This window comes from Taudactylus pleione, unplaced genomic scaffold (assembly GCF_031769625.1).
Source record: "Taudactylus pleione unplaced genomic scaffold, aTauple2 ptg000007l, whole genome shotgun sequence".
Taxonomy (NCBI): domain Eukaryota; kingdom Metazoa; phylum Chordata; class Amphibia; order Anura; family Myobatrachidae; genus Taudactylus; species Taudactylus pleione.
The window spans coordinates 19,899,820-19,971,908 of NW_028284410.1; the positions used below are offsets into that span (position 1 = coordinate 19,899,820).

Below are 72,089 nucleotides of genomic sequence, written 5' to 3' on the forward strand. Positions count from 1 at the left end.
TTGATCTTTGAGGATAAAATGAATTAAATCTGCATATAAGAATGAGGCATCTACAGAATAGCCCAGGTTATTTGTACATTAACAAGTGGAAAAAAAAAAAAATTTGCAAAAAAACACCCCGGTAGGATAATTTCCAGAATACAACTAGTTTAGGTTCAACCTAACTGGAATGGAGAATGCGATAAATCCCAGAATCCGAGCCTCAATTCATGACAATTATCTATAGTTCTGAAGAAAGCAATTTTTATAAAAGTAAATCTTCAAATTACTCAAGACCTCTGTGTGGGCTATTTGACAGGACAAATAGCACACACAGGTTAATTTCTACAAATTTGTTTTAAAACCCCTGGCCACAGTTTAGTAAAACCATTCAATTTTAAGAAAAAAAGATTTCAGAGTTTCTATAAATCACATTTATGCATTTAATGTGATCAGAATTTTACATTAACTACCTATTTTGGAACATGCAACTGTATGTTTAAAGAATATATAAGCTTAACTAGCATAGTATGAAGTAACATCAAATTAAAATAAACAATTTATGGGATTTTTATGCATTTTTAATTTAAAAACCCATTTCAGACTCAGGCAACTAATTTCTCTCCAGCTACCAACACAGGTCGCGCGCTTTCTGTAGGATGGGCATTTCAGTTAAAATAAGACCACTTTGTCAACAAACCTGGAGGATAATCTGTGTAGTAAGCAACACAATCCTTATTCTAGTGTACACAGTATGTAATTAGTAGACCACTGAAGAGAACACAAACAACTTCACTTATAACAGTTCTATACACATGCAAGTGCTGTTCATTAGTAGGCAGATAGAAAGGACAGCCATTTGAAGAGGCTTACTTGTTTAAAGCAAGAAATCACTCATCAATCAGAACTGCTCGTAAGAGAAATTCAACCCAATTTGTTTTATTTCAACTAATTTAAAATTACACTAGAGGCACAATATTATATAAAGTCTGTGTGACTTCTTTCACACACTTTGATGAAGGATTAAGATTTGTTTATGTACAGTCTGACAACCACATAGTATATTTTCATGCCAAAACAAAAATCTTTAAAGAATGCACTGTTTCCCAGTAGATATTTTACTACCAAGTCCATAAACAATCTCGTCTCTGTAGAAGACAAAATATTCCCAAAAAACAAAAATGTTATAATAATCCGGTTGGGATTGTGTGGTTAAGTATACAGCAATGAGGTTATAATCACTACTCACTAAATATGCCACAATAGCCTGTATGGTCCTTTGTCCTTTCCAGACCATTATTTCCCCCACTCTAACAAAGAAGAAAAAAAAAAATATATATATATATATATATATATATATATATATATATATATATATATATATATATATATATATATATATGTTCTTACAACTTTGTTGTAGCGCATCAAACAAAGGCAAAATTCTCAAAATTTAGAGTGGAAAAAAGAAAACTCCATGAATTAAATGGTCCTTGGTCAGTCTATTGCCATATAGGGCATGTGACAAGGTAAAGATTGTAAAAAAAGAAAAAATAATATAATGATCTGCCAGATTAGTCCGTTTTATTGGGTTGATGCAGTATAACAAATGTCCATATACAGAACAGAAAAAAAAATATATATATAAGAACGTGAAGGCAGCCAGCAATGACATTAAAATTCTCTAGATGACACAATGTGAAAAAAAAAAATAATGTGGCATCTCACAGGTGGCAAAAGATGTGGAGCAGCTGTAAAAGTCAAAACTGGTACCCAGATGGCAAAGAAAGTTTCAAGACACATCTGTGAAGACATAAAAGAATTAAAGTTCAATAACGCAAAACATAATACAAGAGGATCTTTGTGTCAAATAATTAATTGGAAAACAAATACCATGTTTGATGTAACAGAACACTGGTCAAATTATGCAAATACAGCAATAAAAACAAATCAGAAGTCAGATATAAGAGAACTTCAGCATGAAATGGCATATTTAAATTATGCACATAGCAATCACACAAATAACCCCCCACCAAACCATTTACATTGGCCAAGCATGCTTCGACTTATTCTTTTTTTTTTTTTAAACTTGATAAGCTTTAAGCTCCAGCATTTTTTTTTGCTTTCTCAAAACCCACATTGTATATTCTGCCAAACTCACAATTTTGCTTTAAAATTAGTCTCTAAACAAAAACGGCTTGCTCCCATTTGACAAATTACTTCCCTCTGCTTTATGCTTTTTTTCATGCCCACAGACTATTTATATAAAAAATTAAGCCATCCTTTTTAAAAAAAAGGTTTTTTTTTTTTATTATTATTTTTTTTTACACAGTACATCCGGAAAGTATTCACAACGCTTCACTTTATCCACATTTTGTTATGTTACAGCCTTATTCCAAAATGGAATCAATTAATTTTTGTCCTCAAAATTCTAAAACACAATACCCCATAATGACAACATGTAAAAAGTGAGATGTTTGCAAATTTAATAACAATTTAAAAAAAAAAAAACAGAAATCACATGTACATAAGTATTCACAGCCTTTGCCATGAAGCTCAAAATTTAGCCCAGATGCATCCTGTTTCCCGAGATGTTCCTACAGCTTAATTGGAGTCCACCTGTGGTAAATTCAGTTGATTGGACATGATTTTGAAAAGGCATACACCTGTCTATATAAGGTCCCACACTTGACAGTGCATGTCAGAGCATAAACAAAGCATGAAGTCCAAGGAATTGTCTGTAGACCTCAGACAGGATTGTCTCGAGGCACAAATCTGGGCCAGGGTACAGAAAAACATATGCTGCTTTGAAGCCGTAAATGGAAGAAGTTCGGAAACAGCAAGACTCTTCCTAGAGTTAGCTGGCCATCTAAACTGAGCAATTGGGGGAGAAGGGCCCTAGCCAGGGAGGTGACCAAGTACCCGATGGTCACTATCAGAGCTACAGTATTCCTCTGGAGAGAGGAGAACCTTCCAGAAGGACAACTATCTCTGCAGCCATCCACCAATCAGGCCTGTATGGTATAGTAGGCAGACGGAAGCCACCCCTTAGAAAAAGCACATGGCAGCCCATCTGGGAGTTTGCCAAAATGCACCTGAAGGACTCTGACCATGAGACACAAAAGATTGAACTCTTTTGCGTGAATGCCGGCCATTATGTTTGGAGGAAACCAGGCGCCACTCATCAGCAGCAGGAACTGGGAGACTAGTCAGGATAGAGAGAAATATGAATGCAGCAATGTACAGGGACATCCTGGATGAAAGCCTGCTCCAGAGTGCTCTTGACCTCAGACTGGGGCGACGGTTTCAGGAGGACAACGACCCTAAGCACACAGCCAAGATATCAAAGGAGTGGCTTCAGGACAACTCTGAACGCCCTTGAGCCAGAGCCCAGACTTGAATCATATTGAACATCTCTGGAGAGATCTGAAAATGGCTGTGCACAGACGCTTCCCATCCAACCTGACGGAGCTTGAAAGGTGCTGCAAATAGGAATGGGCGAAACTGCCCAAAGATAGGTGTGCCAAGCTTGTGGCATCATATTCAAAAAGACTTGAGGCTGTAATTGCTGCCAAAGGTGCATCAACAAAGTATTGAGCAAAGGTTGTGAATACTTATGTACATGTGATTTTTTTTCCATTTGCAAAAATTAAAAAAAAAAAAATTTTTTACACATTATCCGCATTTTGTTATGTTACAGCCTAATTCCAAAATGCAAAAAATTCATTTTTGTCAAAATTCTACACACCATACCCCATAATGACAATGTGTAAAAAATTTGTGAAGTGAAGCATTTTGAATACTTTCCAGATAGACTGTAAATATCTACTACATAAAAGTGAAAATTTGTCCTTCCATCTTTCTATACTGTACAAATCCACAGTTTACAAGTCACGATCGTAAAATTTTACATACGAGCGCATTGAAACAGGGCGGAGGCAACAAAAAAAAAAAAAAGTGAAATCTAAATTACTGTTCATTTTTAATTAATGAAAAACCACAATTTTTGCATAGCATTCGCCCTCTACAGGTCAGGTACAGAATTACAAAAGGATTTAGCTTATCTACCATTTCTTCTTTTCCATCTTCTCTATACTATATAAAAGCGAAAATGTGTCCTTCTGTACTTCTGTCTTTCTACACAAATCCACAGTTTACAAGCGAAGATCGTGACATTTTACATACAAGCGTATTAAAACACGGCGGAGGCAACTAAAAAAAAATTTTTTAATTACAAAACCACAATTTTTGCTGGAAGCGCATTGTGGGGCCTCACGGCATATGGGTAGGGCCTCGGAGCAAGCGTTTTGTGTTGTCATGATCTTAATGTTTATTATCGAAGAGAGCTTTAGCAGGCTTAGAGAGCTGAGAATGCTGGCAGACTATACCAAATTACGCAACAACATTCACTTCTTTCTTCCAAATGTGTAAAAATTATGACTTTGCAAGGACCCTGCTGTACTGTGAGCTGCCAAAATATTACACATGGAATGCTTCTCCAAAAGTTTGTCTGCGCAGAAAACGGAGTCTATGTAGATGGTCATCCTGGTATCAGAGAAACAGAAGCTCTTGGCCATGTTTACATCATACAAATTTTGAATGCTTCTATCTTCGAAGTTTGCTTTACACAGTTACAGGTCCTACTTCCTTCGAAGACCTTAGGACTGTTGATTGGGAAGTTTGGTTGGAGGATGATATGTAAACAAACATTCTTAAAACCCCGGGCAATGCTGGGTACTCCAGCTAGTTGGCTTTAAATTTTCCCATCACCCATTTGTTATTTTGATAACAAATAAAGGTACAGATGCTTAATAGTATAGCAATTCAAAAGGGAGAGAATTGTATTTTATATACAACAAAAACCCACCTTTGCTCAAATAGTGCAGATATGCTTGCACTAAAACAATTGTTCAGACTGATCCTTATTAATCTAGTAAAAAAACATTTTTAATGCTAGTTTCCTCAGGCATGATACCATGACTGCGTTTTTCAAAAATATAATAAAGCAACTTCACATTTCTCCCACTAACTGTCCCTCTCTCCTGTCCCCTTGGAATGCCAGATCTGCCTATAACAATCTGGTCCCCCATCCATGACCTTTTCATCTCAACCGTTTGAAATCTCCTAGCCATCACAGAAATCTAGATTTCCCTTCCAAGACCACTTCTCCCACAGCTCTCTCCACTGGGGGCCTCACATACTCACCCCCCCCCCCCCCCCCCCCGGAACAGTGTTAGTCATGTGGATGGTGTATGGGTGCTTCTATCCTTCAGTTACCCCTACCAACTCATACACTCAGAACTTTCCCCATTATTCTGTACATTCGAGGTTCGAGCCATTTGCTCTTTCCAAGCTGTTCACCTTTGAGTAGCTGTCATTTATCGTCCCCATGGCTCTAGCTCCAAATTCCTTGACAACTTTGCTTGTTGGCACCCCTACAACCCATCTTCACGCCTTCCCTCCCTCCCATGCAAGTGGACACGCACTTGATCTGGTCTTCACTCACCATTGGAATATGATGCCAATTCCCCATTCACTTTCTGACCTCACTCCTCCACCTCCCAAGGCTAGCATCACTAGGAGAAGCATTGAGGCTGTCGACACCGTATGCTTTTCCTCCCTAATCAACACTTCTCTCCTCCATTGCCTCTCACCTGCTCTGACCAAGCAAGCAGTTTCCCTATAAGTCTCCCTTACTTCTGCTCTCAACTCTGCTGCTCTGGCAGTTACTACTTACCCTCGCAGATCCACACCTCAACCCTAGCACTCCAAATGCACCAAGAAACTGTAAAAATGTTCATTAATCTCCAAGCAAGGGGAAGAAAGTGTTCCAATGCAGACTACTTCCATTTCATATTTATGCTCTCAACCTACAGTACTGCCATCTCCCTCTGTAAGCACGTATTTCAAGAACCTTCTTTCCTCCTAGTCCTCCAACCCCTGTCATCTCTTCACCAGTTTCCACTTCCTACTCAGCCCCCCCATTGCCTCCTCACTCTTTGCATCTAAAATAGACTCCATACATCAGGACATCACATCCCACCATACCATCAAAGCCCCACCTTCTCTTTTTCCAGCTCATCCCTCCACATTCATCTTACAGACTGACTTTTTCCCGGTATCTAGAGATATAGTCATGGTCTTCATCCCGGATCAATGGTAGGTGTCTCCCAAGGTTCTGTTCTTCATCATCTCCTTTTCTCCCTCTATACATAAACCCTGACCTCTCCCTCACTCTACTTTTGTACTATTCTTTACTGGATGTCAGAGTGCTTTTTATTAAACTTAGCATGTCTAAAGACTGAGCTGATCATCTTCCCACCCTCCCGAGTAACTTCACCTTCCACAATTTTATTACCTATTGACAGCATAACCATCTCCTTTATCCCCCAAGGGCACTGTCTTGAAGTTATCCTTGACTTCTCCCTCTCCTTAAAGCCATACATTCAGTACCGCTCGCAGACCTGCGGTCTCAATCTCAAAAATATTTCCAGGATCAGACCCACTCACCCTGGAGCCAACTAAGACCCTCATCCACTTACTGGTCATCTCCACATTGGACTACTGTAACCTCCTCATCCTCTGGTCTCCCTGACTCCCATCTCTTTCCACTCCAATCTATCCTCAATGCTGCTGCCAGGCTCATCTTCCTCTCCAAACTGACTGCCGCCATCTCTCCTACAAGCAGCACACTTTCTCCCCTTCAAAACCCAATTCTAGCTTCTCAAACTCACGTACAAAACACTTACGGTCAGATGTTAGTAGGATAGGATTGTGTATGTCCCTTCACACTCTCACTTCCACCCACAAATGAAAGCTGTCTTGTGTCAGCTGATTACTTCCTTCCACCACCTCCAAGATTTTGCCTGTGCTGCTTCCTACCTCTGGAACTCACTCCCTGCTTCTTTCAGACTCTAAATCGCTCTTCAAATGGGCTCATCCCAACCCACTGTTCCATGCTCCCCGCTCAGTCTCCCTCACCTGTCACACCTATAGGTCTGCCCCTCCCTTTAGAATGTAAGCTCTCACAAGTAGGACCCCTGCTTTTCCTTCCCTTACTATCATCTATTCCATACGCCCTACAAGCGCTCATGATCCTTTGTCTGTCGCCTTGCTACTAATTTGAGTATAACCGCTGTTGCAGCAATGTTTATAAACCATGTGCTTGTCCTGCAATGTTTTGTACTAGAAGTCCATTTTTTATGAAATTTGTAAGGTGCTGTGAAACCCTTGTGATGCCATAAAATAATAAACTAGACAAAATAGCTACATAACGCAGTAGACTAGAATTACTTTAAAAATGTGACCAGAAGGATGGAAACCAGCCCAAAGGTCCAAAGATTCCTTTGATTGCTAGTACTTAAAACCCCAGGAACCACAATTTGAGGAGAGTAGTCCAAGTTTGGGGTAATCTGTAACATCAACTTCAACAATGTCTATACTTCCTATCTAATATATCTCAACCGCTTGACAGGTGCCATTGCTAAGAGATAATCAATGTTAATCACTTCCTGTCAGAAAGCCACACTACCTCCCCATTAAAACTACTATTTGATTCACTAAAAGTATTTTTCACATTTTAACTAAGGACCTCTTTAACTTATCCTTACTTTTATTCAGCAGCCCTGATGAGGTATATTTTATTTATAAAAAGGAGTTTAAAAAAAAATAAAAAAAATTCTATTGTAATAGATTACACAAGCATTTGTCTTTGTTTTAATACAGTGGATATAAAGTTTGAAATTTTTTTTATTTAATGTAAACGCCTGATATCAATTTTGATTGTGACCTTATAACCATTTAGGAAAAGGCAAAATACAAAATCCAACAATACCATAGTTCATATAGGGGCTGTGGTTGTGCTCAGCACCAACCAATCTCATGCCAAAGTAATGAGCATACACCTGCCAGCAACAAAATATTGTGATTAACACTAAATAAAGAATGATCTGTTCTTGTAGAATATCCTTGCAGTTTTCTTGGTTGCATTGTAATGGAATAGCTATGGTCCGCAAGGAGCTTTTAAAACATGTGTGATCCCAATGCTACAAAGTATCAGGAGAGCGGTAACAAATTTCAAAGGCATTAAATGTACCTTTCTAAGATTATGATGTCATTCCACCATTATATACACATGGCTGGTGGCAAGACAGGAGTCACTCCTCACAAAACCAACCATCCGAGTTTGAATGTATTTGTTTTGGGGGGGGGGGGGGGAAACAACTTCAATACATGCCAAACCATGTAGGAAAAGGTCAAATCGTTTGACGACCACCAAGAATAAACATTTTGGCCCGAATTTAAAAAAATATATACAGTATATATGTTTGATGCAAAGACAACACAGCTAATCACCAAAACATACTTTGAGTCTGCTGCTCTCCAGCAGGGACACTAGTCAGGATAGGTGGCATAATAAATAGCTTAAGTCAGGGCCAGGTCGCCATGGCTACCAGATTTTGAAGTGAGGAAGGAAGCAGATCTCATCAGCCCCGCGGAGATTCGTGCCTATAGTATTGCGGCATTCATTTCATGCACAGGAGTGTATGTGCTGAGTGTCGTCTGCGGTAACTGCTGTGCCTGTGTCCGTCCTGGCCTGCGCCGACTCCTCCTGGCCTGCTCTGATCCCTGCTATCTGTCTCAGTCTACGCTGATCCTCCTGTATGTCCCGGCTGTCTACTGTCTCCTATCTCTGGCTGCATAGAGCTCTCCGGTAGTAGGGTCTATGCGTGGCCAGGGATTGCGGAGCGGCTTCAAAGGGATAGTGGTGTGACCATGAGGGGAGGGGCTTTCTGTTGTACTTTCTGGCACCACTGTTTTATGTGACATATGGTCAGTTATTACTGCAGGGTGGGGGGAGGAGCAGGGGAGCTCTGCAGAGTAGTGAGGGGGCCTCCATGTTACTATATGCATTCAACTGCGACCATTTTGTGGACTAGTATAGTGTGTATAACAGTTGCATAACACAGAGCTGTGCTCCTCACTCACTCCAGTAATTTTTTTTTTTTTGCTGGGGACACAGTGATCTGGCTCCTACACTTTCATCCTGGCTTCTAGATTTTAGAAAAATTTGTCAAGCCCTGGCTTAAAGTACCAAGATATTATGGTATACAACTTGCTGGGCTTTTCAGAATGGAGATGAAGGCCATTGCCTTACAATCATCAAAAAAAAAAAAAAAAAAAAAAAAAAAACTACACATCCAAGTAAACCAAGGACAGAAAGAAAAGTATTGGCATAGCCAAGTCAGAATGAAGTCCTCAATCCCATTTAAAATCTGTAAAATGAGGCAATGCACAGGAGAACCCCTCCCAACTTGATGGACCTTGAACTTTTTCCAAGGACCAAATAGCCCAGGGGACAGATTCAATTCACATGGTACATTTTCCAGGCCAGTTCTGCTCACACCTCCATAGGCTGTGAGCAGAATCAGCATTCTGATATCTGATAGGAGAAGCAGTGCTATTTTGAATATGGCCCTTTGTGTGCATGGTTGAAAATATCAGCAAAATATTATTTCATAAAGAATTAGTTTATGTAACTAGGATATACTAGGTTTTCTTATTTACACTTTTAGCCTAAAAAATATAATATAATAATATATATATATATATATATATATATATATATATATATATATATATATATATATATATATATATATATATATATATATATATATATATATACACACACACACACATATACATACACACACACACACACACACACACACACATACATACACACATATACATACATACAATTGGTTGCAACATCGTAAAACAGGAGGGGGGGGAAAAAAAAAAAAAAACGACGACAGGATTGTGTATTTTGATGATTATGAAAAGTAGGGGTGGGGAATTTTTTTTTTTGCCGAGGACCATTTTGATACATATAAGATTTGCAGGCCAGGTGCAGACCATGTCCCCTCCGTGTGACACAGGGCGGGGACACAATCGCCGGTGACTACAGCCATGCCTATGTATATTAACTGTACAGGTTCAAATACTTTGTAAATGAATCTTCAATTCTATTGACCTCAACAGAAATGAGAAACAGACATTGCTCTCATAAGCCAGTTAATCTTTTTGTGGACTGGTTACTTGGTTCCTGGAATTTGCCCAGCCTTGCACAGCTTCAATGTGGCTTTTGTTGTATGCTTAGGTTATTTGTCCTAGTGCAATATAATGGTTTTGAAAGTTACAAGTTTCTTGCAGATGCCAGATTTTATTACAAGACTAGCAGATGCACCCGATTTCACCCAGGTAGACCTAAATAGTGCGTACAGACGGGACAATTTTTTTGAATGATTTGTCGTTAACGGCAAATCGTTAAAAAATTTGTTCAGTTTCAGATGTGTAACAATGAATGAAAATCACAAAAGCGCGCTCCCGTTTGTTATTTGTAGTTTTCGTTCATCATCCGAACATACTGTCCAACCTGACGATATTGTCAGGTTGGACATGTTCGGTCGGGGATGAGTGAGGGAGCCCGGCACCGAACGAAATAGTTATTGATTTTGTTCAGTGTTAACACTGAGCACACCCCTGCCGGGGAGAGAGAGGACGATTTTCGTTCGGGGAGAAAATCGGCCCTTGTGTACGCACTTTTACTTTACAGTTTCCATTTCACATTAATCCTTCACTTCTATAGTAATGCATCACTGCTACAGTAAGACGTCACCTTCCCTCACCGGTGTACTAACATTAAACTCCCTCACGTCTGTAATAACACCTTTCCCTCCCTCGTCCATGTTGTTTCACATTCAATATTCCCCCTCCCTCACTTGTGCAGAATTACAATCCCTCCCTCAACACCTGTACCACCACATTTCCCTCCCTCTCCTCTGTAGTAACATTCCTCTCCCTCACTATTCATATAGTGGAGCCACACCAACTGCCAGTGGTGTTGTGTGTAAGCACCTTAACTATTTTGTAACCATCGCTTTTCTGTCAGATTTTCCCTTGAAAAAGTGAACGATTTTTACAATGATGAAGGAAAAATGTTCCTTCCCTTAATGAAAATAATTATGTTGGACAGTCCGAAATGGACGATGATCTACAAACGGGAGCGCACTTGAACGATTATCGTTCATCATTATAACTCAAACTGAAAGATTTTTTGAACGATTACGACGTCGGTACCGTCAAATCGTTCATAAAATTGTTACGTGTGTATGTGCCTTTAGTCAGCACTTGGAATGACAGTTGGTGTTTGAATATGTACTGTGCTGCAACCACAATGAGACAATCAGGCAGGACATTGCACAGGGAGGGGAAACATTTTAGCCCTTTCACTTCTCAGCCCCTTAAGAGTCAAACTTTGAAAAAACTCATTAGTGGGCACCTACGTCATGGAAGAAATACTTCCTGGTTTTCATGTTTCTAGGTCCAGGGGTTTGGGCTGGGCTTTGAGTCAGTCAGGACATTTGATCTGTATATCTATATTGATCCATAAATGTTGCCTTCTATTTGACTAGTCTTTCAGTCCCTGATTTAAGCTGAATACACACCTTTGCAATTGCTCTTTCGACGCAATGTTTTGAATGACTTAACTCCCGATAGAAAGTCCTGACCACAGTCTTGATAGGCGCGTACACACCCATACTTGCAACCTTCCAACCCCATTAAATTATTCTACCATCGAGCTTATGATTCCAGGCTACACTCACAGATGTACCAAGAATTACCATAATGGGCTGGAAAAGGGACAGATTGCAGTTTTTGGTTTCCCTTGTTTATATGAAGGGGGAGGGGGGTGGGATTGTAGTATGTACCTACTGCAAGCCAACAAAAAGTTCTGTTGCTGCAAACAGTTGTATATGCCGGGCATGTAGGACCGTGCCAGCAAAACATCACATGGAAACAGGCCGGAGTGTAAACATGTGATGAATTGTTGGCATGGGACTGTATGAAAGACATTTACCACTATATGCTTGCAGAATCACAAGTTGACATATATAGCCGTATAGGCTGCTTATTTTTTTGCTTGGATTATATACCAAAAATGTACTGAAATCAGAGAAACATCAAAAATAAAATGACTGACATTTATGGTTTGTTTAAGGTACATAGATGGTATTTGTATGCCATAATTCTATATTCAGCATACATGAACTGTGGTTGAGCAGAGGGTAGAAATAGGTGCAGGCGTCCAAACATAGCACTAAGTATGGAGGTTTAACCTTTATCTAGTCAAACCAAAGAATCTTCATCTACTTGATAGGCTATTTACCCACATGCTTTCGATCAACTGTAGGCAACATTTAAACGCAAGCTTCAGTCAACAATGGTTTTCTTTTTGCCACCATCTGACGAAGGATAGATTTGCATAATGTCTGGACAATTGTTCCATGGACTTTTTTCGTTTTATCCCATGTAAGACTTAACGTCAGAAGTTGCAATAGGCTTCCATAACAAGTGCCAGTTTCACACAAATGCCACATTCCTCCATTTCTTTGACAGACTTGGTCATGCTCCCAGGTATATTACAGTATCTTATACTCTACCCTTGGAAAGGGCTTTCTAGTGCATTAATATTTTACCCAGATTTGGTTAAAAAGTTTGATTTTCTTGAATTTTGAACATTAAAAACTACGGCACTTCTAAACGATAGGTATTTTAAGAAGCAACTAAAGGCCCCCCATATATCTTCAATGGATTGTAACAATTCCCCGTTTTGCAGAGGATTGTGTGGGGGGGGTGTTATTCGCTATGTATCGAGTACACCAACAGCCGATTCAGACTAAAAAACAAAAAACTGGGGGAATCGGAATATCAGGTTGTCTAACATCTTAGATTTGCCCGACCAATCAGGGCTGTAGATTGATTGCTACCCATACACGAGCAATCAGCCAATTTGCTGCCAGTTACTAGCAAAAATTATGAGCCTTTAAAGATTGCCAGATCGGTCTTTCCTGAAAGATCTGCAAATCACTGAAAAATATTTGTTATGTATGGGCACAGGTTAATGGATTGGGTGAATAAATAAAATCACAATCTGAATTGTTCTTTTCTTTTGTTATTGCTGATGTATGGGCCCCTTAATACATTAATTATACACAGATGGATACTATGTACATTTTGCAGACTACAAATTGCTTCAAGGAATATTTAGGTGCACCTCAGATGGATGGATTGGACTTGTGAAGTCAAATGTTTCTCATTAGTTTAGTATTTTAATTTGACTTCAGAATATTGTGTGTATTTTGCAGTAGTAAGATAGTCTTTTATAGTCACTGTATATGCAAACCTTCTCCTAAGAAAGAGAAAAACAAGAGATATGGTAAGAACTTACCTTTGTTATCTCTGTTTCTACGAAGTCCATAGGGTCCACAGGGTTGACCTTGGGGTATAGGTTGGGAAAAAAATCAGGGCACCATGTAGTTAAAGATTTTAGCTCCCAGGATGCACTTGGGTCCACTCTCCCTATAACCCCACCCCCAGCCAGAGGCACCTCAGTTTGTAAGTAGCCAAAGGCCGGAGGAGGAGAGAAAAAAAAAAAAAGAGAAAACTGGAACACTCAACCATACTCACAGACATGGGAGACGGAAAACCGTGACCAGCCACACAGCCCATATGAAGCCAGGTGCGTCAGGGCGGGCGCCCTGTGGACTCTATGGACTTCGTAGAAACAGAGATAACAAAGGTAAGTTCTTACCATATCTCTTGTTTTCTACTTCAGGGTCCATAGGGGGTCCACAGGGTTGACCTTGGGGATGTCCCAAAGCAGTTCAACCAAGGGTGGGGACGCTCCTGTGCCGAGAGGAGAATCAGTCGCCAAAAAGGAAGCATCCTGAGAGGCAAAGGAAACCAATGCCTAGAAAAAAGGTGTGGACAGAAGACCACGTGGCCACCTAGTAAGGCAACACAACCAAGGCGCCACAGCGAGCCGCCCACGAGGGTTACATGGCCCGAGAAAAAACAAGCATCAACAGAAAGGCCTACCCAAGGGAGGCCCCTGAAGACGACATACGAGGCCATCCAGCAAACATCTGGCTATAGGCCGGCCATCCTTTCCTGTTAAAACCAGAAATCTCAGACCACCAATAAGGAGTCAGATTTCCGTAAGGAACCTGAACGGATCACATAAATCCACAGAGGCCGAACCACAGTCAATGAGGCCACACCAGCCGAGAGGACTGGGGACTGAATGGCCGTATCATAAGTTCCAGAATAATATGGAACCTAAAAATCACTAAGAAGAAACACAGGGTGAGAGCAACTCACACCCTGACATGATGCCCTCCAGAAGAGGGAGCCACATGAGAACGCTCCCAATTCCGACACTCATCTGGGTGATATAAACACCCTGAGAGAAAGAGAGAGCCTAAGCAATAGACCATGTAATGGCTATCACAACCAGCGGTTCCATAGACCGTCCCCAGAGGGAACGAAGAACCACTACGGAGGACAAATGGAGGAATAATCCAGAAAACACTCCAAAGGATGAACTGGATACCAGAGCGGAGCAATTCCATATCTTAATCATACTGACAGTGTAGAGATCCACACTGACAGGAAGGCCAAGCCGAGGGTGCAACCCAAGCCAGCCGGAAGGAATGCCAGAATATCAGGAAATCCTGGACACCGGAGGATTGTATTGACAGGTACAATACCATAAAAATTATGACTGCCACAGTTTGTGGTAGGTCCCAGCAAAAGCTGATCCATGTGCTCTAATCATTCCAACGATTACAAAGCCAGGGAAGCCGTAAGACCACTGTAGGGGACGCAGTCAAAGACAAGCGACCCAGGTCCAAGGCAAAACCAAGGACCCTGAGATAACAGGTCCGGGCAGTGAAGCATCAGGAATGGAGTATCGATGGAGACACTCCGAAAATCCAAGTACCCCTGACATCTGAGGCAATCAGGAGCCACCAGCAGGAAAGCATCTCCGTCTCGATTGAAACACTTCCCACGAGGAAGAAGGGAGACCGGAGAACACAGGTACTGAAATTGGAAGGACCACTTCACCGACAAAGAGTCACTGAAGGTTGCTTCAGAATCTCCAGAGTTGGACTGTAACACCATAGTGTGATAAAGTCAGAAGGCCAGGAGGGTCACCTCAGGGGGGCCCCCCTGCTCACCAGGAGATGAAACCTCTCTTGGGGAAGAGACTAGTCCACGGGATGCACTTCGTGACGGCTGAGGACTTGAAATGAACGCTGCCGAGATGGTCGGGAGGAGACCCTCGGACTATGTCCGAATGTGTGACATACCTGTCATTGCCACCCAACGAACAGTGTTGCTAAAAAGGAAGCCACTGCCCTGACCCTGCTGGACTGAACTTTTTCAGGCTCACCGGGAAACAAGAGTTATGCCAGAGTGAAGGCCCAAGACAGGGTAAAGTTCCAACAAGTTAATTGACAGGGTGGAATCGACAGACATCCAACTGCACTGAAATGGATGCGAACCAGACACTGTCCGTAGCCAAGAATACCCTGGACGAGATGACCATAGCCACCCGGAAAGGGACAGACTTGCCTCCGGAGAGAGCATCATCGTTTGAACAGTGATCCGACAGAAAAAACTCGTTCCATCTAGAGATAAGCCAATTCTGGAAAGGCCTGGAATGGAACTGAGCCCATTCCACCCTTCCAAAGGCAGACACTGAATAGTGGACCATGCATCCCAGAGTGTAAAGACATATGTCGACTGCGTAGACATCCATGTACTCCTAATGGAAGAGTGGAGATGCCGTCTTACGCCAGAAGAATTCTCAGATTCTGAGAATCCAGCAGGGCTCCTAGGTGAAGAATACCCAGAGAGGGATGCAGGGAGGACTTTTTCCCCGTTGATTAAACATCTGCACCCTGAAGAAGCCACGGTCATCCTGACCTGGCTGTAGAGAACCCCGGCGATTCTGCTAAGAGCAGGAGGCAGTCCAGGTACAGGAGCATTGGGATATACTGAACAGGAGAACTGTCAGAAAATCCAAAACGCTGGTAAACCCCTGTGGGGCTAAGGACAGTCCCAACAGGCAGAGCCCAAAAAATTGTAAGTGCTGTGATACAGCAAACCTCAGTCCATGCTGAGGCAAGGTCTCTAAGTACCCGTAGGCACGCGTCCTGTATATCTAGTGATACCATAAAGTCCCCAGGTTCCAAACATAGTATGATGGAGCCTAGGGATTGCCTCCTGAGCCCAGGTAGCTTTAGGAACTGGTTCAGGGAAGTGAGACAGAGAATAGGCCAAAGAGAACCAGCCACCGCACCAGAAAGAAAGCAGAACAACCAGTCCCTCACTGAGAAAGTGGGGATGGCATAATGAGCTCCGCTTACCGCAACAACTGTATAGCTTTCTGGATTTGTAAGGCCCTGTTCGGGTCTGAATAAGGGCCTGCGTACCATCACCTGGAAAGAGGCCGCCTGAGCACAGAGAGGGCGTACCCTCCTACCCACGTAGCCGCGGTAACTCGACACTAGTACCGGGCGAACTGAGAAAATCGCCATCTCCCAGTGGTAGGCCTGTCTCGTCAGGCCGAAGAGATATCCGTAGGTTCAGAAGCAGGATCGGCTGGCAGTCCAGGCCTGCTCGGTACTGGATATGTCGGCCCTCGTAGAGGCCGACAGTCTATGAAGAAACAGACCTTTAGGCTGACCCAGAGGACAAAGACTTAACAGACTTAGGGCCTGATTCAGACCCACTCGCGAGCGGCTGTCCGCTCGCAAGTGGGTCGATGTTATGCACTGAGCATGCGCACGACGGAGGGAGCTCCGTTGTGCGCATGCGCCAGACGCGACGAGCGAAGGAAATTCCTTCGCTCGTTGTGTCCGATCAAAGGGGGCGTGCTGTCAATGTTGATTGACAGCACGCCCCCTTTGGTGGGCGTGCCGGGGGCGTGCCTCCCTGACGGGGGCGTTCCCACGGGAACGCCTCCCGTCAGAAGCCGGCCCACTGACATCACTAGTGATGTCAGTTGGAGTGATTTTGGCTCTGATAGAGCCAAAATCACTCCGGAGCTTGCGGTTGAAAACCTCAACCGCAGGCTCCGGCTCGCAAATTCGATGGTCGCGATGGTCTCGACCATCGCGGCCATCACAAAGCACGCTCGTATAGCCTGTGGGTGGTGACCCACAGCTATACGAGCGTCCAGGAGGACGCTCCATGAAAATGGAGCCCGGCCCTCATTCAGAGCGTGCGCTCTGCTCAGAGCGTACGGCTCTGAATGAGGGCCTTAGTCTGAGGCCTTGTAGTGGGCATAGCTGAAGGCGGTAAACTTGTCGTTAGTAATACTGCCAATGTTACTACAATCCTGTCAAGGTCAGGACCAAACAAGATCTACCCTATAGATGGTATCTGCACCTCTGCATTCCCAGAGCGCAGCCATAGGGTATTACGGAGGATACAGTCGCATGAAAGTTAGGAGACTGATATCCAATATAGGCATTTCCACCTATGACAACTGCATATATTACGTGAACGACCAAATACATTTGAACCCCAGACGTGTTGGAGGGGAAAAAACATTACAAATGCATCAGCTCAGTATGCAATAGTACTAACCAACCATGCTATAACCATGGTAGGATGGGTAACAAGCCCTGAAAGCGAGTATACTGACTTCAGGCAGAGTTACCCCCCACGGATCCGAAGAATCCAACCACGCAGGAATGGGAGGCGTCAACGTCTGCAATCAGACGAGTAACACGTCCATCCACCCCAGGAGGGACTCGTGATGACCCTCAGGGAATTTGGGACAGGAGGCCAAACACTGTTGCAATACCTCATATCTGGCAACAGCCAGAGTCCCGCCATGCGATCCACCCTCTAGTCAGCAACAGGGAACCCGAAGGCACGCAAGACTGATGTTGTATGATACAAGTGCAGGTCAACATTCACTCTAACCAGAACGGACCTGCTACCAGCCCCAAAGCAGGGATAATACCTGAAATAGGCTTCCCCTTGGTGTAAGAGGGAAAGAGCCCAAAACAGTATCCAGTTCACGGCAGAGCCAGCTGGGAAGTAACCACAGGGCATCAACCACGCCACTTTGCGTTTCGTAGAAAACGACATCCACCCAGGGTGGCTGTGGTAATCCCTGCGAGGGGAATGACAGACTGTTGTGGCACCAGGGGGAATTCATATTCTGCAAAAAAAAACCTGCAGGGAGCGGTAGTCTGTGTCACAGGGGAAGAGTGCAAGAAACTGCGAGATACCCTGAGATGAAGAGGGCAGTATGGTGAAGTAACCCCAAGTGAGGTACAACAATGGGGCCCGCCCGGCGATCCGCAATTGAGAGGATCCCGAGAAAATAAACCGCCCAAGGGAGTCGTGAAAGGGGCCGGCACCAGATGACGCCACACACAGAACCCTTTATGAAACCAATCCTCCGCACTAACACCTGCAGCACATGACTTGCAGGATAGTAAAAATGGGTGCAGCATAACGCTCTATCTCCTGGTCAAACATATCTGACCAATCTTGGCGGAAATATCAAGCAGCGCTATACTGGTCCTGACTGATGCCAAAATTAGCCGCAGGGACCCATTTTCAGCGTATGCAACACACAGTTCCAACTAAAATGTGGTAACGTGCAGCACGCAACAGTATGTGACAAACCTCTCAAATATTAACGAGTATATAAATGTGAGGTCTCAGAACCACCCTAAGTCAAGCTGTATTAGGGCAGATAAAGAAAAGGGATAGATATACACTGACAGGTGAGAGAATTAAGTACAGACAGTCAGCACTAGCATAAGTCACATACCATGCAGATATGTATATATGTACATAAACATGTCATAATATACTGCACTATTACACTGCATTCAACTTACCCAGATTCAGTGTCTGGGAAGGCTACAGCGCTGTGTACACTGACCTGATGGTGAGGTACGCAGGGGGACTGGACTCACTGCCATCTCCAGAGATTTCTGCTGCACCACAAGAAAATGGCCGCTGGAGACCTCAGAAGAAGCGTGGCCCGCGGAGGAAGCAGCTCAGCGACGCCAGACTATACATACTGAAAGGCACGCTGAGCTGAGGGGAGGAGCCGCTGTAACAGGGAAGGCTGCCTCCCCTGGCCGGCTATTAACCCCCGGGACGCCCCGGCTCCCTGCACCGATCAGTAAGTCCCTGGTGGTCTAGTGGACACACGGGGTATGGGAGGGCCCGCCATCACCTCCGGTCTGTCCCCAGAGACCGGAGGCACAGGACTGCATATTAAATGCACGGATCACCGCAAGCGGTGACCCGCTCCTTACCTGCTCCCCGTGGATCCAGCAGCAGTCCTGGGCGCCCGCAGAGTCCGGCTAGTACAGACTCTGGGGTCCCGCTGAGATCCCCAGATCTGTACTGGCGTCTCAGCGCCGGTGGGGTGACGGAGCGGCAGCTTAGACGTCCTATGGACAGTCCAACGCTGCGCTCTAAAAGTCCAAAGTAAAAAATAAAAAACTCTGTTCTTTGAAAAAAATATATAGCTTAGGGGCTGTTAATCAGCTCCCCACTGCACTAAACTGTGACCCAACTCCGGCCGGGCACCAACTTAAACTGAGGTGCCTCTGGCTGGGGGTGGGGTTATAGGGAGAGTGGACCCAAGTGCATCCTGGGAGCTAAAAGCTTTAACTGCGTGGTGCCCGGATTTGGTTCCCAACCTATACCCCAAGGTCAACCCTGTGGACCCCCTATGGACCCTGAAGTAGAAAAAAAAAATTTGCAAGCTAAATTTTTCCCCAAAACACTACTTCTGTCAAAATTCTTTGCAGTGCTTATAAGTTTGTAATGCTGGTTATCAAGACAACTAAATGAATGTACATTGACCCTTTAGATCAAGTGTGTCCTAACCTCCAGCCTAAAGGGCCCCATACATCTGGCAGACGTTTCACCGATCAGACCAGAACCACCGGCTGACAGTCGCCAATCCATCGGGAAAGCTGTGAAATTCTACATGTTGGATTACACAGATGCCCTGACCCAGAACTCTGGGTGTCGGGGAATTGCGGCAATCTGTTGCTAGTGTATGGGGACGTTTAGATACAGCTCTGCAAATCTGTACATTATACCTTCACTAAAGCATAAAGAAAAAAAAAAAGTGGTGGATTTGTGTAAAGCAAATTGCAAAAAAAGAAAATTGGATTTTTTGGAAAATCTATTTCTCCGTATCCATATGGGGGACATTGCTACCTTGGGAAGTTGGCACATTTTTAAATTGAATTGCTTCTGAAGTAAAATGCCTCCCCTCTATCTTGGATCTTGGCTAAGGAACCAATAGGAGGTCAGTTAAACTTAAGCAAGCCCAAATGTATAAAGACTAACAAATATAATAATTTACAGTGGTCTGTCCCATCTCTGGCTCTAACCGCAGCGCAGGAAATAGAACAGAGCACCATGAGAAGATCATTGGGTGCAAGTAAAGCAGCCAGGCAACGGGGAAGGGCATGAGGCATATGCCAGGTCTATTTTTTAGTTCAAACTAGTATAACTAAACAAAAGTTGGTATTCAGAGAAACAGATTTAGCATTTAGATAGGTTTAAGGCCCTCATACATCAGCAATTGATTGCAGCAATCGTGCAATTTGTAATCGACTAAAAATCTTTCGATTTTTCATACACAATCGATCGTGCATAAATCTCTCTGCAGAATTGCCACAATCGATTGCAGATTGCGGCAATTAATTGCTGATGTATGGGAGCCTTTAGGTGCAGATTCTGAGTTGGGAGCAAAGCCAAGAAAGCAAGTTCCTTTGCACCTGGACAGACCATTCTGCAATGCAAGCGGTGCAAATGTATATTTTTTTCATGGAGGGTAAATACCAACTGCTTTTACATGTACCCCACATTTTTTAATTCAACTATTTTTACACTGAAATTTTAGAGTAGAGTTTGGACATGACCCTCTCAAATCAAAATCTCTGCACATTTTAAATCTGCCCCACCTGCAGTACAACATGGTTTTGCCAAGGTGCTCAATTACTTGCTTTGCTCCCAACTCAGAACCCCCTTAGTATGCACAAACTGCTCTATCTTGATGGAAAATTAAACAGACTGACAGGACAAGGGCTATCAGCTCTAACCTGTCTAGCCAAAAGAACAGTTTCCAAGAAAGAAATGCAAGATCCACAGTGGCTAGAGGCTTGAAGAGCCCATTTAGACACACCAGGTGTGAAGAAACGCTTTAGAAGTCCTCCCCTATGCTGTCAGTTACACAGACCGGGACTTTCTAATCCACTACAGCCACCATCTACAAAGATAGAAGCGTTCATGCAGAGGGTAGCAATACATCTTCACTGAGCACATACAACTCACAACCTCCGAAACAAACTGTGTGTAGGACCTCTTGACTGCTACTTTTCTCAATCAAAAGCACCCTGTGAAGACTGATGTTGAATAAAAAGTCAGCCTTTGCGATGGAATTAAGATTCTGAAAATTGATCATATCACTGCAAGGTCTGCAACACCAGTTGTAAATGGGATTTGAGAAGTGACTCGGGCTCTACCTTTATGAGAAGATCATAGATATGGGAAGAACGATTCGAAAATTTTGTTAGTCCAAGCAGCTGCCAATACCGGCCAGAGAGCAGGTCCTACAGACACAAAAATGGCTTTAACCTAACTCCCACATCTCTCATCTGCCAAGTCCTATAAAGAGACTGCATTAGGGATAGGGACACTAGTGGATTTAGATAAATAACTGCGAGTGGACGCTCCCATAACTTAAGAGCCCCATTTGTCAAATCTTTTCAAAACGTACATGACGAGTGAAAGAATCTTGGCACTTCGAATTGTCTATTAAGTCTTTTCCAGGCCTCCTCTAAAAATTCCATCAAGTGAGAAAAAACAAGCAAATAGTTTAGCTATCCTCAATGTCTCACTTATTTAGATAAAGAGCCTCAGGATCTTGAAACAAGTTCTTGACAGAAATTGTCTACACCATTTTGTAGAAGAATTCTCCTCCCAACTGGAGAGGTCTGCAAAATCCTAGTCATCCTGGACCACATCAGCATCTATAAACAATAGGTCCAAATTTAATTCATCCAGAAAATAAACTTGCTGAACAGACGCTCTTTCAGAATGTAGAAGATGAAGCCTCAAAGAAGGTCCCAAGAGCACATAATTGAGGCAAAAACCTTCACATGAACATGACCAAAGCAGGTTCCAAAACTGCTGCTAAGACAGTAGGGGTTGAGATGAGCCTAAGAGTGGAGATGGACCTGGAGTCCAGGAAACATGTACGGCCAAATGTAATAGGGTGAGAGTTTAGAAAATGAGAGCGCGAGAGTTCAGCAGTAAACGCACACACTTTTTAAACCCGCCCAATGTAATAGAGCCCAAGAAGATGCAAGCTTGCATGTTTTTAGACTCGAAAACCGACGATTTAAACTCATCCAGAGGTTTTCCCATTTTGACGATAAACTCCACCAATGTGACAGTTTACTGGTAAACTCTCACCCTATTACATCTGTGGAATTTAGGCAGGTTTCCAGCACAAAGAGGATCATCAGAAATACAAAGTTTCACTTATCTACTTTGATGCTCAGGAGGCCCTTTCACTGTTTTTGCAAGGAACTATACCAATACCATAAGCTAAACCAGTTCTGCCATGTCCAATGACTTACCTGCAGCCATTTGCTGCTTTGAGACCACGGTATCACAAGCTGTACACAGGCCACCTGGCTCTGAACTACACTGAAGCAGCTATGTCAGACATTTTCAGCAATTAATGCATAATTGAAATAATACCAATAGTAGTTGCATCACGTATACACATTGTGAAAGTCCTCACAGCAGAACATACTCTCCAAAAAAAATAAATAGGTGGAATCAACAATGGAGTGAGGGAGAATGAATATTAGTGTCCACAATGGACTTTAATCCACACATACATGTTGTCTAACAGTTCTGACATGAGTTATACATGTAAAGCAAAGTCACTCAAGTGTGCCGCACAGCAGAGAGCAACGCGCTATCCTCAGACTTCCTGAAGTAAAACTACGGTTCAACTGACAGGAAAGCCTGCCAAGGAGGAGAACTAGTACCACACTTTCTCCAGGTGCTGGAATGAGATTGCACCTAAGCAGTATAGGTTAACTACATAAAACAGTCTCAGTTGCCATGAGAAAGGTTGCATTCAGTTCCAGCAGCAGCTAATCAGCGGGTAGTCCCTGGACCAGCAGAACTCCAGCTGTGGAACCTGAAAGGTTTTCTATTCAAAGATTACAAAAAAAAACCATTTATGCTGAAATCAAGAACAAAACCTGGAACAGACGTGGCAGGCGGGGTGCTTGTTAGCGCTCTTAGCTGCTCCTTTACATGAAGCTTTCAGTTAAAACTTGATACATAAAATAAATGCAAAAAACAACTGCGAAGGACATTGGCCTCCTGGCCATAAAAGTTTAACTGGGATCTTATTTGCTACTTAGCCCAGGTGCGATGTAGCGGGGGAGGAGTTTACTTACAAACAATTTCAGGATGTGCCCACTACACCCCAAAGTTGAGACCCATATGATCCCCCACCCTCTGCTCACAGGTTAAAATTTGCTATTATCTGCTGCGCTTCCTGACCAATTGCAACAAAGAAAATAATGCAATCCTCCCCACAATGAGGATACGCCACTAATACCCCTTTTCCACTTAAATTCCGGGTCTGACCCGGAGTTGGAACAAAGTTCCTATCCGGATCAGGCCCGGAATTTTGCCGGCGCCGACTCGGGATATTCCCGAGTCAGCGCCGCTCACACCGCAGTCGGGTCTGCATAGACCCGGCTTTTGCGGAGTGAAAGTGGTCGCTTGGAGATGACGTCATCTCCAAGCGCCACTGAAGCCGGACCAATCGGCCAGCTAGCAGCACACTCTAGGTCATCGTGACCCGGAGTGCGCTGTTCTCACGCCCGTGTTAAACCCTGCTAGTTACCTGGGTTGGATTGCCGGGTCACTCGACCCGGCGATCCAACTCTCTCCCCTTTTACACCAGGGAGCTGCCCGGGTTAACCCTTCAAAAACCCGGGTTTTAGCTCCGGTGTAAAAGGGGTATAAGATATTACCACTGGGAAATAGCCACAGCAGATTCCTGCCATCGTAACTACTACAGAACACAGCCTCAGTAAAAGCTCTCAATTTGTCGCTAGAAACAGCATCTGCATATTGTTCACAATAAAGTCCTACAAAAGAAAAATCAGTTAATTAAATCTCAGACTTTGTTATTAGGCTACATCTATCTATTTTGCAAGTTCTTTAATACAAAGCAGTTTCTTTTTAACTATGAAACCAGCAAGTCACACACACACACACACAAATGAAAACTGCCTTCACACTAGATTTCACTACTGAAATTTAGTTAACAGATTGTGGATGTTGAAAATCCAATCTTAAAATAAAATGCACTTACAGCTTGTAGGCCTTGCCCCATACCGTCGCATAATCTGATCATGTGTAAATTTCACAAACGATTCATATTGTTCTAGGTAAACAAGAAAAAGTACAAAGTAGAGTAAATAAATTTGCATTTTCAAATCTAAACTTTCACCACTTTACAAGAAGACAAAAAAAAAAAAAAAAAATATGGTACTCTAGCCATACTTTCTATTATTCCCTTTGTGCTCGGCTCTTCATTTTGCAAGAACTTTTCTAGCCAAGTTACTTAGTCATGGGCAGTTTAAACCAGCCACAGTTCTTTGCACTTTATTCACAGTATAGTTGTTAAAACGCTAAATATCCTCACAGCAGTTTTTACAAAAAAAGCATGGGTCAAAGGGCTCCCCTTGTTATGTCCATGATCCAACATTTTTCAAGACAATTTTGCATAATATTACCCATACCCATTGAGTCACTTTTGCACACTGTAGTACTGGTTATAACTTTAGCATATAGTGCAAAATAGGTTTCACAATATAAATATTTCCAATAACCCACTCTTGATATTACTTGCATTCTGGAGCATTGCAGATGTTCAATTCACCTGCTCCATCCTGTTATGAATGACTTCCTAAATATACCCCATCACGCTGACAGCTGGTTGTCGGTGGTCAAAACACTGCCGGTGGACTTCCGAGAGTCATGACAACCATGTCCGGCAGACGATTTTATCAGTCAGGCAACATGTTAGCCAACATCTCACTTTGGTGTGCTCAAGTTGTCTGGTGCGAGTCAAGATTTTTTGACCACTGGACCCAAAAAAAGTAATATGAAATAGGGTAATTTCACCCAAGCCAGTGTTAAATTATAATTTAGTAGTATACAGGACACAGAGAATCCCCCAGCCGCATTTTCCCAGGGACCCAACTCCCTGCTCTCTATCTAGTGTTCACTCTCGCTCCAGCGGCAGGCAGGGCGCTGGAGCTAGAGAGGGCACCTTTGTGCGCGCACCTAAGGCGTGCGCCCAAAAAGGGGGAGTGGTCAGTGAAAAGGGGGCGTGGCTATAAGACGCGTCCCCTTTTCGTCACTCTTGGGGGTGTGTCCGGCACTTACGGACATGCTGGGCAGCCCCCAAGTGCTGCAGACAGGGAGAATAGATTCCGGCGTCTATTCTCCGGCGGTGACCGGGTCACCACACATTTCTCCACCCGCGGGACACTGCGACCCGCGGGTGAAGACTGCAACCGCAGGCTGTGAGGGCAGGGCGCTTTTTGCCCTCCTTCTAGAGGGCAAACAAAAAAAAAAAAAGGACAGGGCGCCGCGACCTGCTAAAACTGCCTAGCGGGAACGCTATCTGTCCCTCACAGTGGGAGCCATTAGCAGCGGGGCACCCACTGTGCATGCCAATCTAAGGACATACCCAAGTCCAGTGGTTCCCAAACGCTGCCATTACAGCCCACATTTTAAGGATATCCATGCTTGAGCAGATTACTTAAATTGGTACCTCAGTAAATTTGATTTAACAGTCTGGACTCAATGGATATCCTAAACCTGGACTCAAACACAAAATAGGTTTAATATTAAAGTTGCTCTGTACCCAAAAAGTGAGATTGATCAAAATAAAATTCCCACAAAAGGAAACTTTTACAAAGCAAAATGAATACCATGGTTTCTAATGCTGCTTCTTTTTTTTGTATAAAATAAGTCATACCAAAATAGAGACTCTCCATTTTGATATGATTTCACAGTGTAGAAGCCTGGTGATGGTGCAGGGACGTGTTCCCTTACAATCACTGCTTGAACAGAGGCAGGAACTACTACTTCCTGAACCCTGCAGGACCTGGAAAGTTGGACCCATAGGGTAAGAATCAAACAGTTGTCAATGGGGAGTATGTAATGAAGGAGACAAGTGACTGGACCTCCCTCGCTATTCTGCCAAAAGCAACAATTTTTAGTTAACAGAAGAAAACTCACATAACATGTGAGACTACATCAAGTTTTAATTCTAGGATGAAATGCCTTCTATACAGTCAGAAACACAAAACATTCTTTCGAGCAGGTAACAGCTAATCAATCAAGGACTGACCTTCTAGTTTTGTGTTGAGAATTTGTTCATATTCTTCCCTTATTTTGTCCTCATGATCCTTCAAAAGACGTTCACACAGAATTCCTACTTGTCTTAAGCTGAAAGTTGGCTGGTCTTTTTTCACCGCTGACCCTGCATAGAAAGGAAATGCCTTAAGTGATTTTATACACATAAAAATCATCATATATCCTTTTTTATAGACATACAAGTCTTCTACCATGTTGCTAGCAACTTAATGAATTCTCAAGATCAGACTAAGCATTTAAACGTTCTGAAGACCCTGCTTGTTTATTAGACCCTACTCTCCAATATGGGCTCGATTCAATTCAATGTAAATTGAATAGCGCCGGGAATGAGCTCCCAGAGCTATTCAATTCAGGGCGCTGCCAAGTCAGATTAAGGATTTCTTCTCGCATCACTCCTGGGAGGAGTTCAGAAATCCAACAAAAGTACAGGTGCAATGCTGTTTTCTGCCCTTAACGCAGCGGAAACAGCATCGCGCCGGAAAGTTTAGGGCTGTATTCAATTAGCGTTAAAAAGTCTGAATCCGTGAAAAAGTATTGCCGATTTCCGTATTTCGCCAGGCGGAAACTTTGCCATATTCAATTGCAAAGACTTTTCGCGTACGCAGAAAGTAAACCCAATGTAATAGGCGAAAAAGTTTTGCGTATAAATAGCCAGCGGGGGAAAAAAATAAATAAAATTATTGCGGTTTTGGGGTGCAAAGGTGTGGAAACCACTCTGCACCCTTGGGAGTGGGGCCGCCCACAAACAGCAGGCGTTCGCATGGGAATGCCTCAGTTTGTGAATCCACCCCCCTGCCTCGCCTACCTAACGGGGCGAGCTGTCAATCACCATCGACAGCTCGCCCCCTTTGGTGCGAGACCCGGAGCGATGGAGCACCAGTCGCTAGCCAGGTCTCGCGCATGCTCACGACGGAGCCGGCTCAGTCGTTCGCATGCCCAGTGGGCAAACATCGACCCAGTTGCGAGCGCTCAGCGCTTGCGACCGGGTCTGAATCAGGCCCAGAGTCCACAGGTATGAAAACCCCTTGCAGGATAATAGCCACAATATGATGCTCAATGGCACCATTCAGGCCATCAACAGAAAATCAGAACAGTAAAAGGAAAGTACCAGCAGAATATAGAAAATGGTTTAATAAAGGATCAATGTAACTCAGTATAAAAACTATATTCTGAATAAGAAGGCCCTCGGTACTCAATATTCGACCAGGCTGCACAGGAATCTATTCCACTCAAATAAACGATCACAGATTAGACAAGTGTCAGACCAAGAGAAAAAAATAAAATAAAATAATAAAAACTAAAATAATTAAAGAATACACATTATGCAAAGTCACTAAAGCATGGACAACAGAGAACGCCACCCCCCCTTCCCCACCCTATATGACCATACTTCCCCAATGCACGGCATGTCTGGATTCCTTAACAATAACCCCTCCACGACATTACAACTATGAGAAAATGGGGGCAATTATTCCTGTGCTTTACAGAAAATAATTATTCAAACAGTCCCTGCCCTTTCCCACTAGATATTTAGCGCTCACCAGGAGGCAATTTCCTACACCTTCCTTTCACATCTGCATTTATTTTACCTACCTTGTATATCTGTGTTTTCCCCACTGTACTAAGCTATGGAGCAACGTGGTGCATAACTGCTAAGGACATAAGTTGTCCCTGCAACAGCATTTCGACACCGTTGCCGGCAGCCTGGCACTGCAACTAAATTGACCCCAGGCTAAAATACACACATTAAAGGCAGACATTATTTTACTGCAGTTCTCGCATTACCTGGAGAAGATGGGGCTGAGAGAGATGAACTGGCTTGAATCTCACTTGAGTGCCCAGATTCACTTTGGTTGAAAGCTTCTAGCTGCCTTCGTCTCTGGTAGCGTGTGTACTCTTGTCTTAGGTTCTGAAAGATTTGTTCTAAATGGAAGGAAACAAAGAAAAAAAAAATAGAAAATGCACAATAAAACAAATGCTATACTAACCAATCTTAAATACATATATATTAAAACAAAGATTTATGCTCTCTTCAAATCATAGCCAGTTATTTTTTGTACAGAGATAGAGAATACATACACACTTACCTGAAATCCCATTGTCAAGAAAGCAGAAAGAAAAAAAAAAAAAAGCATTATGGGCTCTTATTTTCTTGACAAATTCCCACTTTAGCGAGTCCGAAAGTCTTAAGCTGGCCACACACACACACGATATCTTACCCGATCTGGCCGATCCAGACACATTGGAACAGTTCGTGCAAAATATGGCCAAATCCTGAGTAAATCGTGAGTCCCCAGTCACGATCACGATGCGCGGCCCCACTGGTCGCACATCGCATCTTCAGATCTGCCGTGCAGTAGGGCAGATCTGACAATCTAGGACGCGAGGCACTGTGAAAGTCTGGATGCAGGAGAGATCGTATGAAGATTGGACACCAAATTGTGTGCAGAGTTGCCGGGGAGAGTTTCAAGGAAATCGTACACATCGGCTCATTGTGTGCAGATTGCCATGTGTGTGGCCAGCTTAACACGATCAGTGTCAAAACATATGTCTAGAGGAACAAATGGGTACTTACCATGCCTAAAATGTAGGACCATTCATTAACATAAACACAGTACTGTCCATTATGACAGACCATCATGGTAGCTTCCAGCCAGCACTAGCTGAAAAGCCTGCATTTGAAGGCATGTTACAAATTGTAAAAAGTGTAATTTAGGCAGGTCCAGTATTCTGCAAAAACGTTCTTGATAAGTAATAAAACATTTTTGGGAGCAGAGCAGGCAGATAGGATATTTGTAGCATAAGAAAATTAATGTCTGAATTACTAATGTATAACCTATAAAACATAGAACATGTTCAGTGTAAAGTGGATTACCAAAATGCCACTAGTGCTAGAGGATACTAATCCTCTTCTCCTTTCAATAAAGGTATCCCTGGGGACATCAGGGAGAGTAATATAAAGAGGGAGTACTATTAGCATTTTAAAGAGCAAAGGACAACCAGGCCTGTGCACAGAAAAACAAAGGAGACAGTCTGCTTTATTTATGAATCACAGCTTTTACATTTCCTCTCTTTTGCACAAAATTTAGAATTTGGGAGTAAAGGCCCCTATACATCAGCAATTGATTGCAGCAATCGTGCAATTTGCAATCGATTGTGTATAAAAATCTTTCCCTTTTTCAATCGATTGCAAATTGCTGATGTATGGGGGGGCTTACGTTAAATAAAACTAGGTGCCAGAGAAAATGTGGAACCATTGCCATAACTAGAAAACGAGAAACAAAAGTCTTTTTTCTTTTGCAACATTGTTTATCTGCCTCTTGGGATTATCCAGAAAGTGTTATTTACATTAGATAAACGTTACATTTAAGTAAAGGTTCAATCTAGGCCTCATGGTTCTCATGTATTTTCTGCAAATAGTATGCAGTGAGGTGGAACCAAGGTGATCCACAGGAGAGGGCGTAAAGTCGGTATGGGGCTGCAAACAGGTTTTAAAATAAATAGCAGAGGTGTCAGACAGCAGCACATGCATCAGTGAGAATTGCCACCTTCTCTAATAAGGTAATTATACAGCTGTAAAAACCATGTTCCTCCATTTGTGAAAATGTATCATCACCGAGTCTGCATTAGCCACAGAAAATCCTTAGCATGTAATGAAGAGCTGTCACTTGAATAGAGGGCTTGATCTCCAGACAATAACCCACAATATAAAGGAGGCAGAAAAAAACAGCACATAATCAGCCAGCAGTGTCACACAAACATCTGCTACACAATTAACAGCAAAAACTAAGAAAACACGATAAAGATGCAAAGTCTCTCATCACCAGCAAATACACACCTAGTTATGTGTACAGATGGCACTGCGCCTAGAACACACACACATATACAGTATATACACACACATTTACCTCTCTATGTAGATGGGGTGACTTATCAATACTGCAAGTCACATGAATCCATCATCGCACGCACAATGGAAGACCTGAGTCGGGTGACATTTCAATCCCAGCAGCAATATACACATTACAATATATGAATGACAGAAGATAGCTGGGCAGGTCAGTGTACGTACCCGGTGTAAGCCTCCGGTCACCACCCAGCTGGGGCAGTGGGGATTGCTGGCCTGGTTGGCTCTCTTGTCTTAACCCGCATCTCTGGGGGGAGGGGGTGGCCGGTGATCCCGGGAGTGGGGTGCACCGACGGCGCTTAGGTGACTGCGGGTTAAGCAAGGCCTCAAACTCCATTGAGCGCTTTAGCGTCGCCCCGCAGGCCATGGTCGCCCTTAGCAATCCTAATGAGACGAAATACTAAGTTGATGTAAGGCCGGAGTGTGGCCGCGGACAGGATGACAGTGGCGGTAACACAGCTGCCTGCACGTCCCTACCCCAGCTGCTTCCTCTCCGGTAACCTCACACTACAGCAATGGCGACTCCTCTCCGGCAGCCGGCCAACTGCCGCGATTGTGACGTCACGGAGAGGACCGTACCACTGCGGCGCCAATGGGAGGGGAAGCTGAGGGACATCAACTCTCGCTTTTCGCTATTAGATCAGATTTATGTCTCGAATTCAATATTTTTAATATTCGCACACATACTATAAGGAGGGGGACTGCTTTCACTTGTTATAGTTTGCCAAAACGCAGATGTTGTCCCCTATCGTCTCTAAACAGTGGCGTATTCCCCATCTATATAGTCAGTGGCGGAGAGGTCACAGAGAGAGGCTGCTGCTGGGGAGGCTGCACTGGGCAGCAGTAGGGTGGGTGTAGGCAGTGTATGAGCGTGGCTGCTGCTGCTATCAGTGTCCAGTTTTTGCAGTGTACATCTTAGCACCGTGTAGTGCGACTGCCGATCCGTATATTGGTCTGGGATTCCGAATGGAGTTTTTGGGTTCCTGGTCAGACCTCACAGCTTAGTGCGCCGGGCATAACTTTGACCCAGGGCGCCTGTTCTGGGCCTTCCACTGGATGGATTTGAATGGCATTACATAGTACTAACTTTGGATCCCAGAAAACATACTGTACTAGGGGATTGAAGTCCCGATCGGACCTCCCGTTGGTGTATGCTGGGCAGAACTTTGACCAGAGGAGCCTGTTCTGGGCCTTCCACTGGACGGATTTGGATGAAAACTTCACAGAGGGGTGGCTATTGGTCTGGGATGCCTAATGGAGTGGTTGGGGTCCTGGACGGACCTCACGGCGGAGTGCGCTGGGAAGAACTTTGACCCATGGAGCCTGTTCTGGGCCTTCCACTGGATGGATTTGGATGACATCACATAATAAAAGTTAATAACAACGCCGGGTACTTCAGCTAGTATATTTATATATTAACAGTTATTAATATAGCGCACACATACTAGGGCAACACTTGCACAGTTTAATGTTTTTGACTACTGTGCATTCGCAAAAAGTCCACAAAACCCATACTGAGTGCACATACGCGAACCTAACTGTAGGAAAGTAGTCGCAGTTGCATACAGGATCGGTATCATTAGAAAATGAGACTGCAAATCATGGGCGTTTCTGGGCGGTGACCTGGAGTGAATGCGAAAAGAGGCTGTCTTATAGGCGCTTTATGGGTATGACATGGCCGTGTAAATGCATGTGACTGCCTTCTCTTTCGCAGCACTTCAGCCACCGAGGGCATCTTTGAGGGATTTGAGATGCAATGCGAAAGCCATAGGCTACTCGAGGGGTCGATGGTGCCAGCAATGGTGTAGTGTTCTTAACCACCAGCAAATTTGCACTGTGCTCAGATAGTGGATGTGGACATCTCAGGGTTTACTCAGTCAGTCACAGGCTATTACAGAATGTGAATGCTGAAACTGGCATTTGCATAACTTGCAAATCTGGTAGAAATCACAGATGTGCATGAATAGCTCCCACCTCTGAATCATGCCCTTAGTCATTCACATCAGTTCCTGCCAGTGCCGTAGCTACTGCTCCCAATGAAGGCCATGCCCCCTCTGGAGGGGGCTTGGCCTGCATCCGGGACCGGGTGATTACAGCAATGCCCGGAGTATCCTCAGGATGTTCCGGGCTGCTGTAAGGGCAACGTTGTGACAGTCTGGAGGGTCTTAAGGATGCTCCAGACAGCACTGCTGCAGAGAGCCTGGCAGCTACAGGCGGCACTGCTGCAGAGATTCAGGCACCCTGCTAGCCAGTTGCAGGAGCTGTGGGTGAGTGGCGGTGCCGCCCACAGTTATTTATATAGCGCACACATATTGGGCAACACTTTACAGAGGGCAAATCAGCATCATCCATCAAAGGTAATTACCAATGGCACTATCGATGGGTAACCCACCAATCGCCATGCCTACAGAGGATATTTAGGGCCACGGAGGATATGTAGGGCCTGATTCTGTCTGGTCACACCACTCGCACACACCTAGTTATGGCCCTGGTGCCTGCGCTAGTGGAGCTTGTAATCTATATTCCCTACCACACACACTAGTTTTTTTTTTGTCAACAGCCAATTAACTTACCACTAAGTGTTTGGAGTGTGGGAGGAAACTGGATCACCCTGAGGAAAATCACACAAACATTGAGAGAACATACAAACTCCACACATATAGGCCATTCTCTGGAATTTAACTCATGGGGGAAGCTGTACTAATCCTTGGAGAGTGATAAAGTGGAGAGAAATAAAGGACCTCATTCAGAGTCGGTCGTAAGTGGCCGCTCGGTCGTACCCAGCGAAGTTCACTAAACTGCGCATGTGTAAGATTTGCAATGCGCGTGCGCAAACTAGCTGTTGAGATCGGAAATTTCTCTCTCCTTGAACACAGCCAGGTTGTTAGTTTGAGTGACAGAATGAGCCGTTTGAGGGAGGTAACGGCAAGGTGCTTGTGAACGGGGGAGTGGAGATGCGATCGCAGGCGTGCCTGACTATGCAAACGGAGTTTAATGGGAGTGTATAATTAACAAAGTAGTGTCATGGCACTTGTGACATGGGAGGTTTTTACACTGGCTAGATCGTAGTGCTTGAGTGAGGGTATGGTCAGCCTTAAGAAATGGGAGCAGCTCCGATGGTCTCGATTAATCCTTATATCCCCGGAGATGACGTGTGTTGCGATCGCAAAGGGGGCGTGTTTTTAGTCTTACGGACGCTCGTTCAGCTAGCGAGCCCATCTTAGCGACGCATCTTGCGATCGCTGCATTTGCATATCCGGCCCCTTTTCCCTTACGATAGAGCGGACCTAACGACCGACTCTGAATGAGGTCCAAAGTACCAACCAATCAGCTTCTAAATGTCATATAGCTGATTGGTTAGTACTTTATTTCTCTCCACTTTATCTCTCTCCAAGGCTTAGTACATCTCCCCCATGATAACCACTACGCAACTTTGCTTCCCCATGTAAGTTTCCAGATCTTAGCAGGTTCCCATTTTTATCTCATATTATACCTACAAAAATAAAGCAGTGCTGCGCTAGACACTTTAGGGTGAATAATGTCTCATGGACTAATAACTCAAGGATATTTAAAAATTACAATGTGAACCATTAGCAGTTTATACTAGGGATGAGCGGGTTCGGATTTCTGAAATCCGAACCCCCCCGATCCGAGTTGTATCCGAGTCAGGCTCGACTTTTCCCGCCTGACTCGGATCTGAAATCGAGGCAAAACGTCATCATCCCGCCTTCCGGATCTCGCGGGTTTTGGATTCTATAAAAGGTCCCCGCGTCGGCACCATTTCTCACTGCGGCTGTGGACAGTGAAGAGAGAGGGTGGGAGCTAGGGCTAGCTGGGCTGTGTTGTGCTGCTGTTGTCCATAAGGGCTGTGACCACTCAGTCCATAGGGGCTGACTTGGCTGTGTTGTGCTGCTGTTGTCCATAGGGGCTGGCTGGGCTGTGTTGTGCTGCTGTTGTCCATAGGGGCTGGCTGGGCTGTGTTGTGCTGCGGTCATAGGGGCTGGCTGGGCTGTTTTGTGCAGTCAGTTGCAGTCAAAGGGGCTGTGTCCACTCCAAAGTCTATAGGGGCTGGCTGGACTGTGTTGTGCAGTGTCCCATAAAGGCTGTAGTCCTAGAGGGGTGCTGTAGTGTTGTCCAGGGGGTGATCTGTGCATCAGGGGTGCTCCCCCAAAGTGCACTCCAAAAAAATTTTTTTTTTTTCTATGTTTCTGAATTGTGTGCGCAGTAGCCGCACGTGCATCAACAAAGTAACGCAAACCGTGCGCCTGTGTCATAAGTAAAGGGCCGGCTGGCTTGACCGTTAAAGGGTGCTGTAACTCCCAAAGTGCACTCCAAAAAAAATAAAAATATATATTTTTGTGTGTTTGTGAATTGTGTGCACAGTAGCCGCACGTGCATCAACAAAGTAGCGTCAAGCGTGCGCCTGTGTCATAAGTAAAGGGCCGGCTGGCTTGTCCATTAAAGGGTGCTGTAACCCCCAAAGTGCACTCCAAAAAAAATAAAAATATATATTTTTGTGTGTTTGTGAATTGTGTGCACAGTAGCCGCACGTGCATCAACAAAGTAGCGTCAAGCGTGCGCCTGTGTCATAAGTAAAGGGCCGGCTGCCTTGACCGTTAAAGGGTGCTGTAACCCCCAAAGCGCACTCCACAAAAATTAAAAAATTCTTCTTTTTTTTTCTGTCTTTGTGAATTGTGTGGGCTGTAGCCGCACCTGCATCCTCAAAGCAGCAGCGACAAGCGTGCGTCTGTCTGTTAAAGGATTACATCGGTGACAGCATCCAAGTAGGCATGTCAGACAGTCCGTACCTGTACTGGCAGGAAAAAGAGGCAAATTGGAGGCCCCTGTACAAACTGGCTCTATTTTACCTGAGTTGCCCCCCCTCCAGTGTGTACTCCGAAAGAGTGTTTAGTGCAGCCGGGAACCTTGTCAGCGAAAGGCGTAGGAGGTTGCTTCCACAAAATATGGTGAAGATGATGTTCTTCAAAATGAATTATCAACTCTTCCAGGGAGACCAGCCTCCGGAACGTACAGAGGGACCTGTGGTGGTGGATTCCAGCGGGGATGAATTAATACTCTGTGAGGATGAGGATGTACACAACACTGAAGAGGGTGAGGAATCGGTGGATGAGGACGATGAGGACGACATCTTGCCTCTGTAGAGCCAGTTTGTGCAGGGACAGATTAATTGCCAGCTTGTTTTGTGGGGGCCCAATTATTTCAGCCACAGTCGTGTGGCAGACCCTGGCGCTGAAATGATTGGTTTGCTAAAGTGTATATGTCCTATTTATACAACATAAGGGTGGGTGGGAGGGCCCAAGGACAATTCCATCTTGCAACTCTTTTTTTTCTTTGCATTATGTACTGTTTGGGGCCTAGTTTTTCAAACTGCCATCCTGTCTGCCACTGCAGTGTCACTCCTAGATGGGCCACGTGTTTGTGCTGCCCACTCGTGTCGCTTAGCATAGTCATCCAGTTACCTCGGTGCAACCTTTTGGACATAAAAACACTATTGTGAGGTGTTCAGAATAGACTGGAAATGAGTGGAAATTAAGGTTATTGAGGTTACTAATAGCATAGGAGCAGAAAAACCCACAAATTCTGTGATCTTAGCTGTTTTTATGCTTTTTAAAAAAAAAATACAGATCCAAAACCCACAACCCAAAACACGGAAGGGTAATTTTGGCAAAACCAATCCAGATCCAAAACACGAAGAAAGATCCAGATCCAAAACCAAAAACAAAACATGAAAAGTGGCCGCTGCACACCCCTAGTTTATACACATTCATTTATTAAAAACAAACATAATTTTCTAAAATATGCAAAACAAATGAAACATGTGAGATGTCCACTCATTAAGTCGCTGAATATTATACTATACTGACTTGGTTTCCATAAAACTTTACTTATAAAGATGATTTGCATATATTCTATAACGAATGGCTCTAATACAGTGGTCTCCAACCCGTAGCTCGTGAGGTACAGGTAGCTCGTGGTCTTAATTTTGGTAGCTTACCTAGCTGCAGTACTGCCATGTAAACTAGGAGGAAGTGACCTCTGACGCATGCTCCCCCGTGGTGTCGACGCCATGGGTGGAGCTACAGGGAAGCACGTCAGGTGATTGTCACAGCTGTGCTTTCCTGTGGTTCCACCCACGGCGTCTACAGCACGGCAGAGCGAATGACTCCCGCCCAGCCCTGCCTATACAGTATATTTTGCCCCACGTACCTCCTTGGAGCCGGTAATTAACAGTGAAATGTGCCTGTGCTTACATTTTATTTACAAACTACAACAATATCACTATAATAATTAAATGCATTGTTGTTTTGTATGAAACATTTTTAAAAATTTTCCTTAAATGACATTCAATTGTTCGGTTATTAGCCAGATTTTTTTTCTACAATTTTATTAGCTCTTTAGGAGGTTTAATTTTACTAAAGTAGCTCACATCTTAATTAAGGTTGGCGACCACTGCTCTAATAGGTCTACCTGTAGCACAGATATCCAAAGGGGAATTCAAAAAAGTATATAGTTACTGTACTCTTTTATTGATGGTAGACAGATCTGCCCTAGAAAGTCCCGGTCCTCCATCTGTGGGTATAATTGTTGTTGTAAATGTTAGGAGCACTGATCTGCTGATAACTACTTTATTGAACAAGAGAAACATGTAATCTTCTGCTTTCTCATCTAGCTACTTACAAACTTAAATGCCTAGACCAGCACTGTTATGAAAAAGGAGCCTATAGAATTCTTGCTGTAAAACTTATATAACAAAATATCAAACAATTTATTAACTATTAAAAATGTTATAAAAAATTCTTAATTTGTACCAAATGTAAAAAATACGTATCTATAATGGGTGCACCCATATTATGTAAAACTTACCTCTCTGAGGTCCCGCGTCGGGTCTCCCAGTGCTGCTCAAACAGAGGAAAATGGCTGCCGCATCCATTTTTCCGGTGTTTTGCGCATGCGCTGTGAGGAAATTGCCAGGAAAATGGCGGCCGCGCCATTTCCCCGGCGACCTGTGCATGCACAATAGACTCCGTGCACACTCTAGTGCCCAGAGTCTATTGATTCTGCGGTGGACGGCCAGCCGCGTCAGTCGGCTGCCGGACACCGGAGTGAGAGGAGGGGGCCCATGACGGGAGATGCACACGGGCCCCTTCCTCTGTAAAGACACCCCTGTCCCTAAGCCTTACTTGAGGATGCAAATTCCCAATGAACCAAATCACATTCTTTATAGAATCCACAACTTCATTTAACACATCGTTTTTTGTGGTTTGAGTGCTCCAGAAAGGTTTGCAGAAGCTCTATGAGGACAAAATGTGCATCGTATATTCAAACATGACTGTGGCAAAATGGAGAACCTCAACATCTGGCAAAACAAATTTTATCAGCAACATACCTTGCTGCTTATATACAATCTGCAAAATCACCAACAGAATCTGATGGCGCTAATTGTACATTGCCTATTGGATATTATGATCAGAATCAAAATAAACTAGTAATTGTGTTGGTCTAAAAAAAAAAAAGGGTACTAATCAGTAGTCATCTGGTTCACATATAACACATATTTAATAATAATACACATAAAAACACATATAACATTCCAATAGATCACAAATCTATATAGATTACACAGTGAATTGTACTTTCATAATAAATAAAAAAATATCTATAAAATAATATTCCTAACAAATCCAATGGTTAAGTCTAAATAGGCAAAAGAAGTTCGACTGAACCAATAATTTGGTTTCTCCAGTAAGTGTCTTCTAATACCAACCACATGAAGCAGTCACTCATGTTTGGTATACAATTTTGCAAAAAATGGTAACTAATGGTGCGTACACATGGTCAGATTTTCTTTCAGATGTGAACGATAACGATTTTAAAAATCGTTTAATTGTTCATATCTTTGACATGTGGGCCTGCAACGATAAATGATGCGCGTGCCCGCATGTCAGATAACGATATCTGAATCAAATGTGTTTGCAGTCAGATTTGTCCGATATCGCTCATCGTTTTATCATTGAAATCGTTCGCATTGAATGATCTAACGATATAACGATGAACGATTTGGGCTAAGGTAGCCCCTCCCCAGCCTCCATTTTCTCTTGGACGCGGCACTGTCAGGAGGAAGACATTGCAGCTCTGCAGGCATCTGCTTGTACTCGGAAAAAGGTAAGTTTCTTTTTTCCAGCCACCGGTGGCGACCAATGTTGAGTGCACTGCAGAGAGGTCCAACGGGGCCCAGCGGGGGGGACAGCAGTGGGGCCCCAGCATGGGGGAGCGCGCCTGCACTTGTAATGGTGTTCCTGGGGCCACCAGCGATGGGGGCCGAGTGGGGGGGCGTACCTGCTCTTGCGAATGGTGGTATTGGGGCCACCAGCAGGGGGAGGGAGCGCATGGCAGAACACTTGCAATCTGGGCCTGGGGGCCACCAGCGGTGGGGGCATATTCAGGCATTAGAGGGCACATATCAGGGGCTCAGCAAAAGGGCAGGCACAGCATAAGGGGACAGACAGCAGCGAGCAGAGCATATATGAGGGCTATGCATAAGGGACATAGCATATATGGGGGCTAAGCATAAGGGGCACAGCATATATGGGGATCTGCAGAAGGGGGCCCAGCATAGATGGGTGATCTGCAGAAGGGCGCACATCATACATGGGTGCTCTAAATAAGGGGACGCAGCTTATATGGGAGCTCTGAAAAAGGGGGCACAGCATATATGGGGTATCTGTATAAGAGGGCACATCATATATGGGAGCTATGCAGAAGGGGGCACAGCATATGCATATATGGGGGCTCTGAATAAGGGGACACATCATATATGGGGTGTTTGCAGAAGGGCACACATCATATATGGTGGCTGTAAATAATGGGGCACAGCATATATGAGGGCTCTGAATAAGGGGGCACATCATATATGGGGGCTATGCATAAGGTGGCACAGTATATATGGAGTATCTGCAGAAGGGGGCACATCATATATGGGGGCTCTAAATAAGGTGGCACATCATATATGGGGGCTATGCATAAGGGGGCGCAGCATATATGGGGTATCTGTATAAGGGCACATCATATATGGGGGCTCTAAATAAGGGGGCACAGCATATATGGGGGCTATGCATAAGGGAGCACAGCATATATGGGGTATCTGCAAAAGGGGGTACATCATATAAGGGGGCACAGCATATATGGGGGCTCTGAATAAGGGGGCACAGCATATATGGGGGATCTGCAGAAGGGGGCACATCATATATGGGGACTCTAAATAAGGCGGCACAGCATATATGGGGGCTCTGAATAAGGGGGCACAGCATATATGGGGAATCTGCAGAAGGGGGCACATCATATATGGGGGCTATGCAGGAAGGGGCACAGCATATATGGGGGCTCTGAATAAGGTGGCACAGCATATATGGGGTATCTGCAGAAGGGTGCACATCATATATGGGGGCTCTAATTAAGGGGGCACAGCATATATGGGGGCTCTGAATAAGTGAGCATAACATATATGGGGATCTGCAGAAGGCGGGACATCATATATGGGGGGCTATGCAGAAGGGGGCACAGCAAATATGGTGGCTCTAAATAAGGGGACACAGCATATATGGGGGCTCTGAATAAGGGGGCACAGCATATATGGGGGCTATGCATAAGGGGGCAAATCATATATGGGGGCTCTAAACAAGGTGGCACAGCATATATGGGGCTCTACATAAGAGGGTACAGCATAAAGGGGGTACAGTTTGGGACACTGAAATCATCATCGGCAAGGGTGGACATTGCACTTGAGGAAGGTCCAGGGAGGTTGGTTGGTGGCGCAGGGGTTCATGGGGATGACAACTACTCAAACCCGTGGGAGCTCTTTGCACGGGTATGTATGGGGTTAGCTTTGTGGTTTCATACCACGACACACTACCTCATATATGAGCCTTCTGCAAAGATGTTGGGTATGGGGCTTCATTTCCCTCAATTCATTGCCCATGTTGAGTCCCAAAACTGTTAAATCATACGAATGTGTGTAGAACCTCCTTGGCACGCTATAAAAAGGTATCTGCATGACCTGGTCTGGAACTTGAGGCTTGAGACGCCTTGCCCGACGACCTCCGCTTCTTGGCGGCAGGTTGGGAAGGTGGTGGTGGTGCCTCCAGTATGGTCTCCTCAATTTCCATTAGCTCACTGGCCAGAGCGCCAGGATCGACTTCCTCTGTAGGAAGGAACTAAGAGAGAAATAAATGTTAATTATCCAATAAAATACAGGACTAAAATGGTCATATTGTACGACAAAACAATGGGCCTGATTCAGAGCCGCTCGTAAGCGGCAGTACGTTTACAGAAAATGTAAATTCAAGCGCTCGCTCGTAAGTTCGCTCGTAGCTAATCTTCCACCCCAAAGTCTCCCAACCCCTCCTCTAGCTAACGAACGAGCAAAATTGCGACCGTCCATCTCCAAATTTGGTTGCAGAGAACGCTCGCACAAGTCCAAACCGGAAGTGGACCTGTAAGATTTCGATTACCTGCTCGTTCATTCTGCATACCTACTTTAATCGTTTCATGCCAATCAATATTTTAATTAGCTTAATTGCTCTTCACATGTTTGCAATCCGTTTTTTTTTTCATTTTCAATAAATTTTATTCTTGTCCGTGTGTCATTTTTCCCGCAGAATACGTACGGTTTCAACAATGTTTAACTTTATAAAAAATACATGTTTGAACCAATGATCCTATTGTTTTCATGTGTTTGTGATAGGCATATTTTAGTTTTTTAATTTCTTTATTTAAATTACCTTACGAATGTCACTGCATCAAGCCTATCATAACTCACATTATATTTTTTAGGCTGGAGGACACATGACTCATACAATAACCAATAGAATGGTTCCTGTTAATTTACCAACTACATTAGCCAATCAAATTTTTTCTCTGGCCTTTATTAAAACTGTTTGTTGTAAAAAAAAACATTGCCATCATGAGAGCCTCCGCGTTTACCAGGCGGGAGCTTTTGGTCCTAACGGAGGTGATGCAGAAGGGGGGATCACCAGCCAGCCTCCCCCCATCAGCAACCATCAGAAGCGATCCGCGTATGCGGAGGTTCGCCGCTGCCTGCACTCCTTCGGCTCACGCCGACAGGTTGGGCAGCTCGAGCACAGGTGGTCAGATCTGCGCCGCCGCACGCCACGCTTGCTGGCCTGTTTTCGGCAGCGGATAGCTGAAAGTAAGTATTTGTTTGTTTATTTTCCTTTCTTTTTTTGCGGCCCTATCTGCGTGTGCATGTTTTCACTATAGCCCTGTTGTTATTTTTTGGACAGGCCTGCGCGTGCATGTTTTCACTATAGCCCTGTTGTTATTTTTTTTACAGGCCTGCGTGTGCATGTTTTCACTATAGCCCTGTTGTTATTTTTTGGACAGGCCTGCGTGTGCATGTTTTCACTATAGCCCTGTTGGTAGTTTTTGGACAGGCCTGCATGTGCATGTTTTCAGTATAGCCCTGTTGGTAGTTTTTGGACAGGCCTGCGTGTGCATGTTTTCAATTTTTAAAATGTTAGAACATTTGTGTAGTTGTTAATTTGGGGCCCAACCCCCCCACCCCAAAAAAAAACAAAAACATTTTTCTCAACTCATTTAGGGGCTGAACGCAGAATCCGCCATCACCGCAGGCACAGACGCCGGGTTCGGCCCCTCAGTCCTACGCAAAGCCCAGCAGCAACTCCCCAACTTTCCCCCAATTCCCCCTCCACCCCTGACCGGCCACTACCTGAGGCCCCTCCCTCTGAAAATTTGAGCCCCCCACAAATTTCAGCCTCCACTCCACCCCCCCCTTCTCTTTTCTTCACCCTCTCCTCCCCCCCGGCGCTTTTCATCGCCATCAAGCAGCTCCCAGATCTCCCCTCCATGGAGCCTACAGCACTGTACCACCTCCGAGGAGGAGGAGGATGGAGGGCCTACAAACCCCCAATTTCCTATGACCGGTAGGTTTCCCTGTTATAAATTTGAAAATTTGTCTTGTTGACATTTTTATTTGGATAGACAATGTATTGGATTTTTACCAAAGATACATATCACACATGTCCAAACACTCATACTTGGGTAGTTATTGTTTACCCTAACAAGGGTACTTCTTATTTTTTGTGGTCGCATTTTTGTGTGTTCATTTGTAATTTAGTATTTCTGCCATCTTTGCATTTGCCAGTACTTTGTTTTTTTCATCACAACTGGATCTTTGTTTACACAATTTTTTTAGGAGGAATTGGTTTTTTAAACTTATAATGTAAGGTATTTGTTTTTTTCTCTTTGTTTTTTCCAACAGAGGACCAGAGGCGGCTGCATTGTATGCAGGAAGGTTTGCGTGGCCACATGATTGCCATGTTAGTGGTCCTTGACCACATGGCAGCGGCCCTTCGGCAATGATTTTTTTGTTTTCCTGGTTTGTTTTTTTCAAAATATTGTTTGGCAATTAAAATGTCTTTGTATTTTAACTAGTCTCATTCATTGTCTGAAACAATAACATTGTTTAACCTTCCATAAGTCCACTATTTGATCATGTTCTTTAAAGTAAGGTAAATTATATTGTACAAAGCGCTAGGAAGTATGTAAGCTGCCACATTAAACACCTCACCATACCAATAGGTTATTACATTTTCAAACGTTTTCTTTGGGTGGGTAATGTAATTTGATAAAAAAAACAGCTTAGGCCTAGTTTGGGAAACCTACTGATTCAACATAATACCTTTGATATTTTCGTTAAGCCACAAAGCATGTTCAAAGACGTAAACATTTCACACATTACAGGATTAGGCCTTACGAAAGTTGGCCTTTTTTGTGCCAGGTTACACGTGATTAGAATTTAGTAAAAAACAGTCTTTTTAATGTCAAACAAAAATTTAATAAACACCAAAAACATACAGAAAGTGAATTGGGACAAGCAATTCACACAGTGAAAAGACACTCCAAAAAAAAAACCAACACCAAAAGCAAACAACAAAAAAAAAAATCAAGAACTGATGAAATAAGTAGCAGGCCAACATAAAGCCACAAATGAGGCGATGAAATAATTGATTCCAAAGTTAGATCCAATGTGGCCACATGTACACAATTTAGTGGAGCAGGTAGTAGGCATCGTTTTGTCGAGGTGTGTAAAGGAAGACAAGAAAAGTTAAAAATAAATTAATAATTTCAAAAAGGAACATTCCAATGGTACATGTCGACATTGTGTCAATTAAGTAAATGTTTGACAATAATTACCTGAAAAATCTGGCCACCACATCATCGCGTATGGCCCCCCCACATACTGACCTCCGACCAACCTCGGGGGGGCCATCCTCAGGCAAGGCATCCTCTGGCTGCATTGGGACACCACTCCTTATGGCGATGTTGTGAAAGATCCCACACAGGACCACAATTTTCGAAACCATAGCCTGCAAATACATGAGTTCGCCACCAGAGTGGTGGAGGCATCTGAATCGGCCTTTTAAAAGGCCGATACAGTGCTCCACCACCTGCCTGGTGGCTGTAAGTGCGGAATTAAACTCACTTTGTGGCCCTGGTGTGGTAGCCAAATAAGGAGTGAGCAGCCAGGGCGTGCAAGGGTAGCCACTGTCTCCTGTGAAAAAACAAATACAACAATCAGGATCACTGTGTATCAAGCTTTGCATTGGTTTCAACTAAAGGTCTCCACTTACCCAGAAGCCACGCATCACCAGCTTGTAGGTTGTCTAATTTATGCCAAATCCCTGATTGCTGGATGACGAATGAGTCATGTGCACTCCCGGGTAATTTTGCATTCAGAGACAAGATCTGGAGGGAGGCATCACATACCACCATTACATTCAGTGAGTGATAGTGCTTGCGGTTCCTAAAAATTGCCTCCAGTCCGTGCTGGAGGCTGAAGTGGTATGTGAGTATCATCCACAACCCCTATGATGTGTGGGAAGCCAGCTATTTGGTAAAAATTGGCCTTCGCCACACTAAGGGAACCCATATCCAATGGCATTTTAATAAAATGATGGAGGTGCTTGAAAAGGGCCTCCATCACTGCCCTCAGGATCCTTGAAAAGGAGGATTTGGAGATTCCGGTCACTATTCCCACCATGGTTTGAAAGGATCCTGAGGCACAGAAATGTAACACCGCCATTAATTGCGGAAGTGGTGGTATTGCTGTAGGACTGTCAATTTGCCGCTCCAGATCACTCTCTATTAATGAGAGAGTGTCTATGATGATTTGTGGAGGAAGAGGGTATCGTCTTAAAACCTCATCTTCGGGCATTCCAAAAAGGGTAACACGTGTTCTATATATCTGGGGCCTTGCACGCCTACGATGCCTACGCCTGGGACGAGGTTGAGGTTGGTCGGGTTCCGGAAGCATGGCCAAAATAATACGACCAACATCAACCTGAAATGGTAAGCCAGGTAGTTAATGTTTGTTGAAAATGTAAAATCAAAAATATACTTATCTTTGCCGCAAAAACCAAAGATGCTTACATGCCGGGGTATTGTCATGAGTGCAACAACCTACATTTCCAAATTAGGAATTCAGGTTAGGATTTTTGGGGAACAGATTTGAATCTTAAAAATTTTGGCAAATGCGTTAAAAGATAGGGGGGAGCACACATTATTTTTAAAATGCACCCTACATTGAGTGGACAAACAAGAATGCCCAAATTTATACTAAAAAAAACATTAGTGCGCTAAATAGTTCGCATTTTTACATGGGGAATAAGGAAACATTAGTGCGCTAAATAGTTCTCATTTTTACATGGGGAATAAGGAAACATTAGTGCGCTAAATAGTTCGCATTTTTACATGGAAAAACAAAGGAAATATATTTGGCTAAACATTACGCTATATTTAGTGTTAATACATGATTGTTAAAATTAGAAATAAAACATTAATGGTCAAAATATATGCGAAGACCAACACATCAAATTTGGAAAATCATGAAAAAATAAAAACTTACCGAAATTCGAGAAATAAGTCACAGTCCAAAAACTTCAATGGGGCCCAGCCAAAATAACTGAAAAAAAAAAAAAAATAAGAACATTTGGTTTGTAGATCCCTTATTTTTTAAAGGAGTTGTAAAAAATACTCAAAAAATAACCAACAAAGAAAATAACCGCAAGAAAAAAAAGCGAACGGAAAATCCCCCTCAAAAAAGAAGAACCAACTCCTTTTCCAACAATCCGCCTCAATCCACTAATCCCGCCAACAATCCACTACTACACACGAAACCTCCAACAATCATCACCCGCCACCTCGACTCGAGTCGCCCAAAACCATAAATAGTCTTTATTTTCCCGCTCAAATTAAGGACGGATCATAGGAGCGCACAATCAATGATGCGGACGAAAAATAAGGACGCATGTATAAATACGTCACGGAAAATCAAAAACGGTCTGCTGTAGTTGTTGTGCTCAAAAGGGCTACAGACCAGCAAAACAATGGCTAAGAGGCGTCCGGTAAGTAATTGTCTCTTTTTAATTAAAGGATTATTTAGAACCTGAATTTAGAGAAAGTTGGACATCTAAATTTAAACAATGTTTTTGAAAAAAGGTGTCGAGGATGCCATGGAAGAGGCTGCTGGGTCGAGTAGGCCAACAAAAGAATCCAAAAAGAAAAGGCAGCCACAATTCACAAGAAAGGAGATGGAGGTTTTGGTACAAATGTGTGTTGACACCCTGCCACAGGCAGATCGGAATATGGGTGCAAGCCAGAAGTGGAAAATGTGGGCGGAGATAGCCAGTGCTGTCAATAGGGTGGGTGAGTTTGAACGTCTACCCCGGGATGTCAAACGCCGGTACGTAAAAACTAAATTTTTAAAAAAAGTGGTTACAGGCCCAAATACTGCAGGAATAATGCAAACTTTTTCACCCACAGATGGACCGATTATAAATTTCGGCTGAAACAAAAACTGGCAGAGAGGGCTAGGCATGCAAGGGGGACAGGTGGGGGTCCCACCCCTGTGTCATTGGAGCTTAATGACTTGGAAGAGCTGGCACAGGGGTGTGTGCAGTATGAGGAGGTGTTTGGCGTGTCCAACATGGATACGGACATGCCAGACTTTGCGGCTCCTCATGTTGTCCCAGGTAAATGTTGTTATGTTACCAACTCTGAAATGTGTTTGTGACAATATGTAGATTGTAATGTTCCTCTTTTCTCATTTTTCTCACAGAGACACAGGCGGATGAGTCTGCTCCAGAGGGGAGCCTTGGCCGCAGAATTTCTGCTGGCTCTGCAGGGGAGGAAGCAGTAGATCCGGCTGGGGACCCTGCAGAAGCCAGTCCAGGGCAATCCCCCTCGCAGGCAGTGGCCCTCCTCACGGATCTCAATTTTAAATCGGATCACCACACGGAGATTCTGCTGAGGATGGATGCCAGTCTGCTACGGGTGGCGGAGGCCATGGAGCAAAATGCTGCGGCCAACGTGACCATTGGTCAGGCCCTGGCAGAAAATACCAGGGCCAACATCCGAATTGCCAATGCCCTGGAGCAGCTCGTTCGCCAGCACATGGTGGAGCCGCCCTCCCTTCCTGCCAGAACATCAGGATCCTCCACCTCTGGCACAACAACAGCCATCCCTCCAAATGTGCCTAGCCCTCTACCTAGTCCAGAGGCCCCAACATCTGCCTCTGGACAGGCCAGCCAAAGGACATCCCGGACCCGGTCACGCTTCCACCCTACCCCAGCCAAACGGGGAAAAAAGCGATGACAGCACTAGCTAATTTTCCCACAATCCTTCTGTGCTTGCCCCATATTCCTTAAGGACCAAAACTTCCCTCTCCATTCTTGTGAATTGTTTTTAATGTGTGTTATTTTTTTTTTGCCAAATGCCACTATTGTTTTTGTTTTTGTTTTGGCTAATTTTTGACGTTAGCCAGAACTGCAAACTGGCAAGTGCACATCAAAATATAAAAATGTGTGTAAAAAATAAAAACAATTCAAAATCTTCTCCATTGTATTGTGACATTATTCTAAAAATGGTTTTTAGGTAATCCCGGCCCCAAAAAACAAAAAAAAAAAACCCAAAACATTAATTTTAATTCAGATTCCAAAGGGTTAAAAACCATTTAGGAGTTTAAAGGAACACTTTGCCCAAACAAAATGGATGAGAAATTTCCGGGACCATTAAAAATGTTGCTAAAACACAAACATGATGACAATATTGTTGCAATAACACAAAACCAAAATTAAAACCCCCCCCCCAAAAAATAAAAAAATGGTACGCTAATTGATTGTCTAATCCAGAAATTAGCAGCTGAGTATTTCACCTGCGTACGGTTTTGTGCTACAAAAAAAAAACTAGTTGCTAAACACATTACAAGCAAGTTTTCAATTCTAAGTTGATTGCTTTTCTGGCAAGAAATGATAAATCGATGAAACATCAAAGAGGCACGGGAAGGAGGACGAGACCATCGACATTGTGGTAGAGTATACCAGACCACAAGCTGTGCGAGCAGTGTGAACGGAAAGTGGATCAGACAGTGACGTATGACTCGTTCCGAACACATTTGCCGTTCGCATGAGATAATTTAGGGACGCCCACAAAATGCCTCGACACGCCTGCGTTTTCCCATCTCCAGCCCCGTCACCGCCCAAAAACGGCCTGTTCTGTCAATCACATTTGACATGTCACTTCCTGTTCGCTATTCGACTAACGACTAAAAAAAAACTCGCAATCAGCCGTACGCACATGCGCAGTGTTACACCGGCGCATGCGTGGTTTCACAACATCGGAACACTACGAGCGTACTGCTGCTTACGAGCGGCTCTGAATGAGGGCCAATATTCGGTATGTGATTCTAAAACACCTTAAGGCTGCAGGGTTAAAAAAAAAATGCTGGAAGGGCCCCAGCAGAAGATCCAGACACAGGTGAGTAAGCCCCCTATGTTAGAGTCTGTGTTTGTTGTGGACCTGGGGTGGAAACAGGAGTAAACAGGTTAAAAGTAAGTTGTTTAATGTGGATGTTGGTAGAAATGAACAATAAGATAACTAAAGTCCAGTAATAACAAACTAATAACTGTAGCAGGGGGAAACTGTAGTGAGTGGGAATAAATAAATGTCCAGCATGGTGACAGAGATGAATAAGGTGAATCCAAATAGACTGTTAAGGTGAAATGGAAATCCGGGTATGCGAGTAATGGCTTGAGAGGGATATCCGGAAATGCTGTGTTGTTGGCTGTACAGATATGGGTTAACTGAGGAGACAGGTTCAGGCAGGAGTGGGTCTGGTGGAAGGTGCAGGGCGATCTCCAGCAGAGTGCAAGGCAAGGCAGAGCGGTGCAGGCTGTAGGGAGTCAAATGCAGACAAGGAGCTAGGGCAAACACTGGAGCACAGGTCTCAGGGTCAGGAGCGCAGGAACTCTCTCTCACAGCTGACGCTGTGAAACACATTGCACTGGCGACTACAGGGTGCTCCAAACACCCTTAAGTACCCAGCAACAGAACGTGATAGGCCAGAGAGAGCAGGTGACCCACAGACGATTGACCTGTTATGTCACATGGCCAAAAACAACATGGTGGCACCCAGACAGCCGCAATGCAGAGATGCCACTAGTCTTACCCCTGTCAGGATGGCCCAATGCAGGCAGACCCCTGCGCACACGCAATGCCAATCTCCACACTCCAGCTCCCCCGCCAGAAGGACCGCGCCACAGTGCCTTCACCGGTAAGGACCACAAACCTCCATGATCGTGACACTGAGGACCAATTGTAGGATTACAATGTTGTAATCAGTGATTGCGAAGAAGGTCCACCTCGCTTTAAAAAATTGTGGGAATATTCCACAGTTTTTTCTATCGCTACAAATTTGTGGCCCACTGCCTGTGGAGTGTTATAAAACATGCTATAATGCATGTTTTGCACCGACAAATAAAAGGGCACAGGGGTGAGAGGGGAGTGTACACAGGGGAGCAGAAGGGCTACAGAGATGGAGAGATGATAAGTGTGGGCACAGGAGAGCCGAAGTGAAACAAAAATTTGGGAGAGGGGGGAACGGAGCACAGAGGTGGAAAGGAAGAGTACACAGGAGAGCAATAGTGTTTGTGCGGAAAGCCATACTTATACTCTAAACATACAACAGTTTTTCAATTAAATGTACCCTCAGTGTAAAACGGAATCTAAAGTGTTTGTTTCAAAGTGATTTTCACGAGTTATCACCATAATGTGAAGTTCGGCCATCCCTTCCCCAGCAATAACACCCTATGAAAAATGAAAGTTGTGATGGGCCGCTGTTAACAGGACAGTGCTGTGTACTAGAACACTCAGCCACAAATTACCTGCAAGTCCCCTGTACACCTGTCTCTCTCCCGTTGAGGAATTGTGGAGTACAGTGGAAGATGGGCCCCAGCTATATGCCCCAGGAACACACCTCACTCAGGACACCCGGAGATTCACTAACTTTATGGCGCCGATCTAATTGTGTGCAGGTAATGTGGAATGCACAGACGCCGGCATTTGGACGAGAGGCCGCCGGCAGTGACTGTGCGCTGCAGGCAATATCTTCCCTGCTGCTCTGCCGTGCACGTATTAAACTGCACTGTTTTTTTTGGTTCTCTGCAGCGCGGCTGTACTGGATACCCGGTGAAGCCCTGTGCTGTGGCTAATCCCTCACAGGTTGTAAGGGATTGTCCACAGCACAGCGCATCCCCGGGGCCATGGCCCCTTTTTAAAAGTGAGTCCCTTGTCTGCAAACCCTGGTTAAAAACAAGCTATAGTGCATTTTTGCAATCACTGTGTATTTGTCCTTTAGATACTCAATATAGTAGGCCACAATAACCAGGGTATATTATGAATTTGAAGGGAAAGGACAGGTATTTAAGTCCTCCCTGTTTTCATTGTTTATGACCCCTGAGGAAGCCTATAGAGAGGCAAAACACGTTTGTTCTGATCTACCACCTTTACTCACCTTATATACCTACCTCATATGAATTTTGAATGGACTTTTATTGATTCTACCTGGACTTACCCCAACAGGAACAGACCATTATGACTTATAAGTAAGTTGCAATAGTCTGGTTGGTGAATTCCTGGTTATTTTGGGGAAGAAATATAGAAGCTGAAGGCTACATCCGGTGTGGGACCCAATGACTGCGATCTAAAGATTATTGTGATATGCTTAATATACAAGTATAAACAGTACGCGCATGTATATATCACCTTACGAATTTTCATGGTTTAATTAATTACTGCACTATCAGGCGCTGGTCCTTGTCCCCTCTTTTTTATGGTTTGGGAAGCTATGTGGGGGGGGGGGGAAGGGGGTGACAAATCACAAAGCTACCTGTGCTTTAGTCAAAAATAAAACACTGGGAGTGGGTATTTGACCAACAGTGAAGTAGGGTTTGTTGTGTGTTAGGAAGACGGGTTGGTTTTGGGTACCTACCACTCGAGGTCAGCCTCTGGAAAGTTCCTTTTTTTTGGGTGCGCCTAAAGTAGGGGGGACCAATAATTGGGCCCACAGCTGTTGTCGAAGTACACATCCCAACATGCCATGGCACAGTCTTGCTATTTGGACATTGTAAAGCTGTTGCAAAGGCATGCTGGAATATGTAGTTTAACAGCAGGTTGAGGTCTGAGTATTGGCCACCCGTGTCCTCGAGGCCTACAAATATAAAAGCATTGTTTAATGACGTATGCTTAAATTATTACACACTTTAGAATACTTTAACCATTTCAATTGCAATTTGAAACTGTTGAATTTAGAATGTAATGTAAATTAATCTCTGTAAAATGGTTAAACAGTTATTTACTATATATATTCGGTTACAACAAAATTGCTAAAGACACTTATTAAAGGCCGACACAATAAAAACATTTTCCAAAGATATGTTTAATTAACAATTCCTTCTTATTTTGGAACTATACAGATTAGTTTTTAAAAACTTTAAACATTAGGCAAGTCGCTCTGCCTGCCAGGGAACAGCACCTTCAGCATTGAAATATGCAAGGTACCGCTCCCTGACTTCCTTTGCCCCTGCTGTGCCACATTGCGGAAGTGAAGGGCAACTCACTGAGGGCCAGTTGTGAACCCAAGGTTCTGTAGAATTTCCAGAGGGCAAACTCATTTGTCTTTGAGTGTTGCGCAGCAAAAAATGATGTAGGACACATGATGCCAGGACCACCCAATTGATCTTATCAATCCTCAGGTTGATTGGCGTGTGGAACACTCTAAAGTATTTGCTGAAAATCCCAAAAGCATTCTCCACAGTACTTCGTGCACTGGACAGTCGGTAATTAAATACACACCTTTCTGCCGTCAATGTCCGTTGGGCGTATGGTTTAATACATGTTCATGTAAAGCAAATGCCTCATCTGCTACAAAGACATATGGCAAACCATGAGCACATTTATCTGCCGTTGGTAGATTTAAGGTCTTTTTCACCATGTGGTAAAATGTGGTATTTTTAAAAGAACCTCCATCAGAGGCGCGACCGTTCTTCCCAACGTCTACAAATATAAACTCATAGGGCCTGATTAAGACCCACTCGCGAGCGCTGAGCGCTCGCAAGCGGGTCGATGTTGGCCCAGTGCACATGCGCACGACGGAGCCAGCTCCATCGTGCGCATGCACGAGACCCGGATAGCGACGGGCAAGCTGTCGCTCCGGGTCTCGTACCAAATGGGGCATGCTGTTGATGGTGAGTGACTGGCCCCTTTGGTGGGCGTGCCGGGGGCGTGGCTGCCCCAATGGAGGCGTTCCCATGGGAACGCCTACCGTCTGGGGCCGGCCCCACTGACATCACAAGTGATGTCAGTGGGAGTGCTCTCGGCTCTGATAGAGCCGAAATAACTCCAAGGCTTGCGGCAATGAAACCCTACCACAAGGGTCTCGTCGCAAGGCCGATGATCGCGATGGTCTTGACCATCGCAACCATCTTCTTGGCCGCTCACTATAGCTGTGGGTGGTCACCCACAGCTATACGACCGGCCAGGAGGCCGCTCTAAAAATTTAGAAGGACGGCCCTGATTCAGAGCGTCCGGACTCTGAATCAGGGCCATAGTTTGTGGAAACAATAGCCATAAGGACAATGCTAAAATAGCCCTTGTAGTTGAAGTACAAGGAGCCACTGTTGCTGGGTTGGGTTATCCTGACATGTTTGCCATCAACGGCACCACCGCAGTTAGGAAAGTTCCATTTCCGTTCAAAATCAGCAGCGATGCTCTGCCAATCAGCAGCAGTAGAAGGAAACTGAAATTAGAAAAAGAAATAAAGTGTTAATAAATGGATTATAAATGTTATAGTTTAAAATACATCATCACATGACTAGTTAATTAAACTGGGTGGTCAGATACTGATCCTAATACAAAGGTGTATATGTATTATCAGATGAAGCCGCATCAGCAAACGTTATGTGTGCTGATATGGCTTCACCACCATGTATTATTGGTTTTTTTGTTTAAAATTGGCAAAGGCACTCACCCCTACAGCGCTACCCGCTAGAGACCTCACCTTTGTCTCAGTCCAGGCCGCCTACACTAACCATGCATCTGATCTGGTAAGTATTGGCAGTTACCCGCGTGAAGCCCTGGAGACAGCAGGTGGCGCTGCAAGGACAGCATTGTCCCTGCTGTGGGGTTTACGGCATCGCCAGGCTGTAGCTGTCCATAGCAACAGCTACAGCGACCCAAATGGTCAGTACATAGGACAGACTATCGCCAATGCTATCTTGTAGCTAGCAGCGCCGATAACACCATGCGCATAGTGCCTCTGTAATTTATCAGCCAGACCACCATTAATACATAGGGGAGAAGCGGAGTCAGTGCACTTAACGTACACTGATAACGCTTCTGCTGTTCATACATCTGCCCAAATGTCACATACAGGGGCATATTGAATTAGCTCCAAAAAGTATCGTCCTTTTCGTCGTCATCACTGGTTTTCCATGCGAAAAAGTATCACACTTGTCCCCGTTTACAGCAAAAACGGGACCCGGTGAATTAGAAACTTGGCAAATATACTGTCAGATTTGGGGGAATCAGCCTGACACCCCCAAAAGATGTACTGACATGGGGGATCAGTATCGATACCCCCAAATAGCCCTGCTGAAGGTATTTGGGGTACTTAAATGCTGTTGATAGCTGCTAATTAGCGTATTTGCATAAGTGGTGAAGAATAGCATTTAGCCATTTTTTGGTTAAAAAAAAAGTACTCCTAGCAAGTTTGGGTTGCACAAAAATGGGTGCTAGCATAATTTTGAAGTTGATAAAGTGAAGTTTTACAAAACGTGAAAGAAAAAGCTGCTGCAAGCACCTGCAAACTTAAAAACACCTGGGGCATACTTGGGGGCCCCCTAGAGTCAATTTCGCAAGTTTTTAAGTTTGTCCCCCAATTTTGGACTTTTTCATCCCCTATTTCAAAGTCATTTTTAGGGGCTGGGTGAAATAACATCACCAGGGAAGCTTTTCCACAGAAATTGACTTTTCTGAGCTGATTGGATATGCCCCACAGTGTGTCAATGCATGCATATCTGAGTACATAATGTGCAAATTTATCTTGCCTGTAAGTACTTAGATTTGAGGGCCTGGTATATGGCCTTACACGTCTCGGGTATGATGATGCCAAAAGCCTGTGGTGAAATGAGGGAACCGAACTTAAGGTCTGCCAAGGATCTTCCAGTTAGCTAAAAACTGCAGCCTCTCCTCAGCCGATATCGCCCTCCTCATGTTGGTATCCTGGATAACAGGGGTCACAAGCCGCAGTAACTCCTGAAACATCACCTCGTCCATCCGCAAAAAATTACGGCAGTTGTCCGGATTATTCTCACATATTTCCATCAACAAAGGCATATGGGACTTGGTATCCCTCCGCAGCAGCCAATAGGAGTGAGGCCTTCTCCTCCTCTCGGCCCTCTCCCTCTCAGACAAGATCGCGACTCCTGCGTACGCCAACATGATTCGCTGATGAATGGGTTCCAAGTCACAATAGACACACTTTGTAAAAGGCCTGCCAAAAACAAAGCGGAGTAAATTAGCAATGCAACGACATTTAGCAGGTATAAACCAAACCGAACTAGCCACAGAGAAAGAAATGCAAAGTTTTAAAATGGCCCACACCTTTTTATTCCCTCATGGTAGCCCCTCTCACTATATCACACCCATCTGCCCAGTGTACACCCCTCAAGAATAGTTGGACCAATCATTGGCATTGGAATTCTTCTTCATTTAAATACTGTCAGATCTGTCAGATATCGTTCATCGTTAAAGAAAAATCGTTTAAATCGATGGCCAAATCGTTCAATTCATTCAACGTTATCGTTCCTGAAAAATCGACCAACAATATCGTTGATCTGACAAATCTGATCGTGTGTATGCACCATAAGTCAAATATGAATTGTTACTCATTCCCCGTAAGTGAAATCATGTTCTAAGCCTCATGCTGTGCACTAGCTGAGCAGCATTTAAACAGAAGCAGCATCTGCAGCCAGGATTTTGAAAGGGGGGTTTCCAAATAATTGGTTACAGAACCAATGACATGTCTAACCAGAATAAGCCGGTACACACAGCCCCCTTCCCTGCTCCATCTGTACACACACAGCCCCCTTCCCTCCTCCATCTGTACACACACAGCCCCCTTCCCTACTGCATCTGTACACACACAGCCCCCTTCCCTCCTCCATCTGTACACACACAGCCCCCTTCCCTCCTCCATCTGTACACACACAGCCCCCTTTCCTCCTCCATCTGTACACACACAGCCCTTTCCCTCCTCCATCTGTACACACACAGCCCCCTTCCCTCCTCCATCTGTACACACACAGCCCCTTCCCTCCTCCCCTCCTGCATCTGTACACACACAGCCCCCTTCCCTCCTCCATCTGTACACACACAGCCCCCATCCCTCCTCCATCCGTACACACACAGCCCCCTTCCCTCCTCCATCCGTACACACACAGCCCCCTTCCCTCCTCCATCCGTACATACACAGCCCCCTTCCCTCCTCCATCCGTACATACACAGCCCCCTTCCCTCCTCCATCTGTGCACACACAGCCCCCTTCCCTCCTCCATCTGTACACACACAGCCCTTTCCCTCCTCCATCTGTACACGCACAGCCCCCCTTCCCTCTTCCATCTGTACACACACAGCCCCCTTCCCTCCTCCATCTGTACATACACAGCCCCTTCCTCCTCCATCTGTACACACACAGCTTCTTCCCTCCTCCATCTGTACACACACAGCCCCCTTCCCTCCTCCATCTGTACATACACAGCCCCCTTCCCTCCTCCATCTGTACATACACAGCCCCCTTCCCTCCTCCATCTGTACACACACAGCCCCCTTCCCCTCCTCCATCTGTACACACACAGCCCCCTTCCCTCCTCCCTCTGTACACAAACAGCCCCCTTCCCTCCTCCCTCTGTACACACACAGCCCCCTTCCCTCCTGCCTCTGTACACACACAGCCCCCTTCCCTCCTCCATCTGTACACACACAGCCCCCTTCCCTCCACAACACAGCCCTCTTCCCTCCTCCATCTGTACACACACAGCCCCTTCCCTGCTCCATCTGTAGACACACAGCCCCCTTCCCTCCTGCATCTGTACACACACAGCCCCCTTCCCTCCTCCATCTGTACACACACGGCCCCTTCCCTGCTCCATCTGTACACACACAGCCCCCTTCCTTCCTCCATCTGTACACACACAGCCCCCTTCCCTCCTCAATCTGTACACACACAGCCCCTTTCCCTCCTGCATCTGTACACACACAGCCCCCTTCCTTCCTCCATCTGTACACACACAGCCCCCTTCCCTCCTCCATCTGTACACACACAGTCCCCTTCCCTCCTGCATCTGTACACACACAGCCCCCTTCCTTCCTCCATCTGTAGACACACAGCCCCCTTCCCTCCTCCATCTGTACACACACAGTCCCCTTCCCTCCTGCATCTGTACACACATAGGGCCTGATTCAGACCCACTCGCGAGCGGCTGTCCGCTCGCAAGTGGGTCGATGTTATGGACTGAGCATGCGCACGACGGAGGGAGCTCCGTCGTGCGCATGCGCCAGACGCGACGAGCGAAGGAAAGTCCTTCGCTCGTTGTGTCAGATCAAAGGGGGCGTGCTGTCAATGTTGATTGACAGCACGCCCCCTTTGGTGGGCGTGCCGGGGGCGTTCCTCCCTGACGGGGGCGTTCCCATGGGAACGCCTCCCGTCAGAAGCCGGCCCACTGACATCACTAGTAATATCAGTGGGAGTGATTTTGGCTCTGATAGAGCCAAAATCACTCCGGAGCTTGCGGTTGAAAACCTCAACCGCAGGCTCCGGCTCACAAATTCGATGGTCGCGATGGTCTCGACCATCGCAACCATCACAATGCACGCTCGTATAGCCTGTGGGTGGTGACCCACAGCTATACGAGCGTCCAGGAGGACGCTCCATGAAAATGGAGCCCGGCCCTCATTCAGAGCGTGCGCTCTGCTCAGAGCGTACGGCTCTGAATGAGGGCCATAGTCCCCTTCACTCCTCTATCTGTACACACACAGCCCTCGCCACCACACAACCCCCTTCCCTCCACCACACAGTCCCCTTCCCTCCACCACACAGTCCCCTTCCCTCCACCACACAGTCCCCTTCACTCCTCTATTTGTACACACACAGCCCTCGCCACCACACAGCACCCTTCCCTCTACCACACAGCCCCCTTCCCTCCTCTATCTGTGCACATACAGCCCCTTCCACCACACAGCCCTCTTTCCTCCTCCATCTGTACACACACAGCCTCTTCCCTGCTCCATCTGTACACACACAGCCCCCTACCCTCCTCCATCTGTACACACACAGCCCCCTTCCCTCCTCCATCTGTACACACACAGCCCCCTTCCCTGCTCCATCTGTACACACACAGCCCCCTTCCCTCCTCCATCTGTACACACACAGCCCCCTTCCCTCCTCCATCTGTACACACACAGCCCCTTCCCTCCTCCATCTGTACACACACAGCCCCCTTCCCTCCTCCATCTGTACACACACAGCCCCCTTCCCTCCTCCATCTGTACACACACAGCCCCTTCCCTGCTCCATCTGTACACACACAGCCCCCTTCCCTCCTCCATCTGTACAGACACAGCCCCTTCCCTCCTCCATCTGTACACACACAGCCCCTTCCCTGCTCCATCTGTACACACACAGCCCCCTTCCCTCCTCTATCTGTACACACACAGCCCCTTCCCTGTTCCATCTGTACACACACAGCCCCTTCCCTCCTCCATCTGTGCACACACAGCCCCCTTCCCTCCTCCATCTGTACACACACAGCCCCCTTCCCTCCTCTATCTGTACACACACAGCCCCTTCCCTCCTCCATCTGTATACACACAGCCCCTTCCCTGCTCCATCTGTACACACACAGCCCCTTCCCTCCTCCATCTGTACACACACAGCCCCTTCCCTCCTCCATCTGTGCACACACAGCCCCCTTCCCTCCTCCATCTGTACACACACAGCCCCCTTCCCTCCTCTATCTGTACACACACAGCCCCCTTCTCTCCTCCATCTGTACACACACAGCCCCTTTCCCTCCTGCATCTGTACACACACAGCCCCCTTCCTTCCTCCATCTGTACACACACAGCCCCCTTCCTTCCTCCATCTGTACACACACAGCCCCCTTCCTTCCTCCTTCTGTACACACACAGTCCCCTTCCCTTCTGCATCTGTACACACACAGTCCCCTTCACTCCTCTATCTGTACACACACAGCCCTCGCCACCACACAGCCCCCTTCCCTCCACCACACAGCCCCCTTCCCTCCACCACACAGTCCCCTTCACTCCTCTATCTGTACACACACAGGCCTCTCCACCACACAGCACCCTTCCCTCTACCACACAGCCCCCTTCCCTCCTCTTTCTGTGTGCATACAGCCCCCTCCTCCTCACAGCCCCCTTCCCTCCTGCATCTGTACACACACAGCCCCCTTCCCTCCACCACACAGTCCCCTTCACTCCTCTATCTGTGCACATACAGCCTGCGCCACCACACAGCCCCCTTCCCTCCACCACACAGTCCCCTTCCCTCCTCTATCTGTGCACATACAGCCCCCTCCACCACACAGCCCCCTTCCCTCCTCTATCTGTACACACACAGCCCCCTTCTCTCCTCCATCTGTACACACACAGCCCCTTTCCCTCCTGCATCTGTACACACACAGCCCCCTTCCTTCCTCCATCTGTACACACACAGCCCCCTTCCTTCCTCCTTCTGTACACACACAGTCCCCTTCCCTTCTGCATCTGTACACACACAGTCCCCTTCACTCCTCTATCTGTACACACACAGCCCTCGCCACCACACAGCCCCCTTCCCTCCTCCACACAGCCCCCTTCCCTCCACCACACAGTCCCCTTCACTCCTCTATCTGTACACACACAGGCCTCTCCACCACACAGCACCCTTCCCTCTACCACACAGCCCCCTTCACTCCTCTTTCTGTGTGCATACAGCCCCCTCCTCCTCACAGCCCCCTTCCCTCCTGCATCTGTACACACACAGCCCCCTTCCCTCCACCACACAGTCCCCTTCACTCCTCTATCTGTGCACATACAGCCTGCGCCACCACACAGCCCCCTTCCCTCCACCACACAGCCCCCTTCCCTCCACCACACAGCCCTCTTCCCTCTACCACACAGTCCCCTTCCATCCTCTATCTGTGCACATACAGCCCCCTCCACCACACAGCTCCCTTCCCTCCTCTAATGACAGATGACAATCCAGCTGTAAAAACGGATCCTCACCAAATAGCAGAATCCATATTAAAGCACACCCCGTCGCATTGTTAGATAAGTATACTGTATAGTGAAAACTTCAACAGATGATGCAAACAAGCAGCAAATCCAATCGGTGCGGTGACAGTCATTAAACCAATGTGTCAGTGTCCACTGGTAAATGTTCCGTTCAGTAGGTCTGTTTCAAAGGCCTTAGTATATATTGCAAACAGTCTTCAGGGAGCATTGAGTGCAACGGTAGTGAGTATTTCGTGTAGTCGCAGTCCCTGGCAGGTATTTTAGCTGGAGATAAATCAAAAAGCCATTGGCATCAGGAAGCCCCACAGGCCTAACGCGTTTCCCTTCAATCATGAAGGTTCATCAGAGGATGAATGATGAACCTTCATGATTGAAGGGAAACACATTAAGACTGAGTGACTGCACGCACACTGCTCTGTGCGTGCGTATGCATCGCAGTACACATGCGCAAACCGACCACAAGGAGTCCGCAGCCCCAGGGACGAGTGACTGAAAGGAAGTGCCATTTGTGGGTGGTGAGGGGGGGAGTGGTCGGATAAACACAGGCATGCCTGTGCGTTTGGAGAGCGTTTCAGGGGCGTGCATAATTAATCCCTTGCGGCAGCGGATGGAGCCTGAGGTCTACTTGCACACAGGAAGTCTCGCTATGTCTGCGGGAGGGTCAGGTCAACCACTTTTGTGCGTATGGGTCCGATGGTTCTCGATGTTACTGATGTTTCCGCTGTCTTGCCAGGTATAGAGGACGCAAGTAAAGGGAAGTGGGTGGTATTATGTAGTGCTGGGCCTCTGTTTATTCTGAGTGCTTGTGCATTTATTAGCATACACTCGCAGCGGCCGGGTGTGTGTGTCTGCATCCGTGCGTTCCTTGCTGAATCAGGCCCTAAGTCCTTAGAGATCTTCAAAGAGGAAATTTGAATACCAGAAGATACATAAAAAAAGTGCAGTGCAATAACTTGATTAACATGCAGGGCTGGCCCTAGCCCAAATTTTTTGGTAAGCGAGTATATTTGTTGGCGCCCCCCTATGCAGTACCCCTTTTACAGTGCCCCCGGTAGTGGTCCTACCTGTGCAGTGCCCCTTGTGCCCCCAGTAGTAAGCCCCTTATATAGTGCCCCCAGTAGTAGTCCCCCTATGCAGTGCACCCAGTAGTGGTACCCCCTATGCAGTGCCCCTTATATAGTGCCCCCAGTAGTGGTCCCCCTGTGCAGTGCCCCCAGTAGTAGGCCCCTTATATAGTGCCCCCAGTAGTAGTCCCCCCTGTGCAGTGCCCCCAATAGTGGTACCCTTTATGCAGTGCCCTTTAAACAGTGACCCCAGTTGTAGTCCCCCCCCTATGCTGTACCCCCAGTATTGCCCTTTACATAGTGCCCCCAGTAGTGGTTCCCTCCCCCTTGTAGTGCCCCTAGTAGTAGTCCCCCCTCTTGTAGTGCCCCTAGTAGTAGTCCCACCTCTTGTAGTGCCCCTAGTAGTAGTCCCCACAGTAGAGGTCCCCCCCCTATGCAGTGCCCCCAGTAGTAGCCACCCCTTGTAGTTCCCCCAGTAGTAATCGCCCCTTGTATTTCCCCCAGTAGTAGCCCCCTTGTAGTGCCCCCAGTAGCAGTCCCCCCCTTGTAGTGCCCCCAGTAGTAATCCCCTTGTATTGCCCCCAGTAGTAGCCCCCCCTTGTAGTTCCCCCAGTAGTAATCCCCCCTTGTATTGCCCCCAGTAGTATCCCCCCTTGTAGTGCCCCCAGTAGTAGCCCTCCCTTGTAGTGCCCACAGTAGCAGTATCCCCCCCCCCGCAGTAGAGACACACGTAATAAAAATGTAAAAAAAAACACCTACCTGAAACCCCGCTCCTGCTCTTGGTCCCGCCACCGCTATCAGCTCTTCCATCTGTCCTACCGGGCCACTTGCACTATGGGAGAGACATCATGACGTCTCTCCCATTACCCACTGTGGGAGCTGGAAGATGCCCGGCTCCGGCAGTGGGAGCAGCAGCTGATGAGAGTCTGTCTGACTCTCATCAGCTGCTAAAGCAAACACACAGGTGCCGGCGGCTGTGTGTTTGTGCTGTGTAGTGCTGACCGAACTTCGTCCGGTCAGCGCTACACACGCAGTGCAGCTGTGTCACAGAGACACAGTCTGCCCGCGGCGTGCATGGTATGCAGCTGAGGCGCCCTCCACTATATGGCGTCCTACGCAGCTGCGTACCATGCGTAATGGGAGAACCGGCCCTGTTAACAGGAAAAGCAATCAACATCCCAATAGCCTTATAAATGTTGCAAATGGACAATCAATTGTCTAGTAATACAAAATAAGCCTCAGAAAGAAAACACAATTTTTAAGCAGGGTACACACTAGACGATGTGTGTACTCAGCGACAGCACAATATATCGGGCTGTCCGTACACACATTGCAGGATCCGGTGTCCGATCGCCCTATACATCATTCACCTTCACCATTCAGCTCAGGAGCACTCACTCTGAATCAGGGCCCTCCTACCTTTTTTTGGAGCATCCTCATGGACGCTCGCATAGCTGTGAGACCCTGTGGTAGGGTCTCGCTGCCGCAAGCCCTGGAGTGATTTTGGCTCTATCAGAGCCAAAATCACTCCCACTGACATCACTAGTGATGTCAGTGGGGCCGGCTTCAGACGGTAGGCGTTCCCATGGGAACGCCTCCGTCTGGCAGGCACGCCCCCGGCACGCCCACCAAAGGGGGCGTGCTGTCAATCAACATCGACAGCACGCCCCCTTTGGTGCGAGACCCGGAGCGACAGCTTGGCTGTCGCAGTCCGGGTCTCGCGCATGCACACGACGGAGCTCCCTCCGTCGTGCGCATGCGCAGTGGGGCAACATCGACCAGTTTGCGAGCGTCCTTTGCTCGCAAACGGGTCTGAATGACCCCCATAGTGCATACACAGTGACTGCACAAAATAGCGGGCCGTCCATACACACACTCTGCACGATCCGCTGTCCGATCGCCCTATACATCGTTCATCTGCACCATTCACCTTCCTGGCATTAGTAGCTGGGTTGCTCCATCTGGCATGCATGCACGGCCTTTGGAACGACCCCAATGTCACCGCTCTCGAGCGTGCACAGTGCATACACACTAGACCAGTGGCTCCCAAACTGTGCGCCATGGCACCCTGGGGTGCCTCGGGACACTTGCAGGGGTGCCTCAGGTTGGTGGTTTACCACCAAATCAAACTATTTATGGTCAATGTAATATAAATATGTGGATAAACAGAAGCACAAACCTATCCACCACTATATAACCAAATCTAAGGGTGACAGGTAAGCACAATTTACATTATTCTCTGAATTTCTCAATAACAAACTTTTGGCTTAGGGGTGCCGTGAAAACAATTCTGATACTCTAGGGCACCGTGGTTCAAAAAAGTTTGGGAACCACTGCACTAGAGGATCCTTCACCTGCACCATTCACCTTCCTGGCATTAGTAACTGGGTTGTTCCATATGGCATGCATGAACGGCCTTTGGAACGCCCCCGATGTCACCACTCGGGAGCGTGCATAGTGCATACACACAAGACGATCCGGACAATATGTTGTTCCAATTCGCCATATAGTCTGAGAAATCATCTAGTGTGTACCCAGCTTAAGAAAGGGAGTATAATGAGAATTATGGCCCTCATTCAGAGCCGTACGCTCTGAGCAGAGCGCACGCTCTGAATGAGGGCCGCCCTCCATAAAAATGGAGCGTCCTCCTGGACGCTCGTATAGCTGTGGGTCACCACCCACAGCCTATACGAGCGTGCAGTTTGATGGCCGCGATGGTCTTGACCATCGCGACCATCGAAACTGCGAGCCGGAGCCTGCGGTTGAGGTTTTCAACCGCAAGCTCCGGAGTGATTTTGGCTCTATCAGAGTCAAAATCACTCCCACTGACATCACTAGTGATGTCAGTGGGCCGGCTTCTGACGGGAGGCGTTCCCGTGGGAACGCCCCCGTCAGGGAGGCACGCCCCCGGCACGCCCACCAAAGGGGGCGTGCTGTCAATCAACATCGACAGCATGCCCCCTTTGATCAGACACAACGAGCGAAGAACTTTCCTTCGCTCGTCGCGTCTGGCGCATGCGCACGACGGAGCTCCCTCCGTCGTGCGCATGCTCAGTGCAGAACATCGACCCACTTGCGAGCGGACAGCCGCTCGCGAGTGGGTCTGAATCAGGGCCTAAGTTAGCAATGTAATGTTAAATGTTTGACACTCTGGCCCTGATTCAGAGCCGGATGCTCTGACAGAGCGCTCGCTCTGAATCAGGGCCGGGCAATTTTTTTTTTAGAACGGCCTCCTGGCCGCTCGCATAGCTGTAGGTGACCACCCACAGCTATAGTGAGCGGCCAGGAAGATGGTTGCGATGGTCAAGACCATCGCGACCATCGGGCTTGCGATGAGACCCTTGTGGTAGGGTCTCGTTGCCGCAAGTCCCAGAGAGATTTCGGTTCTAACAGAGCCGAAATCTCTCCCACTGACATCACTCGTGATGTCAGTGGGGCTGCCCCCAAACGGAAGCGTTCACATGGGAACACCTCCGTTTGGGCAGCCACCCACCCAGCCTGCTCACCAAAGGGGGCATGCTGTCACTCAACATCGACAGCACGCCCCCTTTGGTTCGAGACCCGGAGCGACGGATTGCCCGTCGCTATCTGGGTCTCGCGCATGCGCACGACGGAGCCAGCTCTGTCGTGCGCATGCGCTCTAGGCCACCATCGACCCGGTTGCGAGCGCTATGGGGTCGATGGTGGCCCTCTATCAATGTAAGTCTGTCCTTTACTAAAGGTATCATATTCACTGTATTGGGAATTTATTTTGCAAGTTTAATTATTGTGCTAAATCCCAACACAGCTAACCCTAACCAGCAACTAAATTTGGTAAAGAGTATTATCATATTATCATGCAATTAATTTAAATTGCTAAACCTCATCCCATCTATGATTGTGTTATATATGACCTTAATTTTGGATATTTATAACATTATTTAGGCTAATGCTCTGATAAGACAACAAAAGTGAAAGTTTTACTGCTAATTCTTATCACAGCCAATACATACATGTAGACCCTGATGTATACAATGTGAATTAGATATATATCACTATGTGCATTTAACTTCAACATCCTATCAAACTTCTATATGACATGAGACATGACGGAATGGGTATGTAATTTCCGGCTGTCAGGATGCCTCCTGTCAGGATACTGACAGCGACATCCCGATGGTCGGTATCCCGACAGGGGTCGGGTAAGTATACTTACCCTCCCCCATTCCCCCCTAACCCTCCCTTCTTGTATAACCCTACCCACCCCGCACCCTAACCCCCCAGTGGTGCCTAACCCTAACCCTCCCCCCAGGGGTGCCTAACCCTAACCGCCCCCCCCAAAAACCTAAACCTAACATCACTATTCTCCCTAAACCTCCCCCCCCCCTCACCACCGTAGCTAATGCTGAGGGTGCCCCGGGCTTACCTCGTTCGGTCTCACGTCCTTTGGCGTTCTGGCGTCGGGATTAAGATCTGTATTAAGCGTCTGTGTTTCAATACCTATCTTAAATCTCTTGTCAGGATTTCTGTGTAGGTATTGAGACCAGCGGCATCGCGGCCGCCTGTCTCATAACTACATCCCGTCATGACTATGTCTAATGAGGAGATTTTGGTAAAAATTTTTACTTTGGTTTTATACTCTTATTTGTTTTTGTTTGAGACTTACAATGGTTAATTAATAGATTACTAAAATAGTGATACTAGACTTAAATATTTAGCCTTAGGAGATATTTTGTGATACCATAAGGGATTTTTAATAATATTTGATAAAATAAATAGTGCAACACACGACAATTCTTTATTGGATGTCATTTTTGTTACGTAAATATAAATCAGTGATTCTCAAGCTCGGTCCTCAGAACCCCAAACAGTCCATATTTTCCAGGTCACCTGTGGATCTTTAAATTGTAACAATTGGTAACATCTCTGTACCCAGCTAGGTGCTTTTGAAAATGTGAATTGTTAGGAGTCCTGAAGACGGATTAAGAAACACCAGACTATTCAATACCGGATGTAGCTGGGCACAGATGCATGACGAACTGTCACAATTTGAAGATCCACAGATGACTTGGAAACCATGAAATGCTTGGGGTCCTGAGGGCTGAGCTTGAGAACCACTGTTATAATTGATACTTCAAATATTGTATCAGATCAGTGCTCGAAGTGTGCCGGTATGAAACGGTATGTCATCACGGCACTTCACTTCGGCACCCGGCGCTCAGACTGTCACTGTCCCAGCACCAGTTAACAAGCGGCTGTGCTGCCTGTTTACACTTGGCTCCAGCCACGAGCCAATTATGGCTGGCGGACCGGTGGCCAATCAGCAACGACCTGCGCCATTTTGAATTTTGAGCCGGCCGCAAGCCAATCAGGGGCTGCTAGGTGGCCGCCCATAATTGGCTGCCGGTCTGCGGCTGGAGCTAAATTCAATATGCTGCGCCACCGAGGAGTGAGGAGAAGAGGCAGGAGTAGTGCCGGTCAGAACTTGAAGAGTGCAGAGCGGCACTGGTCAGTAGAGTGCAGCGCTGGTAAGCAGAGTGCAGAGCGGCACTGGTCAGCAGGGTGCAGTGCCGGCAAGCAGAGTGGCACTGGTCAGCGGGGTGCAGCGCCGGTAAGCAGAGTGCAGCGCTGAGAAGTACGTGCTGGACGATGACATGAGAGGAACTTGGCGTGAGCTGGTAGCTGTGGTGTGAGGACAGGTGAGCGGGTAACTGTAATGGGAGGTATGAGGGTAGGTGAGATGTGAAGGCAGGTAAGCAGGGAGCTCTGCTGTGAGGTGGGAGGGCAGGTGAGCTGGGGCTGTGCTGTGAGGTGGGAGGGCAGGTGAGCTGGGGCTGTCCAGTGAGGTGGGAGGGCAGGTGAGCTGGGACCTGTGCTGTGAGGTGGGAGGGCAGGTGAGCTGGGAGCTGTGCTGTGAGGTGGGAGGGCAGGTGAGCTGGGGCTGTGCTGTGAGGTGGGAGGGCAGGTGAGCTGGGAGCTGTGCTGTGAGGTGGGAGGGCAGGTGAGCTGGGGCTGTGCAGTGAGGAGGGAGGGCAGATGAGCTGGGAGCTGTGTTGGGGTGCAGGAGAGCTGGGAGCTGTGAGGTGGGAGGGCAGGTGAGCTGGGGCTGTGCTGTGAGGTGGGAGGGCAGGTGATCTGGGGCTGTGCTGTGAGGTGGGAAGGCAGGTGAGCTGGAAGCTGTGTTGGGGGTGCAGGAGAGCTGGGAGCTGTGAGGTGGGAGGGCAGGTGAGCTGGGGCTGTGCTGTGAGGTGGGAGGGCAGGTGAGCTGGGGCTGTGCTGTGAGGTGGGAGTGCAGGTGAGCTGGGAACTGTGTTGGGGTGCAGGAGAGCTGTGCTGTGAGGTGGGAGGGCAGGTGAGTTGAAAGCTGTGCTGTGAGGTGGGAGGGCAGGTGAGCTGGGAGCTGTGATGTGAGGTGGGAAGCCAGGTGAGCTTGGAGCTGTGCTGTGAGGTGGGAGGGCAGGTGAGCTGGGAGCTGTGTTGGGGGTACAGGAGAGCTGTGCTATGAGTTGAGAGCAGTGCAGTGAGGTGGGAGAGCAGGTGAGTAGAGAGCTGTGCAGTGAGGTGGGAGGGCAGGTGAGCTGAAAGCTGTGCTGTGAGGTGGGAGGGCAGGTGAGCTAAGAGCTGTGAGGAGGGAGGGCATGTGAGCTGGTAGCTGTGTTGGGGGTGCAGGAGAGCTGTGCTGTGAGGTGAGAGGGCAGGTGAGCTGGGGCTGTGCTGTGAGGTGGGAGGGCAGGTGAGCTGGAAGGGCAGGTGAGCTGGGAGCTGTGTTGGGGGTGCAGGAGAGCTGTGCCGTGAGGTGGGAGAGCAGGTGAGCTGGGAGCTGTGTTGGGGGTGCAGGAGAGCTGTGCTGTGAGGTGGGAGAGCACGTGAGCTGCGAGCTGTGTTGGGGGTGCTGGAGAGCTGTGCTGTGAGGTGGGAGGGCAGGTGAGTTGAGAGCTGTGCTGTGAGGTGAGAGGGCAGGTGAGCTGGGAGCTGTGTTGGGGGTGCAGGAGAGCTGTGCTGTGAGTTGGGAGGGCAGGTGAGCTGAGAGCTGTGCTGTGAGGTGGGAGGGCAGGTGAGCTGGGAGCTGTGAGGTGGGAGGGCAGTTAAGCTGGGAGCTGTGTTGGGGGTTCAGGAGAGCTGTGCTGTGAGGTGAGAGGGCAGGTGAATTGAGAGCTGTGCTGTGAGGTGGGAGGGCAGGTGAGCTGTGAGGTGGGAGGGCAGGTGAGCTGGGAGCTGTGCTGTGAGGAGGGAGGGCAGGTGAGCTGTGAGCTATAAGGTGGGAGTGCAGGTGAGCTGGGAGCTGTGTTGGAGGTGCAGGAGAGCTGAGCTGTGAGGTGGGAGGGCAGATGAGCTGAGAGCTGTGCTGTGAGGTGGGAGGGCCGGTGAGCTGGGAGCTGTGATGTGAGGTGGGAGGGCAGGTGAGCTGGGAGCTGTGCTGTGAGGTGGGAGGGCAGGTGAGCTGGGAGCTGTGTTGAAGGTGCAGGAGAGCGTGCTGTGACTTGGTAGGGCAGGTGAGTTGAGAGCTGTGCTGTGAGTTGGGAGGGCAGGTGAGGTGGGAGGGCAGGTGAGCTGGGAGCTGTGTTGGGGGTTCAGTAGAGCTGTGCTGTGAGGTGGGAGAGCAGGTGAGTTGAGAGCTGTGCAGTGAGGTGGGAGGGCAGGTGAGCTGAAAGCTGTGCTGTGAGGTGGGAGGGCAGGTGAGTTGAGAGCTGTGCTGTGAGGTGGGAGGGCAGGTGAGCTAGGAGCTGTGAGGAGGGAGGGCATGTGAGCTGGTAGCTGTGTTGGGGCTGCTGGAGAGCTGTGTTGTGAGGTGAGAGGGCAGGTGAGGTGGGGCTGTGCTCTGAGGTGGGAGGGCAGGTGAGCTGGGAGGGCAGGTGAGCTGGGAGCTGTGTTGGGGGTGCAGGAGAGCTGTGCCGTGAGGTGGGAGAGCAGGTGAGCTGGGAGCTGTGTTGGGGGTGCTGGAGAGTTGTGCTGTGAGGTGGGAGAGCACGTGAGCTGCGAGCTGTGTTGGGGGTGCTTGAGAGCTGTGCTGTGAGGTGGGAGGGCAGGTGAGTTGAGAGCTGTGCTGTGAGGTGGGAGGGCAGGAGAGCTGGGAGCTGTGTTGGGGGTGCAGGAGAGCTGTGCTGTGAGGTGGGAGGGCAGGTGAGCTGGGGCTGTGCTGTGAGGTGGGAGGGCAGGTGAGCTGGGAGCTGTGCTGTGAGGTGGGAGGGCAGGTGAGCTGGGAGCTGTGCTGTGAGGTGGGAGGGCAGGTGAGCTGGGAGCTGTGTTGGGGGTGCAGAAGAGCTGTGCTGTGAGGTGGGAGGGCAGGTGAGCTGGGGCTGTGCTGTGAGGTGGGAGGGCAGGTGATCTGGGAACTGTGTTGGGGTGCAGGAGAGCTGTGCTGTGAGGTGGGAGGGCAGGTGAGTTGAGAGCTGTGCAGTGAGGTGGGAGGGCAGGTGAGTTAGAGCTGTGCTGTGAGGTGGGAGGGCAGGTGAGCTGTGAGCTATAAGGTGGGAGTGCAGGTGAGCTGGGAGCTGTGTTGGAGGTGCAGGAGAGCTGAGCTGTGAGGTGGGAGGGCAGATGAGCTGAGAGCTGTGCTGTGAGGTGGGAGGGCCGGTGAGCTGGGAGCTGTGATGTGAGGTGGGAGGGCAGGTGAGCTGGGAGCTGTGCTGTGAGGTGGGAGGGCAGGTGAGCTGGGAGCTGTGTTGAAGGTGCAGGAGAGCGTGCTGTGACTTGGTAGGGCAGGTGAGTTGAGAGCTGTGCTGTGAGTTGGGAGGGCAGGTGAGGTGGGAGGGCAGGTGAGCTGGGAGCTGTGTTGGGGGTTCAGTAGAGCTGTGCTGTGAGGTGGGAGAGCAGGTGAGTTGAGAGCTGTGCAGTGAGGTGGGAGGGCAGGTGAGCTGAAAGCTGTGCTGTGAGGTGGGAGGGCAGGTGAGTTGAGAGCTGTGCTGTGAGGTGGGAGGGCAGGTGAGCTAGGAGCTGTGAGGAGGGAGGGCATGTGAGCTGGTAGCTGTGTTGGGGCTGCTGGAGAGCTGTGTTGTGAGGTGAGAGGGCAGGTGAGGTGGGGCTGTGCTCTGAGGTGGGAGGGCAGGTGAGCTGGGAGGGCAGGTGAGCTGGGAGCTGTGTTGGGGGTGCAGGAGAGCTGTGCCGTGAGGTGGGAGAGCAGGTGAGCTGGGAGCTGTGTTGGGGGTGCTGGAGAGTTGTGCTGTGAGGTGGGAGAGCACGTGAGCTGCGAGCTGTGTTGGGGGTGCTTGAGAGCTGTGCTGTGAGGTGGGAGGGCAGGTGAGTTGAGAGCTGTGCTGTGAGGTGGGAGGGCAGGAGAGCTGGGAGCTGTGTTGGGGGTGCAGGAGAGCTGTGCTGTGAGGTGGGAGGGCAGGTGAGCTGGGGCTGTGCTGTGAGGTGGGAGGGCAGGTGAGCTGGGAGCTGTGCTGTGAGGTGGGAGGGCAGGTGAGCTGGGAGCTGTGCTGTGAGGTGGGAGGGCAGGTGAGCTGGGAGCTGTGTTGGGGGTGCAGAAGAGCTGTGCTGTGAGGTGGGAGGGCAGGTGAGCTGGGGCTGTGCTGTGAGGTGGGAGGGCAGGTGATCTGGGAACTGTGTTGGGGTGCAGGAGAGCTGTGCTGTGAGGTGGGAGGGCAGGTGAGTTGAGAGCTGTGCAGTGAGGTGGGAGGGCAGGTGAGTTAGAGCTGTGCTGTGAGGTGGGAGGGCAGGTGAGTTGAGAGCTGTGCTGTGAGGTGGGAGGGCAGGTGAGCTGGGAGCTGTGAGGAAGGAGGATAGGTGAGCTGGTAGCTGTGTTGGGGGTGCAGGAGAGCTGTGCTCTGAGGTGGGAGGGCAGGTGAGCTGGGGCTGTGATGTTAGGTGGGAGGGCAGGGGAGCTGGGAGGGCAGGTGAGCTGGGAGCAGTGGTGGGGGTGCAGGAGAGCTGTGCTGTGAGGTGGGATAGCAGGTGAGCTGGGGCTGTGCTGTGAGGTGGGAGGGCAGGTGAGCTGGGGCTGTGCTGTGAGGTGGGAGGGCAGGTGAGCTGGGGCTGTGCTGTGAGGTGGGAGGGCAGCTGAGCTGGGAGCTGTGTTGGGGGTGCAGGAGAGCTGGGAGCTGTCAGGTGGGAGGGCAGGTGAGCTTGGGCTGTGCTGTGAGGTGGGAGGGCAGGTGAGCTGGGACTGTGCTGTGAGATGGGAGGGCAGGTGATCTGGGGCTGTGCTGTGAGGTGGGAGTGCCGGTGACCTGGGAGCTGTGTTGGGGGTGCAGGAGAGGTGTGCCGTGAGGTGGGAGAGCAGGTGAGCTGGGAGCTGTGTTGGGGGTGCAGGAGAGCTCTGCTGTTAGGTGGGAGAGCACGTGAGCTGGGTGCTGTGTTGGGGGTGCAGGAGAGCTGTGCTGTGAGGTGGGAGGGCAGGTGAGTTGAGAGCTGTGCTGTGAGGTGCGAGGGCAGGTGAGCTGGGAGCTGTGTTTGGGGTGCAGGAGAGCTGTGCTGTGAGGTGGGAGGGCAGGTGAGCTGGGGCTGTCCAGTGAGGAGGGAGGGCAGGTGAGCTGGGGCTGTCCAGTGAGGTGGGAGGGAAGGTGAGCTGGGAGCTGTGCTGTGAGGTGGGAGGGCAGGTGAGCTGGGAGCTGTGCTGTGAGGTGGGAGGGCAGGTGAGCTGGGATCTGTGCTGTGAGGTGGGAGGCCAGGTTAGCTGGGAGCTGTGCAGTAAGCTGGGAGGGCAGGTGAGCGGGGAACTGTGTTGGAAGTGCAGTAGAGCTGTGCTGTGAGTTGAGAGCTGTGCTGTGAGGTGGGAGGGCAGGTGAGCTGGGAGCTGTGAGGTGGGAGGGCAGGTGAGCTGGGAGCTGTGCTGTGAGGTGGGAGGGCAGGTTAGCTGGGAGCTGTGCTGTGAGGTGGGATGGCAGATGAGTTGAGAGCTGTGCTGTGAGGTGGGAGGGCAGGTGAGCTGGGAGCAGTGCTGTGAGGTGGGAGGGCAGGTTAGCTGGGAGCTGTATTGTGAGGTGGGAGGGCAGGTGAGCTGGGAGCTGTATTGGGAGGTGGGAGGGCAGGTGAGCTGGGAGGTGTGAGGGCAGGGGAGCTGTATTGGGAGGTGGGAGGGCAGGTGAGTTGAGAGTTGTGCTGTGAGGTGGGAGGGCAAGTGAGCTGGGAGCTGTGCTGTGAGCTGGGAGGGCAGGTGAGCTGGGAGCTGTATTTGGGGTGCAGGAGAGCTGTGCTGTGAGTTGAGAGCTGTGCAGTGAGGTGGGAGGGCAGGTGAATTGAGAGCTGTGGAGTGAGGTGGGAGGGCAGGTGAGTTGAGAGCTGTGCTGTGAGGTGGGAGGGCAGGTGAGCTGGGAGCTGTGCTGTGCTGTGAGGTGGGAGGGCAGGTGAGCTGGGAGCTGTGAGGAGGGAGGATAGGTGAGCTGGTAGCTGTGTTGGGGTTGCAGGAGAGCTGTGCTCTGAGGTGGGAGGGCAGGTGAGCTGGGGCTGTGATGTTAGGTGGGAGGGCAGGGGAGCTGGGAGGGCAGGTGAGCTGGCAGCAGTGGTGGGGGTGCAGGAGAGCTGTGCTTTGAGGTGGGATAGCAGGTGAGCTGCGGCTGTGCTATGAGGTGGGAGGGCAGGTGAGCTGGGGCTGTGCTGTGAGGTGGGAGGGCAGGTGAGCTGGGGCTGTGCTGTGAGGTGGGAGGGAAGCTGAGCAGGGAGCTGTGTTGGGGGTGCAGGAGAGCTGGGAGCTGTCAGGTGGGAGGGCAGGTGAGCTTGGGCTGTGCTGTGAGGTGGGAGGGCAGGTGAGCTGGGACTGTGCTGTGAGGTGGGAGGGCAGGTGATCTGGGGCTGTGCTGTGAGTTGGGAGGGCAGGTGACCTGGGAGCTGTGTTGGGGGTGCAGGAGAGCTGTGCCGTGAGGTGGGAGAGCAGGTGAGCTGGGAGCTGTGTTGGGGGTGCAGGAGAGCTCTGCTGTTAGGTGGGAGAGCACGTGAGCTGGGAGCTGTGTTGGGGGTGCAGGAGAGCTGTGCTGTGAGGTGGGAGGGCAGGTGAGTTGAGAGCTGTGCTGTGAGGTGCGAGGGCAGGTGAGCTGGGAGCTGTGTTGGGGGTGCAGGAGAGCTGTGCT

At 47.3% G+C, this 72,089-nt stretch overlaps 1 protein-coding gene across 1 annotated transcript; it reads right to left on the reverse strand.

Annotated features, from left to right (window-relative positions):
* Window positions 1–539: 539 nt before the first annotated feature.
* AKIRIN1 (akirin 1) lies at window positions 540–30,839 on the reverse strand. The gene is made up of 5 exons (XM_088462303.1): window positions 30,458–30,839; window positions 28,171–28,308; window positions 26,360–26,491; window positions 24,308–24,379; window positions 540–1,782 (listed from the first exon to the last, which is right to left on the reverse strand). Exons 1-5 carry the CDS (start codon window positions 30,657–30,659, stop codon window positions 1,772–1,774), a joined length of 555 nt encoding a protein of 184 aa, XP_088318429.1. The 5' UTR covers window positions 30,660–30,839; the 3' UTR covers window positions 540–1,771.
* Between the last annotated feature and the right edge of the window lie 41,250 nt (window positions 30,840–72,089).

Bases quoted from the DNA above. Each gene is read 5' to 3' on its own strand.
- AKIRIN1 (XM_088462303.1), bottom strand. From the start codon at position 30,659: ATGGCCTGCGGGGCGACGCTAAAGCGCTCAATGGAGTTTGAGGCCTTG. The intron at 28,309-30,457 runs GTACGTACACTG...CCTTCCATTTAG, and splicing joins TGACCGGAGGCTTACACCGG to AACAAATCTTTCAGAACCTA. The intron at 26,492-28,170 runs GTAATGCGAGAA...CTTTCTATGCAG, and splicing joins CTCAGCCCCATCTTCTCCAG to GGTCAGCGGTGAAAAAAGAC.